This window comes from Amia ocellicauda, chromosome 5 (genome assembly GCF_036373705.1).
Source record: "Amia ocellicauda isolate fAmiCal2 chromosome 5, fAmiCal2.hap1, whole genome shotgun sequence".
NCBI lineage: Eukaryota > Metazoa > Chordata > Actinopteri > Amiiformes > Amiidae > Amia > Amia ocellicauda.
Window position 1 is genome coordinate 17,697,081 of NC_089854.1, and position 72,089 is coordinate 17,769,169.

The 72,089-nt window shown below is 39.8% G+C and overlaps 4 protein-coding genes across 5 annotated transcripts; all 4 read left to right on the forward strand.

The window, feature by feature from the left end:
* The first annotated feature begins 1,325 nt into the window (after window positions 1–1,325).
* On the forward strand, window positions 1,326–11,661 carry tbcb (tubulin folding cofactor B). The gene is made up of 6 exons (XM_066704080.1): window positions 1,326–1,707; window positions 2,833–2,976; window positions 3,560–3,656; window positions 7,585–7,776; window positions 8,987–9,059; window positions 9,882–11,661. The coding sequence occupies exons 1-6, from the start codon at window positions 1,591–1,593 to the stop codon at window positions 9,997–9,999; spliced, it is 741 nt and encodes a 246-aa protein (XP_066560177.1). The 5' UTR covers window positions 1,326–1,590; the 3' UTR covers window positions 10,000–11,661.
* Window positions 11,662–11,764: 103 nt separating this feature from the next.
* sdhaf1 (succinate dehydrogenase complex assembly factor 1) lies at window positions 11,765–15,536 on the forward strand. Its single transcript, XM_066704082.1, has 2 exons — window positions 11,765–14,270; window positions 14,837–15,536. The coding sequence occupies exon 2, from the start codon at window positions 14,876–14,878 to the stop codon at window positions 15,122–15,124; it is 249 nt and encodes an 82-aa protein (XP_066560179.1). The 5' UTR covers window positions 11,765–14,270; window positions 14,837–14,875; the 3' UTR covers window positions 15,125–15,536.
* Window positions 15,537–16,595: 1,059 nt separating this feature from the next.
* Window positions 16,596–36,476, forward strand: clptm1 (CLPTM1 regulator of GABA type A receptor forward trafficking). Its single transcript, XM_066704079.1, has 14 exons — window positions 16,596–16,697; window positions 22,798–22,922; window positions 24,904–25,027; window positions 26,341–26,499; window positions 27,397–27,514; window positions 28,873–28,958; window positions 29,070–29,190; window positions 29,599–29,843; window positions 30,921–31,014; window positions 31,360–31,550; window positions 31,931–32,026; window positions 32,328–32,463; window positions 33,385–33,552; window positions 35,747–36,476. Exons 1-14 carry the CDS (start codon window positions 16,644–16,646, stop codon window positions 35,926–35,928), a joined length of 1,899 nt encoding a protein of 632 aa, XP_066560176.1. The 5' UTR covers window positions 16,596–16,643; the 3' UTR covers window positions 35,929–36,476.
* A 7,054-nt stretch (window positions 36,477–43,530) lies between these two features.
* Window positions 43,531–58,482, forward strand: relb (v-rel avian reticuloendotheliosis viral oncogene homolog B). 2 transcript variants are annotated; one of them, XM_066704083.1, is made up of 9 exons: window positions 43,531–43,778; window positions 46,180–46,518; window positions 48,520–48,680; window positions 49,249–49,340; window positions 53,584–53,715; window positions 54,127–54,231; window positions 54,557–54,772; window positions 56,417–56,485; window positions 56,711–58,482. In XM_066704083.1, exons 2-9 carry the CDS (start codon window positions 46,234–46,236, stop codon window positions 57,316–57,318), a joined length of 1,668 nt encoding a protein of 555 aa, XP_066560180.1. In that variant the 5' UTR covers window positions 43,531–43,778; window positions 46,180–46,233; the 3' UTR covers window positions 57,319–58,482. The 2 variants fall into 2 exon arrangements, with proteins under 2 accessions (XP_066560180.1, XP_066560181.1); XM_066704084.1 differs by lacking the exon at window positions 43,531–43,778 and adding an exon at window positions 44,223–44,615.
* Window positions 58,483–72,089: the final 13,607 nt, after the last annotated feature.

The window sequence follows — 72,089 nt, forward strand, 5'->3', positions numbered from 1 at the left end:
GGCTATAAACGTATAAAGCGCTCCCTCTTGCGTTAGAAATTCATAACTTATTTGTTCTTATGTCGCAGAAACAGGCTGATCACCAAGACCAATCATCTTGCATCTTCTTTAAAAAATGTTTTCATTAAATTATACAATTATTTCCTAAAATTCTACAAATTACACATGAAGGAGGACAACTTCTTACAAATGTTTAGCAATAAAATGGAAAGGAGATAAAAAATAAAACAAATATATACACTGCACCAAGCTACCTTCAGTCCCTCGTCTCTCCATACATCCCCTCCAGACCACTGGGCTCCTCCAGTGCCAGAAGACTAACTCTGCCTCCTCTCCACTCCTCTTCCTCCGGAGCCGCTCCTTCTCATCCCTGGTCCCTAAGTGGTGAAACGACCTTCCCACCGAAGTCAAAACAGCAGAGTCCTTGACCTCCTTCCAGAGCTTACTCAAGACACATCTTTTCAGACATTACTTGTAATATTAGTCCTTTTAATCCCCGTTAGATAGCACTTATACAATGTTTGATCATACTCTTGCCTTGCATTACTAGTACTCGTATTGCATTTTGATCTCCCCTATGCTCCCTTCCCCTTGGCCCTGGACTGTGACCTAACATCTTGTCTGCACTCTTTTACTATCCAGGATGTAAGACCTCATATTGTATACACTTGTGTAAACTGGAATTCGTAAAATGTATTATGCTTGGAATGGCACTATATGTAAATGAAGGATGTGCTGTATTCAGTATGTTTTCACTCCTAGACATCGTGGGACATTTTGGTTACATTTATTTCATCAAAAAATATACCTTATAGTATATCATAGTAGTGCTACATCATGCACGTGCATTACAAATAAAGGTGTCGCAAATAATTCAGATCCCGTTTAAATCCGATTACATTATATAAGGCGCATGCTCATGTTTCCTCGAAGACAGAGCATTTCCAGTTCAGACAGAAAAGCCACCCTTTGAAACATGAAAGCGCTTCCAGAGCTGCGTGCACACGCCTTGAGATCGAGAGCGATGGCACTGCACATGCGCACGAAGTGCAAATGAACCAGCAAAGGTTCGCGGTCGTAATGAATTTAGTCAGGACGTTTCTGCCAGTCCCCCGGTCACTGATCAGTCAGACAGCACCCCTATCTGCTGTAGACAAACGCGTGGTTTGCAGCGCTAAGCACAAGGGCCAGATTGTACTTCCTGTATTGCGAAGACGGATCCACCAGTAAGAGAGCAAACGTTACGCGTCATTGGCTACAGCTCAATCCCCAGCCGTCCGAACTGCGCCGGGATTGGCTGCTGCGGGCTGTGGGCGGGTGGAAGCTTCCAGAAGCGGCTGAAGAAACGGGCTGCGGGCTGGAAACAGGAGAGCAGTGTCCGTGTGCGGGAAACATCAGCGGGGAAAGGAAGAGAGGAAACGACTGCAACTGGTTCGCTTGTGACAGAAAGGACAAGATGTGTTGACCTGAGGCATTGTTAAGGCAGACCAAGCATCGACGAGGAGTGTTGTAGTATAGACTGTAGCAACCCGTCTGATTGGATTTCAACACCGTGAAATAAAGCAGCAACTCAGTTCCCGATTCACTAAAATGGACGGCGTGACTGTGATCACCAACCCCACGGTGGCGGTGCGACTGACCAGCACCATGAGCTCTTTCGAGGTTAACCGCAGATTCAACCGCGGTATCACCATTGCAGAGCTGAAGGTATTTATTGAAACATTTTCTGCTGCGACGTGAGTGGTACTGCACCCACGCAATTGATAAAGCGCCAGGCCACACACCGCTCAGTTAGCAACTATACGTGTCTGCCACCTAAACGAGAAGTTCACTTTCTGTGTGTTTAAAATTAGTAAATGTACTCAACTCGCCACCCACTATACTGACAGGAATTGATTTAAATCGATGCGATGCGTTTCCCGGTCCGTTACGTACCGCATGACACAATCACCGCGTCAGTTTGATAATAATAGTACAATGATAGTCCGTGACAGTCCATTTAACACATCCGTATTCATCGCTTTAAATAAAATGCGAATAATCAGAAACTGGATTCGATGCCAGTGGTTTGTGCATCTCTCAATCTCCGTGCGCTGTACGTAGTAGCGCAGATTTCCGCAGATCTGCATAATTCCACCGATCCTATTGGTGGATCAGCGCAGAACTGCAGGAATCTGCGCAACAAGAAGGCGACCCAATAGTAGTAGTGCTACGCACTGCAGTACCACACCTACCCTCTCCTGTGGTAAAGGTGATGGGTAGCTCTGACGGCTCTTGAATCTTTTCAGGCTGACCAATATCTTAGACAGTGTTTGAATCTTTGTAAACACTGAGCAGTTTATATTGCAAATCAGGATTATTGTAGAAAAATGTATTTTTAATCTCCAAGCATGTACGCAATTCGGACAGAAGCGGTTTAGACTGTTTCATTAAAAGCACATTTAATGAAGAAACCTCTCCTACAGTGTTGTAATACGCAGAGTCCGGTGGCGGTGGCAGTTGGGCGGTGTTCTCCACGCAGAAAGCCGCATACAGTCATGTTATCTTACACTTCAATGGTACTGCTCTCTTCCACTTTATATTATTATTATTTTAACTTGTGCATCACGTGATGAGTACAGTTAGACTGACCTTTTTAATCTATGGCTCATACGCCTAACCAAGGGAAGACCTAGACATTTTCAATTCTGTTTTCATCGCAGCAAACCGAAGAATTTGCTAGCTGATCTGGTTTAATAGTGATTTATATTTGCAACCTAGCTTTAAACCACCTTACAGGTGTGTGTGTGTGTCCTCCTGTCTCAGTGCTGACCATGTCCTTTTGTGTCCCAGAGCAGACTGGAGATGATTGTGGGCTCTCCAGCAGGGTGTATGGAGCTGCAGCTTTTCAGCACAACAGACAACTTCCTGCAGAAACTTGACGACAATGAGGCCCTTCTAGGATCGTATCCCGTGGACGATGACTGCAAGATACATGTAAGTTATTGGGCTATAGAATATTAAAGCTCTTTGTTTGTGATTCTGCTGCCATAAAGCAGAACCCCCCCTGAACAGTAAGGCGTATTGTGATGCTACAGATTTTTCTGCATTGATTGACCATTTGGGTTTATATTTGGTCTGAATGTATTCTTGTACTTTAAGATGACACTTACACAAACAAAACAAAAGAGTCTTTGGAGATAGTCCATCACACAATTTGGGAAATCACTTCTGAACAATTGAACAAACCATAATGTTGATGGTGTACAATGGCCTATACTAGATAGTTAGGAACTCCATTAATAATTATATTGTACAAGTCTAGTGTATTGCTGTATTATTTATTATTATTTGAATTATTGAAGTACGTGCCTTATCATGCGATAAGTGTAACATCTCACTCCTGCTGCCTTGTATGATGTGCCATACTGTTGTATACTGCAGCTTTAGTAAGTCAAGTGGGGTCAAGTTTATTCACTACATATCATTAGTTATTTATTACGATTTATGTGTTTACTCGCTGTGATCTGTGGGGAAGCCTTTGGGCAGGAAATGGCTGATTTCAATGTTGTCTTTAAAGGTGATCGACAAGAGCGGGGCACAGGGAGGGGAGTTTTCCGACCTGTCCAAGGTGGAGAAGTTCGAGATCTCGGATGAGGCCTATGAGAAGAGATCAGGTACAGCACTGCGCTGGGGGTGGGTGGAACCTGTCCTATCAGACACCCCCTTTGCTTCCTGTACCTGCTGATTGCCGTGTTTCACAACAGTAGGCTAGGGGGTTCCCGACCATGGTCCTGGAGGACCCCCTACAATGCTGTTTTTGGTTTGACTGAGCTCTCAATTACTTAATTTAACCTTAATTGGAATAACAATCTGCTTAGATTTGACATTTTAAATTGTGTAAGAAAAGATTTGGTTCTTCAATAAGTTCTTTATACAATTCTGTACTTAACTTTTTTGAGGCATGTATCAGGAAAAGACTACAGGTTAATTGCATTTAATGTGTTTTACAGCTGAGAATCAACACTCTAAAACACGCTGGTTTTCCTTTTGAATTAAAGTAATTTAAATTTACCACATCATTATTATTATTATTAACATGAAGTATAAACAGTAGCTGTGATGTCCGCATGAATTTAAAAACACAACATCAGCATGTTAAGCACATATTACAGATTTGCTTAAAAACAGAAAAGGGATGAAGAGAGACTAAAACAATGTATATAGTACCCATTCCATTTATACCCGTGCATTGCATGGAATACATAACAATATAATTACACAACCTAAATATCGCAGAATTATTTTGACAGCAACAAATGTGTGATTCCGTAGGAATACATTTAGCAAATACCTCCATTAAAAAATAAAGCATGCCTACCTTACTTATTATGGTTGATTTTGCATTTCAGGTAAAACATGCAATAACATTAATATTCAGGGAAGCTTCATTCCTTAGTTATGCTCCTGTGATGAGCTTTGCAAAGTGGCACTTTGTGACGGATCTTTCCAGTCGCAGTACCATCACTTGTCCAAACAGATTGTTTTGGTTGATAAGCAAACCTGACCAGCAGTGTAATTTGTTAATCATGGTGCTTTATGTCAGCCATTTATGTACCCCATCCCAGGACATCTGAAACTGCCTTGTTCATTTCCTGTCTTTGTTAAAACCCTCCAGCATAGGTTTTATTCTGCCCTCCATCACAAAGATGTCTCTCTTCATGGGACCTTAAAACCTGCACTGCTTTAGCTCACTCACAATGGAATTACTTTAAAAAATGTAAAAGCAATGCAGCAAAACCAACGATATTCTTAATCACAAAACTGACGTGTTCAAGTTCACTTCCACTTCCACTGGACAGAGTGCCTCATGTCCAATTTCTGGCCTCACAGAAAATCAAGTTTCATTCTGCGCTCTGGTGCTGTGCTTCTGTGTTCTGTGTTGTTTTCAATACTGTGACTGTGGCCCTTATAGGGAAGTAAAAAAATACTGTTAAAAATAATGAAAAGGTTCTGATTTAGGAAATAAATAGTTCAATTAAGGGTTCAAAAAACCAGCAGGGTAGGGGGTCCTCCAGGACCGGTGTTGGGAACCACTGCAGTAGGCAGTTTGAAATACCGGATATACTGAATATAGCTGGACTGACTGACTCCTGAAATACTGTTTAGTGAACTGTTGTGGGTGTGTCTGATTTGTTGTTTGCTTTTTAAAGTGCTGCGATTCAAGCAAAGAAAATACGCATTGTCTTATGTAGCTGTAGGCAGTCTGCCCACTAATGACTGTGCCATCCTGGAGAAAGCTGAGATGACATTTGTTTAATTTCACTGTTTAAGGACTGACTTGTTACTTTGAGGAATGTGCTGTTTTTGCTGTCTGTTTGTACTGGGATTTAACCCTCTAGTGTCAGTTTTGTGTGAATTAGACATTTTACACCTGCCTTCGCAATGCAAAGAACTTCATTTGTAATCCAGTGAAAGATTTATTTTTAGCTTAGCCTCAGACTTGTATTTTGTATAAATGTCATCCCATACATAGAATTATCAGTATTTAAAAATTCAGTTACCACCTTACTTTTGGGATACTTAAATGCTAGTGGTGCAAGTTTCATGGGGTATACTTTTTATTAGGGCTGTCTCCAAAGGTTCGAAAGTTCTAAGGTTCGTTTGGTCTCCATTCCCTTAGAACGTTTGAACCTTTGGAGACAGCCCTAATAAAAAGTATAATACTCTACAGTATTAGGTTCGTACGGTCTCCTTCGGTCTCCGGTCTCCTAAAAACCTTTGAAGGTATGGAGACCGAACGAACCTTTGAACCTTTGGAGACAGCCCTAAATCGAAAAAAACGATGTGATTGTCATGTAAAAACTTTTGAAGGTTCGTCGCATGACAATCACATTGATTTAAATTTTGTCCTTCCTCTTCTCTCGTTGATAGAAATCGACTGTTTGAATACTGTAGCTCCAGTGCACCCAATAAAAGGAAACTGGGTAAAGGCAGTGGGGAGGAGCATAGGAAGAGGGGATAAAAGTGAAGAGATGCGGAAGAACGAGGCAGTGTTGTTGTTGCACCCACATAGGAGATGAGTCTACTCCTTGCAAACCCCTGGAAGCATTACAATACTAAACCACACTTCAGATGTCCCGCTATCTAAATTAAAACATTTGATTTGTATACTGTCCATTACTTAAATAAAAGTTGCTGGATATAAGTCCAAGACCATAATGAAAAGCCCCTCCATTTCCACTGTTGTGTCAATGGGCATTGGACCAGATTAAATGTAGATAGATAATGGTATTTTGAAAATACACGATTTACAGAAAAAAGAAAAAAAAAAAAATCTTATGAAGGAGAACTATCCCCCATTTGCCAGCATCCCAGCTAACACACAACTAAATTACATTGCTTCAACATTGTGTGTTCGCAAACATTTGTTGTTTTATTTTTTTTACTAAATGCACCCCCAAAAAGCTTAATGTAAATTTGAAACTGAAAATTGGTATATAACGGATGAACAAGTATTTTCCGGTATCATTTAACCAATGTAAGTTAAAATTATTATGCGTTACTTATTAGGCTTAACAGGTCCATTGCATAGAATTGAAAGCAGCGTACTGGAGATGATCCATACAACTCTGCAAGTTTGTTGCAATTGACTTATTACGATTTATATAATACTAATATATATTATTATTCCGATATAATAATATTAATTGTGACAAACTCTGAACTGTATCTTTATTTTAGTTAACCCAAAGTTAAGGTTAAGGTTACTTTGTTTCGGTGTCTAGTATTTACTACTTTCAGTACAGTACTGAACTACTTTATTTTGTTTATATGGATTACCTGTACAAAAATAATAAAGTAGACTGTTCATTCAAATCGATACAAGTAGTAGCTGATGTAATGTAATCGATTTAAATTATGCAAATTAGCACCAACGAAGCTTCAAACCTTAATTCGGTAATGTGTTCAGAACCTTCAAAGGTTCAAATTCACCCTTTGGGACAGCCCTACTTTTTAGTTTATTTATGTATTCATGTATTAAGTTTAACTAGTATGAAAACACAGACCTTGTAGGTCAGTTACAGTGTATCCTATTTTTAAATTAAGTTGCATTATATGTAACAAACATAAGATAATTGTTTTAACTGTAAGATGTGTGTCTAATCCTTAACTGTGATTTATAATAAGTTAATACATTGTGTGAAGAGAGGTCTCTTATTGTATGCAATGTCATTTTGTGTAGTTTGTGCAGCCAGAACCACAAAGCGCTCACCCAAACTGCATATGCGGACATCTTAAACAATAAGAGACCCCTTCACACCATGTATTCACTTATAATAGAACCAGCCAGGGTAACTGTATCTGGTCCAAAAACTCTGATTAATGTCCTTCTGTGTTCTAAAAAAAGGAGAAAAATAAATGTTATGGTTATAAGCACGATTTGTGCTTTTACAAGTTCCTCGGGTGGTTTGTTGGAGATGTAACCTGTGAGTAAGAGCTGGCCTTTGGAGGGCCCCACTATACAAGGTGTAGTGTGGGAGTATAAGGCTGTTGGAGGTGCATTGTGATGTCTCACCAGTGTATATGTGCGTTGACCCCCAGACTCTGTGCGGTCCTTCCTGAAGAAGAAGAAAGTGGGCCGCTTCAATGAGGAGGAGACGGCACGGCAGGAGGCTGAACAAGAGCAGAAGGAGGCGGAGGAGAAGGCCATGACAGCGGCCATCACAGTGGGCAGCCGCTGTGAGGTGCGGGTCTTAGGGCAGCCAACCAAGAGAGGCACCGTCATGTATGTGGGTGAGTACAGTGCAAGCCTGATCTGGTGCATCACTAAGAGAGGTCTGAGGTATGTTCTAGTTTAGCCAATCACAGACAAGAAATAACAAATCCCACCCACTGTCAGTCTTCAGTACTACTACATAGAGAGCAAATCAGGACTACAGGCTTTAAAATAAAATCTATATACACTGATCAGCCATAACATTATGACCACTGACCGGTGAAGTGAATAACACTGATAATCTCGTTATCATGTCAGTGGGTGGGATATATTAGGCAGCAAGTGAACATTTTGTCCTCAAAGTTGATGTGTTAGAAGCAGGAAAACTGGGCAAGCGTAAGGATCTGACCGACTTTGACAAGGGCCAAATTGTGATGGCTAGACGACTGGGTCAGAGCATCTCCAAAACTGCAGCTCTTGTGGGGTGTTCCTGGTCTGCAGTGGTCAGTACCTATCAAAAGTGGTCCAAGGAAGGAAAAGCAGTGAACCGGCGACAGGGTCATGGGTGGCCAAGGCTCATTGATACGTGGGGGAAGTGAAGGCTGGCCCGTGTGGTCCGATCCAACAGACGAGCTACTGTAGCTCAGATTGCTGAAAAATTGAATGCTGGTTCTGATAGAAAGGTGTCAGAACACACAGTGCATCGCAGTTTGTTGCGTATGGGGCTGCGTAGCCGCAGACCAGTCACGGTGCCCATGCTGACCCCTGTCCACTGCCGAAAGCGCCTACAATGGGCACGTGAGCATCAGAATGGAAGAAGGTGGCCTGGTCTGATGAATCACGAGTTCAGGGTGTTGACTTGGCCTCCAAATTCCCCAGATCTCAATCCAATCGAGCATCTGTGGGATGTGCTGGACAAACAAGTCCGATCCATGGAGGCCCCACCTCTAAACTTACAGGACTTAAAGGATCTGCTGCTAACATCTTGGTACCAGATACCACAGCACACCTTCAGAGGTCTAGTGGAGTCCATGCCTCGACGGGTCAGGGCTGTTTTAGGTCCTACACAATATTAGGCAGGTGGTCATAATGTTATGGCTGATCGATGTATATATATTTATATAAAATAAAAAAACTTTCAAATGTTCGATTCACATGTCGATAGTGGCCATCGGTAACGAATAGTTGAATCTTTGACTATTTGGTGTCATCCCTATGGGCAACTGCAGCTGCAACTGCATTCATTTTAATGCTTGATGCCATTCTGCACTGTTTCTGTCCTGGCAGGTGTGACTGATTTTAAGCCTGGGTACTGGGTAGGAGTGCAGTATGATGAACCCTTGGGAAAGAACGATGGCAGGTAAGCATGCACCACTACGAATAAGTGACACTGATCTTTGTGATGAATGAATGGCCCCAGTGCTGAAAGGATTTTGGGCAGTGTATTTGTGGTTAAATGTCATCAATAAATGGCAAAAGCAATAAATGGCAAAAGCACTGGCCAGCCAGCCTAGTTTTAATAACATTCACAAAATCCTGCCCCTGTTCACCTTGTAACAATCCCCCTTGATGGTAGTTAACAATCAGACCATACTCCATGAGAACTCAATGATGGATATTGGGTTATACAGGATAGGGGGAAAGATGGCTAACCAGGAATGCCATGTGTGTCCAACTAAGCTCATAAATAACTAATGCTACAACCTTGAGGGGAGTCAACCATTAGGACTTGGTCCCCCAGAGATGTTTCTTTCTCTTCCTCTATGTCTAATGGTTCATAGCTACTGTACCTCATGTGTACATTCTCTGATCAGCATTCTGCAGCAGTTGCTTTGTGAGGGGTGTATTGAATAAAATAGATCGACATACACACAGGTGGTCATCATCAGGCCAGATAGTGAATCTCACTGAAACCTAAGGGAGAATCTGAGATATGGAATACATTGAGTAAATGAAAACACAAGCTTACTGAGCTGTCCTCATTGAAATATTCTGCTTATCTGCAAGTGTCTAGTCCCACCACACATAATAAAGTCCCTGTCCCTCCTGTGAACCTGTGTTTTTATGCCTTTGGACAAACCAAACCGATCCACTATGGATGTCTCGAAGTAATGGTGATGGTGATGAGGAGGAGGATGTCCATTGATTAATGCTAACAGGCTTGACATATTCATTGTTTCAGTGTCAACGGAAAGCAGTATTTTGTGTGCAAGCCCAAGTATGGAGCCTTTGTTAAGCCCCAGTTCGTCACAGTGGGGGATTTCCCTGAGGAAGACTACGGTCTGGATGACGAGATGTAGGAGTCCGACTGCAAGGAAGGTGTGGAGATAACCGCTTGAAGACAATGAGGAGGGGGCCAAAGACCATCACCCCTCACTCCCTTGACTCCTGCTACCACTCCAGGGACACCCTTGAGTGTTTTTATTTTTATTTTTTTATTAAAGTTATTTCTTGTATATAGATTTTGGAGGAAAACTGAACTCTTTGGTTGCTTTAATTTTGCATTAATTGAGGATGCAATTCTGAGATTCAGACATCATTGATGCCTTATTAAGATTGATCTGTGAATCGGAATCAAGGAATCATATTTGTTTGTTTTGTAAGGAGTTTTTTGTGTGTGTGTAGTTTGTTGCCACATAACGCTGATGCTCTAAAAAGTGAGGCATTCATGCTGTGGGCACGGGAGGACGCTGGGAGGGTTGTTTAAACAAACCTTTGTCTCAGTGATCTCTTTACTAGTGTATCTATTTAAGTCAATGTAAGCTTGTTAACATAAATGGGACTGTGAGTGTCTGTAAGGCTTTGTCCCTTTTTATGTGTAGAAGAAGAGCTCACTCGGGCGGCTTCAGTATATACCTTTCTGAGTATCTGAGCTTGGGCAGTATACTGTGCATCAGTGCTGCATTTTGTCTTCATTCCAGATCTCACACTTACTCCCTTTTGAACTCAAAAGCCCATCTGCAAGACTGGCTACATTGCTCTGACTAGGTGAGCTTCGGAACGGAGAGCGTGTCTGCTTAGCTATGGTTTAGGCTGAAGACAGACCCAGCATTTCTTACAAGTGGGCTGATTTGACACTCCCCTCCCCAGCATGATGTGTGTACTTGAACTGAATCTGGAAGTTTGTACTTTTAAGGGACAGAGCTAAGTATGAAATGACTGAATCTAAGCAATGTGATGTTATTCCCTATAATTTTTACTTTGTACAGTGTTCAGTTTGTGATGTATAAACTGAAAGAGCCACTACACATTCCTGAGTGACATGAGTAGAAAGAACAGGAACCCCAGGTTCCTTCAAATGTGCTTCCTCAACAGGAAATCGCATAGGCTAAGATGAATGTGCTGCGAAAGAGTTCACAATTTATCAAAGCTAGTCCACACCTGTTAATAGCAGTTGAAAAGGTACAAGTTTAAGTGCTTGTGTGTTAGTGAATTCAATCTTCTCAATGACTGATACTGACTGAGGCTGATGGTGCCAAAGTGAAACCATATTTTTGTGCAATTAACAATCTTCTATCAATTGATGTTTCAGACCAAACACACAGAGTGAATGCTATGTATGTTTTTTTTTTTTCCCCTCCCCCCACCAAACACTTAACAGTCTATGTCTACGTTGCGTTGTAGATCAACCTCTGTGGTGGATTTGAGCTAAGAGAAATTATCTGGCCCTCACATTCTATTTCTCTGTAATAACATATTTTCAAATTTGTTTTAATTGGCTTAGAATCGATCTTGGTCTAAAGCATTGTGTGTAGAAAAATATAATATCCAATGTTTTTCATCCAAATTAAATGATACTGAAAGAATTACAGAATTTATCTGTGATACACGTTGTGCATTCCTGAACTGGATCCTGGCTTTGATGAGCACAAATGTTGTGAAAACTGTAAGTCTGTCTAAACCTATTAATAAATGGATCCCTACAGAACTGGTCATTAAAAGGCACTAATGAAGTTTTAAAACTGTACCTTGTGAAATTATTTGTTATTGAAATGGTATGATTTTGTAAACTTCCTAATACTAATAATACAGTATAGGCTGTATTCGGCAATACCTTTAGCACCACTCCCAGTTCACACCTTTTACCTAATACCTCCCAAACACAGTGGAAACCTCACCCAAGTCTTTCAGGGGTCTTTCACTGAAGAGAAACTATTGGCAGTGAAAAAATAAAAATAAAATGCATGTGTTTTTCCACATTTCACAAATATGCAGTCAAAAATCTTTACTGGAATCTTTACACTTGGCAGTTAATGGGTAGTGTAAAATGATAGGATAATCATCTGACCTGGCATATATATACAGTACTAAGTTTTGTCATAAAGACAAGTGTGGCTAGTGCTATAGCTAAAACAGACCTGCAGCAGCCAAGTACATAAAATCCTTCTTACATATAATACAAATCTGAATTGCAATTTGCTAAGTTGGTCAATTTGCTGAGTTTCTGCCATGCGTCTCCAGAGTATTCAACATACCAACCCTATTCAATCAATCTTGTCTCTTTGCGTTTTTTTTCTGGTGACGTTCAAGGTGAATTACAATATGGCGTCAGGCCATCTTGGGTGAGGGTTGTAATTACTGGATAGGGTTAGTGTAGCAATCTTGAGGCCACACTTAGGGGCCTGGCTCTTTTAGTGATGCAAGATCGCTGTACTGTGGCACAGGAGAACCAGGGTTCGAATCCTACCATGGCTGTAACCCCCCAGGATATTATATTGGTGACAGAAGTACACGAAATTAACCTGCGTCAGGCAATGTCAAGTGAGGGGATGGAAGAGCAGTGCAAGGGTGCACTGTAATTACTGAGGGGGTTTGTGTAGCGATCCTGAGGCCATGCTAAGGGGGCTTGGTCTTTTAGTGATGCGGTAAGGCAGCTGCACTGTGGTGCAGGAGACTGGGGTTCAAATCTCCCCATAGCCAGAATCCCCAGGATGTTATGATATTATCCAATTAAGTGTAGACTAGTTGGATTTCAGTTATAGTACATTTAAAAATATACATTGTTGTATCTTCTGCAATAGAGACAACTTACGCAACTCCTAACTTTCAGCAGCTGGTCAATGCCGTGGCTTCTTTGAAATGCACTGTGTGTGCAGCTGTATGTAACTGACAGCATGATGTTCAACAGGGTGCACCTTTAAATGCCACATGAAAGAATTATCAGCTGCCTGGTTCAGGAGCACTAAACCAAGTGGTTTTGGGGAACTGGTGGTCTTCGTTACCTATGCAAAGACTGTAGGCCACTTTTATTGCCACGTCGGAAGAACATCCACCTTAAACTCCCAACTGGTAACAAATGTCAACGCTCTGGGCCAGCAATTACAGCGTTTAGATTGTCCCAAGGCTTTTGGCAGAGCCTGTTTTGCAAAGTACTGGGATAGATGGTGGTACAGAGTGTGGATCAAGTCTGTACATCCAAAGATTTGTGTACACTTTGTAGATTCTGGGGAAACGCAAGCATTGGAAAATGTGTTCTTCTCCCTGTGCCCCTTAAATATAGAGGCCTGATGATGGTCCCAGCCCAAGCTGTTGTCTGTGGACTGTCCGGTATCTCAGCCACTGTACCAGCAGCTGTCAATTGCTGGTTTGAGGAGAATGTGACTGGATACAACAAAAGAGCCTGGAGGAAGATTTAGGGCTCTACTGACCAAAGGGGCAGTGGCTCGTGCCCCCCCTCAATCAGTTCAGGAGACGCAGATACAAGAAAATGTATCCTCTGTATCTGATGTGCACAAAGAGAGTCTCGCCACATGCTGGCTCTATACCTTGTAAAACATTAGCAGTACACCGTATTAAAGATATGCTGAGCTGGAAATTGTCCCCCATTCAGGTTAATACAATCATGTAAATGCAGCTAAAAGACAAAGCTGTTTTGAGGCAGGTGCAGCTTGGTAATTTTTGAAAGGGCAAGTAAAGAGCAACTTACAGTGAGTTATGGTACAGGTCTTAAAGCATCTGAAGGTCATCTGTGATTGGGCGGTTGTGAGGTCGTTCCACCACTGAGGGCTGATAGTGCAGGTGTTGTGGGCAATATAGGCATCGTTATAACATTACACCAGTAAACACTTCAGACTAGTTACTGGAATAAAACTGAGACGGCTCATTTAAGCAAAGGAATGAAAAATGAAACAAGCCTAAAATTGATATTACACAGAAAAATAAAAATGACCTCAAGAGGCATCGTGTTTTGTTTCTGCAACATTAATAATAATTGTACTATTTTAATATACGGCCTTAATAAAATCCAGTAATTCCAATCATCTTGTCTTCATTTCGTTTTGATTAGTAAAATCACAACCTTTTATGCAGAAAGTCTAAGGAAGGAAGTCATTCGGAACAGCAGAGGGCGCTCCATGTAGACGCGTTCAGTTCTTCCCCCCACAATGCAACACTCAGAGCTAAAGCAAAAAGAAGGTCGTTCGCACTTTGCGCTTCGTGCCAGTGTTTTAAGTGCTTGTTGAACCTCAATTTATGTGAAACTCAAATCAGATGGTTTTAGATGACGGGTTGTAAAAGCCTGTTCCATTGCCTGACGTAAATTGTGTGACGTATGAAGTAATTCCACTTCAAGGTAATTTCTTATATCTATTAGTGTGTAAAATGTAACATGGAAAATATAATTCTAATTTAGTACAGAATGTCTGCTTCGATGTTGTTTTAGTAGTGTGTTTCACTTTATAGAGTCAGACTTACGTTTATTTATTTTTTAACTAGAATAATTAAATGAAATAGCTATAGGCTATTATTATTATTTGACGACTTTGTCCGTAGCGGTTCGCACACAATATAACTTTTACAATGTGTAATGCTGTATATTACTTAAATGTTTTTGAATACAAAATTGGTTTTTATTGTAATGATGAAGGTGAAGTAATGTAGTTTGCACTCGAGCAATGTCATGCATTAATAAAAGATGGATGAATATAAAACATTTGCCATACAGCCTGATTTGCTAAACTAAACACAGACGTTTGTATGCGTATATGACACCGTTGCATGTTTGCATTTGCTGCATCATACTTCCTAAACTGTTGCTAAGCCTGCATAGTCCGTGTGATCTGTGAATAATATGAATATGTTCTTTGTTTTCGTAATAAAAGCACAAATACAATGCTGTAAATGTCACTTCCTTCCCAGTGCTGTGAGGTTGCGCAGCCCACGCCGGGGCTTCTCTCCATGGCGCGGCACAGCAGGCTGCAGACGCAGGTCCTGGCGCTGTTCCGGCAGCTCCTGCGCGCCGCTCAGCACAAGCCCGGCTTCAGGCCCACCATCCAGGCCGAGTTCCGCCGCAACGCCCGCCTCCCCAAGAGCGACGTCATGCACATCGAGTACCTGTACCGGCGCGGCCTGCGACAGCTGGAGCAGCTCCGGGACCACAACACCAAACAGCTGGGCGCTTTCGTCAAAACCAGAGAGCAGAGCTGACCACCTGCCCCCGGCCTCCGTTGCAATGATCAGTTGCGTTTTGTTTTAGATCTTCAAAGGGAAACGTCGGTGTCAGTTACAAGGACAGTTGTATCTGCCTGCCTTACTTGGGGAAAAACACTACTCACTCCTGAACTGAGCATCTCTGTGTTGAATTGAATGATCTGCCATCGATGAGCCATGTACACTTAAAGTCTTGAACATGTCTCACTACCGCGTTTCACTCACTACTGTGTACACGAGGAGGATAATAGAAGCACCCACCCCATATATGAACATACCTTAATTCGCAGGACATTACAGTGCCTCAGTTTTCAGCGACTCTGCAAACCATTGTAAACAAACAATCAAAACGGTCTGTCTTTTTTCAGTGGAATTTGATGTCACTGTTAATAAACTATCGTTCTGTGAATCATGTATGTTTTCCCCTCTCTGTCCCTTTGCGTTTACTCATTATAAGAATACAGTCATTAAGAAAAGATAGGTTGTTTGTGTTTGCCATCTCCCAGCATTTCCTCTTCACATTTTTAATTTCTCAGATGAAGGGGATTTACACTGATAAATAGTGTGTACCTAAGCACAGCTTAGTATTTGAAAGCTTCCAAAAGACTAACTCTGCCTCCTCTGCCCTCCCCTTCCTCCAGAGCCGCTCCTTCTCATCCCTGGCCCCTAAATGGTGGAACGACCTTCCCACCGAAGTCAAAACAGCAGAGTCCTTGACCTTCTGGTGCTTACTCAAGACACATCTTTTCAGACAGTACTTGTAATTTAGTCATTTACTCTCCTGTATGATAGCACTTATACAACATTTTGTCATACTAGCCTTGCGTTACTAGTACTCATTTATTTTGATGTCCCCTTGCTCCCTTTCCCTTGGCCCTTGACTGTGACCTAATATCTTGTCTGTACTCATCAGCTTTTACAATCCAGGATGTAAGACCTCATATATTGTATACACTTGTGTAAATTGGAATTTATAAAATGTATTACGCTTTGAATTGCACTGTATTATGTAAACTGGAATTTGTTTTATGCCTTGAACTACATTGTATTTGTGCATGTTGTATTGCACTTATACTTTGTAAGTCACCCTGGATAAGGGCATCTGCTAATAAATAAATAATAATAATAAGTATACCACTAAAAGCCTAAGCTTACTGTACACATATAATTGAATGGTCCCTGGTACACACAGCATCAGTTTTTGTGCCAAGGAATCTACACTCGTATGTACTTCCCCTATTGTACTAAGGAGCCTTTTATGCAGTTTTATGCATCAGCAATGTGTAACTACAACACAGTATATTAAACGGATACTATTCCACCCACTGTATTTAAATTCTTAGCGTCAATCCATTAGAACTCATGTCTACTGAGCAACGTTTTCCCTTACCAAGATGGCACCCAAAAGTTCCTCCGCGTCAGAGTGTGCACTGTAAAACGTCACGATGAGAAAGAAAACAGTGTCAAATCTCGCGTAGCAGGAATTTCACTCCAGTGTGCGATAGAGGCAGGCAAGATGGCGGCGCAGGAGAGCGAGTCCACTCAGCAACCGACCCTGAGCAACGGCGAGGTAAAAACGGACAGGCTTTACAGGGCGGATTAGATTTTCAAAAAGAGATGCCGGTTTTAAAATAAGCATGTTCAAATTCCGCTTTGATTTCGCTGTCTGTCGTTGTCTGCGGTATAAACGATTCCTCAGTCCTGGAGCTGGAACGACCCCTATCTTTACATGATGCCGGAAAAAAATATGAAATCGAAAAATAAATATATAAATGAATAGAACAACGTGATTGGATTTGCTGTGTGACCGTGCTTGGTTTCGGTTCTTTGTGGTACGGCTGATGGTTTTATATTCGTGTCTGATATCGTGTCTGCGCACCACTGCCAGTTAGCCAGCACTGGCAACTAAAGCTGGAGAAATGTGTCATTACTTGTGTCTGATTAGGAAACCACTACAACGTGACTCGCCAATGGCGTTTTCCCCGGCGGATGTGTTCCGTGGAGGTGATTGTAACCATTCGCCGGTTTCATTGTATCTTGATTTTTGTATCTATTTTTTAATGCAGCCGAGTCGGTGAAGTGACCCCATTGATCCCAGCACCCCCCCAACGCGTGATTGTTTTACACTATGACGTGACTACGGAAAAGGTGCTTTCTCATTCGTGTGAACGTCAGCGATTGCACAATGCCGACCTCTGCATCCACCCAGTAAAACCAGTGCTCCCCTCGACCCACTTTTAAAACCGTGTGTACAATGCAGTTAGATATTTTACATGATTCAAACAGATCACTGGTTACTCGTCCGTATACAGGCCAGGCGGTGATTCAGAGGAGCATCAGCTGAGTCAGACAACTCGTAGGTTAAATGATCAATGTCAGTACGGGATGAGTGAGTAGGTAAAGCACATTTTCTTGACCACATTATTTTGTGGTGTTGTCGACTGCGCAGTCCGTTCAGCCTGGAGCTTCAGTGAAGTCATCCTATATTTATAGTGTAGTCGTGTTTTTACTGGCCAGAGAAGAAGAATGAACTGTCTAGTAAAGCTACATCTCATAAAAAATGCTTCTCTGTCTCATTGAAGTAGAGAGGGCAAGCATCTTCATAATATAACGCAGCCCAACAGTCAATTGTTGTGGATGCTTTACAGAGATGATTTTCTTTTTTTTCTTTCCCCTTTTGTTTCTCTCAGTCATCACAAGAATGGGGAGAACCGGTTTTGACCCGCATACAGAAGAGCTCTGATAACCGAGAAAAAAAATGTTTATCAGCCGATCAGTAACATGAGTTATGCTTTATTTTATATTTTTTCAATACAATACATCTAGCATTAAAACAGACATCTTAAAAAAATTAAGACAAGTGCAGGGGGAATACTGCTTACAAGACTAGATGTTCTCTGTATAGCAGTTGGTGTTGGGTTGTTTGAGGATACACATGAGATGTTTGTTATTAAAACATAATTCTGTGAAGAAATACAAAATTGCTTCCTACATGCCTTCATAAATGTTACAACCATTAACCATCAAGGTTATTATATGTAATATGTAGCTTATGTGTCTGATTGTTCACTCTTGAAATTCATAGCATTGGTCAATTTCTGTTTCATTTAATTATTTTTCAGTGTCAGTAATGCATTGTTAATAAGCCATGATGGCCTATACCCTATGGTTCCAGCTATACTAAAACACTAGAGGAGCAATATCCAAGTCTCATCAACCAAATTAAGCTCATGGTTAATAAGTACTAGACTGATTTGAATGGTTTTTACTTACAGCTTCTAAATCAGTAATAAAGGTAAGGTGGACCACAGTGCAGTATTAACTTAATTAAATATACCTTAAAATTAATTATTTGGTGCATGGTCTTATTTGAAGCAAAATTGTTCATTTCTCAGTATCTAGATAACATCATTTTCTGATCTGGTTTGTTTTGTACACTGATTTAACTGTCAGTTTCCCAAGTATAATGTAATTTGTTATTTTTTAAAAGGAAGGAAGCAAGCAATGATAATGCTTAAAACCTGAGCCATAAGAGCTCCATATAATCCTCAAATAGATCAAAGAAATATACATTTTCCCTACTCTTCAAGGATAATCTGGTTGTGGAGTCAAGTCATTGCAACTCTTGTGCACTGTTAAGTTGTGATAAGACCATTGGTGTTTCATTCGAAACCAGTGACTGTCTATTGATTTGTGGTTGTCTGTCATGTGCCATTAGGCTCACACAGATGTACAACACCATACCTAGGAACTTTTGTTACTGGGATTCTCTCACAACACCCCCCCCCACCATTTTTACTTTATTGAAAAAGACACCACAATGGCTGAGTTTCTTTAAACCTGTGCCTATGAAAATCAATTAAATTCTGTCATCACTGTAGCCCCTGGTAGTTCTTGCATTTTTTTTCTTCTTTAACTTAAAATGCCTGCGTATGCTTTTCTTCCCCTCTCTTTATCTGTGACTGAAGCTGGGAGGTTGTCTCTGGATTATGCTGTAGTGTGGTCCAGAATTGATTACAGCAGTGCTTTACTGTGTTTGCTGATCCTGTGAATACGCAAGACACAATATAACAGAAGTCTCACATTACCTAAATCAAATTGCAAAAATGAGATTGGGTTTATTATGGCATCTCCTCACTGGTTACCAGTTCACAATGACAGCTGATTTACTGTATTAGGCCTATTAAGGTTTGACAGTGTTTTCCAATGCCCTGTTTAAAACACTGTGGCCTTAAATGCATTCAGTCTCATGCCTCACTCAAGTTCTCAATTAATTAATCAGACACATGACACTGTTTTAATGATGTTTGCATACAGTTGATTTCTTGATGTATGACTATTCAACGATTTCCATTGTTAAATCAGAGCTTAATTAAAATTCTAATAGAATTAGAATTTATAACATCAGTTTGTATTATGGTATTGCTAATATGCTTTTCCTGTTCTATGTATTGTAGATATGTTATAAGATAGCTATATGGTAATGCACTTAAATAAGTACCTTTTTAGGCAAATCAGCAGAACTCGCACAAGAACAATTTGGTTCTGTCTTTGTGTTACCCGGGGGTTTGCAGTGCAGCGTAATGTAGGAATGGAAATGGCCAGATGGGATACACTTTGTCTACGTTGTTTGTGTGTAACTGGTCTGGTCTTTCATTGCATTTGCTGTATGTCTAAACATCTGCTCTTCTCTTCCTGTTCTTTCTTTTCTTTCAGGCAGCATTTACACAATACACAGCAAGAAAGTGCTGTATGACCTGTTAAAAATTAACCGTTAATGTGCCACAGTAAAGTCTAATTTTAACTACCAACCTAAGGAAAACTCGCATTTGACATGGCTCTGTCGGGTAATTATTACTGTGAGCTTTTCCAGGAGAAAGAACACTGTGATTCTTTGTCAATGTGATTGTAATCAAATAAAACACTGCAGGAGATTGTGTAAGAGATCTAAGTAGCATACCTCTATCTGCTGCATCTTCCCCCCCTCCATGAATTAGTTTTTTTAATGGTAGTGTGAGGGTATGCATGTGCAGTCCACTGCAATACTGTAATAATTCACCATTTCAACTTAACAGGAAAGTCAAGTTTGCCTTCCTTTTTATTCTTTCACATCTCCGCAGGTGTGTACTTTTGCTGGAATGTGCATTACCTGCATGCCATTCAAATTCAAATTGTCATTCTACTAACCCTGTGCACAGCCCAGTTGAGAGACTGGGTTATGGTTAGCAATTGAAAAGCAGTGCTGCATGTTGGGTAAAGTGCAGAGTGCTGAGTTTTCATCATGCAGAATCAGATTAGTGTAAAAAAAAAAAAAATGGTAAGGGAGAAATACAGCTAGAGCTCAAAGTTAGACAAATCTGGATATTCTTGAGTCACTGCTAGACAGTGTGCAAAAAAAAAACATTTCAGTTGGCTGGCTTGGTGTTTGCTGCCACGAATGCTTTTAAAACCAAGCGTGGTGAACTGAATTAGAGATGGGAAGATGAATTGCAGAGTTCAGGGCTGTAGGTCCAGTACAGTGTATTAACCGAGGGAAATTTGCTCTGCGTGTAGTTCAAAATTTGCAACGTGTCCCCCGCTGTGGAGTTTTCACAGATGGGGCGAGGAGGGCATGGTGACGGGGGTGTTTGTCAGTTTTGCCATTTTCGATTTCATGCTTTTCTTGGTTAGGTCTGCTTTCTTCATTTTTTTATTTTTTATTATTGATTTGGAGTACGGTGAACAGCCCTTGCTGAAGTCCCCACGTCAGGCACTCTAACCATGAAACCTATTTGCAGCTCCGAGGTACAAAAAAGCAGCCTGGTTACAGACAATAGAAGTTCACCATCCTGTTCAATTATCTATCAAGGTGCAATATACGCTTTCTAAAGAAAAAACATTGATCTCCACAATCAGTTCAGCAGTTCATCACTGCCTTGCCAGATAGTCAGCTACATGTTTTTTTTTTCCCCTGTGCAGTAAGCTCAGGGAAAAAAACTTGTTTAAAATCGTAGAAAGTGTAACATAAAGTGTCGGCTTTGGATTCATCTTGACAAATGCTTCCGACACTGCACCAGTTCAAATCAACATGCAGCTGTCAAATAAGAGTGATACATTTGCTTTCTCCGCATTGTGGCAATCAGAAGCACAAGTTGTTCTTCCTTGTGTGTAATGTAGGTTATTGGGCATAAGAGGAGGCTGCAGCTGTGGCACACAATATAGCAGGGCTGTCAAACTCAATGCGACTCCCGGTTTCTATTCCAGCTGGAGTCCTCATCTTATTAATATTGGATAGTTTTTACAGTTGATCGCTGCAGATATGCTATCAACTCAAGATACTGTACCCATCAACATTATTTTTTGAGCCTGGAGAGGTGTTACATTTCTACATGTAATTACTTAATTAGCTCAATTAAGAAGCTGAGACCTGAAAGGACTCCTCTTGGACCGGAGTTGGGGCTCACCCCCTTGCTGTACAGAATGGAGAGCTTCTAAAACACTGCTGCAGTTACTAGCCAATGTTTCCAGGTATCACAATAGTTCAAAATGGAGGAAGAAGAATGTTTCTTTATTGGGGTATAGGCCTTACAAGAAATGCATACAGTGCGATAGACCAGCGGTGGGCAATCCTTGAGTTTCAGGTTCCTGCACCTTTTATTAGTATTGTTCCATCGGCAGCTGATCTAGAATAAACAAAAGTTTGCAATTTCTTATCTTGATGAACAATCAATAAAGTGGGAGCTGAGGTAGAATGAAAGCTAGTCCTAACTTTACAATATCAAGTGGTTAAACCAGGGGTTCTCAAACTCTTACAACTGATGAGCCCATTTTCAACAATGAAAACTGTTATGACTCCAACACTATATGTATTGGCTACATCCCTCCGGGGGGGGGTTAGGGGTTAGCGCTGCCAAAGTATGGTCCGGGCTGGTATATTGCCGAGGGGGGGATGTTGGGGGCACTGCTGGCAAAGTGCAGTCCAGGGGAGGGGAATGCTGTTGAGGTGTGGTAATTTGTTTTAGAAGTACATTTCAGACATTCTCTCATGACCCCATTTGAATGTTGGGCGACCCAAAGCTTCAGAATCGCTGGGTTAAACTGAAGATCTCTTTAAATGCAGGTTCTTGGTTTTAGCCCCAAGTCTGCCAGTGACTCACACTTACCCTGAGCAGTCAATGGAGTTGACATGCAGTGTTTTTGACCTTCGAAGTGATGACTACACAGGAGAACAGTCACAAAGAGCCATGGAGGGGTCAATCCCAAAAAACAACCCCCCCCCCCCTCCCCAACTTATGATTTTTTTTAATGAAAATAACCAGACTTACATGTAAATCCCTGTGAGAATGATCCCATCCTGTATTGTTTAAAAGAGTGCCAGGTATTTGCTAGAATGGGTTTTAAGAAGGCAGAGAAATGAGATGTCAAATGACAACCGTGATGTCATTCTCCTGTGTCACTGTTTTCTTGTGTGCAAACAGCCCTTTCTCACATCCTCCAGTCATGACAACATGAGGAAATTGTACGCCTGGCTAATTTGCATTTGATCTTGCTTTTATTTGCGTGGCACTGGGTTAACTGCATTTTGGGATACGGTAGTTTTGTCTTTGACCCAGATCCCAGTCTCAATCAATATTTGACCATATGTAAACTCCACCGTTGATGCAGATTTGTGTCTGTTTTGCGTTGTGTAGGTGAGCATCAATGGGGCTGCAGGAGGAGATCAGGTGGCCCAGACTGCGCAGGACCCCCAGCAGCCTCAGCAGGCCCCACAGCCGCCCCCCAATGCCTGGCAGGTCATCAAGGGCGTCCTCTTCAGGTCCGTATCAGTCACTACTGCTCCTGCTATCCTTGTCTTTATCGATTTTTCTCAAATCAGTACAGAAAAAGTGCCAAAGAAAGTGCATTGGTTCCACTTATACAAGCACTAGATTAAAGGATTAAATTAACCTAGGCAGCTATAATCAGATTCCTATGTATGGCCTATAATGATTTATGCTGTTAACTTATTCTTTATTTATTCTCTCCATTTTACAATGTTGATTTTATTTTTGAATATAAATCAGAGCAGATGCTACTGATTGTCCAGATAGAAATCCATAAGACCAAAACAACTCTACTCTAAGCACAGTTCAGTAAACGTTGGGGCTCTCAAGGTTGTCTGAAAATTTTCCATATGCTTGATTAACTGCACACTGTGTATGCAGCCTGGAAAAGACAGTCTGGCTTCTGACCAGAAATGAACCAGTCTCTCTCTGCCGTGTATCTGACAGACAGGAGAGAGGCAAGCTGCTGAAAACCTTTTCTTGTTTCCCCTTTCTATTGCTGTCTTCCCCCCACCCTGGCAACAGATCAATAGACAACAGTAACAAGTCCCCTCTCAGCTGCACTGCTGACTTGGGGGAAGTCTATCAGACAGTCTCACACAAGCTTGGCATTCTGCCTGCATCATACTGAGGTATACGATGGACTGTTTCACAGGACTGTTCCCATAGAGCTACTCTATGGGAACTGTCCTGAGAAATGAAGGGCCCTGTTACTTTGAACATTCATCTAAAACTCCACAGGCAGCATACACAAAGAGAAGCAGGGGCAGGGAACATTGCTGATAAAAACTAAAACAAAACATTCCTATATAAAGAATATATGTGGCACGTAGTATTGTGATGTACATTGGTGGATGATAATATTGAAAATTTTTGTAAAAATACAAATAACTGCAAAACAAGGATGGTTTCAGGGTTTGCCACAAGAGAAGAAAGGGGAGAAATATATGATTAAACTTAAATTTATTTTTTGCTGAACTAAATGTAGTGCTAATTCAGAGTGTAATCATTGTACTATCCACTAGTGTCTACCCTGGCCTCTGCTTTGGATTCAGTAATTGGTTCCAAGGGACTCAATCACAAGAGGAAATGTAGGTTGTTGCATTACAGTAGCAGCAGGGCAAATATTTATAGAACTGGTACTTAGCTTTGAGTCAATATAGAATCATCTCAGGCTCCCAAACAGAAGTTTCTGCAAAATGGTTGTATTTTATTTATTTTAATTCTACATTACTCTTTGTCATTGTACAGGCAAACAATTGTATTATCATTAGTTTCTTAAGTTTTAGGCCTCGTCTGTTCAACATATCCCATTTTGCTTGGGTTTTGAAGTGCTGTGTTGTATGCCTTCTGATGTGGTTTCACCAGTGAAGCAGCAGTGCAGTTTATATCTGTTCCAGTTTTTATCAATCATTTTGTCTGTAGGCTGTTAATCCAGGAGAAAGTAGAGACATTAATTGAAGACCTTTCTTTCCAGATCTCAAGAGAGCAGCACCTGTGTGTACAGTGACTGGCATACATAGTTACAGGATGTGCGCTTTCTTGTTTTCTGCATCAGATAAAAAGAGAAATGAAAAAATACTAAGGAATTACTGTGTTCTTCGCAGTACATTAGGGATCTGACTTCATTTCTATAGGGCTGCAGAGTCTGGCTTTTGTCACAACCCAGCTTCCATTTACATAATTGATCTGCTTAGCTGATTATCTGGATGAATCTAACACTTCTATCCAATTATGTTATATGCTGTGCACCCTGAAACGGCTATCAACTGCAGAAGACAATATTAAACAATATTAGAAATGTAATAAAACAAGGTTAATGAACTGAGAGCTCCAGCTGGAATGAAAACCCAGTATGCACTGCAGCCTTCCAGTAACTGAGTTGGAGACACCCTGCAGTATTATACACTTATCTTGGGAAAGCAGACCTCTCCTGTTGTTGCATATTAATATATACTGTCTCTCCCGCTGCAGGATTTTCATAATCTGGGCGATCAGCAGCTGGTTTCGAAGAGGGTCCTCCACTCCAGATCCAAGCACACCTACTGGAGCGCCCAGGGTGCCCAGCAGAAACCTCTTCCCCAAGGATACTCTCATGGTAAAGAGGAGCCATATTTGTTTTATGTTCTTAAGATTTCTCCTCTTCATCTTTCTCCTGTCATTTTGCTATCAAGCTAGTGTACAGTGTCCTTTATATACAGAACATGGTAAGGGGTTCAGAAAAAAAAAATGCTAGAAAATTATTTTAGCAACACATTACAGAAGACGTTAAGTAATATATAGCAACTTTCTATGTCAGAAAAGACGCGGGTGAGGGAGGTAAACCAAACAATTGAAACCTTGGTGTCTGAACTATAAACTTGATAACCTGAAGGATGGGAACGGATGTAGATGCAGTGGATAAGAATAGGAGACATACTATTCTAGATAACATACAACATTATAAGGGTTTTCTACATCTGGGGGTAGGGGCAGTACTGCTGTGTGGAGATGACCTTTCACTCTGCCTGTGTTCAGCGTTCTTGATATTGAAGATATTTGATCGTTTGGGCGATTAAAAAATAAAACGTGAGTCCACAGTAAGCATTATAGTTCAGATCTGAAGGGAAGCTTTGCTCTCAGCCTCTTAGGAGCTTCAGACTGATGTAAGCTTTGTCCCCTCTGAACACCTGCCTAGAAGAGCAGTGCAGAAGAGACAAACAAACACAGGGTTCTGATCTACTGATGTGCCTACTGCCCCACATTAAACCCATCTAATGTTCAGTTGTACATCCTTCCCAAGTGCAACATTTATTTTTCATTTTTTCATGATCCCAGTCTATTATTCCCTGTACAGTATGTGCACTTACTACTTAAAATCAACTAAGAGGGATACTAAATTGAATCCTAAAAAGATGATGATGATACCTTTGAGAGAATTATAAATGTATTCCATCCTGACAAATTTCCCATGTGAACCACAGAATGGTGGCCCTCTATAAAAGCACTTGGATACACCAGTTTGTTATTTAGCCATTGAATACAAAGATCTGTATCTATATTTGTTTCATACATGTTGATAGTGGTTGGTAAATGATCTGATGAAAGCTTTTAAAGAGTAGTTTTCAATTAGGAACAAGCTGCTGAAGAGCTGTATATAGTACCCTGCTGGCCCTATCCCAGTGAAAACTCAAAGATGACCTCTAATCATGTAGTGCTATAGACCTGAAAGCCTGGCATTAATTCAGAGGACCTGAGCACAGTGGTTCTCAACCCTGGTCCTGGGGACACACTCTTGATATATTTGTTTTGTTTTTGTTCAGTTACTTAATTTAAATCTTCATTGAACTAACAATCTGCTTAAAGCTAAATCTGCTGGCTTAAAGCATCTGATCAATAACTATTTTTTTTTATTGTGATTGTGGTTCCCAGGACCTTCACATTTATATATCCGAGAGTGAGGTCTTCAGTGACTTCAACAACACGGAAGCCCTGTACTGGAGCCAGACGGACATCGTGTATGGAGACTGGGCCAGCGGGGAGAATGGGGACGGTTGCTACGAACACTACCAAGAGCTGGACATTCCAGAGGTCTGTGGAAGAACACTTGCAAAGATGCCTTTTTGTTTGAATAGAAGTGGTCTCCAATCCTGGTCCTGTAGAGTACCTATCCAATTTGTCTTCTAAATGAACCATTTTATTAAGACTGGAAACACATGTTTGTTGGTTACTGACTGAAGCCAGTCTCTTGTTCAGTGAAGGGAACCCTGGATAATTCAGGGTCGAATAGACATTCAGGCATTTGTTGTAAATTCTCTCAATGAGCAATTTACCGAAATACCTGCCAAGTTGATAAGATGCTAGTATAATCGTAAATCTCAAAAAACTACTCACTTCTAAATCTTTTGTAGTTATTTTTGTATTACTTTAGTATAAATACATGTTAATTTGGAGTCTTATTTTTTTTTTTTCTGACTTTATGTGAATGAAAAGACACAAATATGCCCGTTTTCTCATTGGAAATAGGTAAATTTGAAAATATCACTGTCCTGGTCACAAAAGCAAAGTTTGTGGGGAATAATAGCCATTTTCTATACTTCTGAGTCATAAGCAATTAGGAAATAACACTACCCAGGAACAAAAATTGTGTTAAATAGTGCTATCAGCGACCACCCACCCCCAGGTTGGCGCTTCATCAACACACATCCCCCAATCCACGGTTAGCCCTTCGTCTGGATAATTTTCATGAGACTGAGTTGTGTACCCCTGTACTAGAGATTTGAAATTACTTAATTCTTGCCATCCTGCTCTTTTTAGGTGGGGAGTTCATATTCAAGGATGATCCAGTAGTTGTTTGGAAGCCTAGATAACTGCACAAATCCTGGCTTTTCAACAATAGACAACAGAGTGGGAAGATTTCCATGTCTGAGCTGGGTTGTGACTGTGGTTTAAGTCTGATTGTGTGTGTCTGTGTGCTCTCTCTTGCAGATGGTGAAGGAGAATGGATCCCTGTACATCCATGTGTATTTCACCAAGAGTGGGTTCCACCCCGACCCCAAACGCAAGGGCCAGTACCGGCGCCTGGCAACAGTCCACGTGTCTCGAAGTAAGAGTCTATAACTGAGCTAGTGGCTGGGAGCGATGTTACTGGTTCGGATGTTTCATGTGAAAGTGTTCATGTGGATGACAATTCACCTCCACAGTCCCCGACATCAGATACAGGAGAGCAGGATAACATATACATATTTTATTTTATTAATGTGTGACGCTGTTGTAATCCCAGGACACTTTGAGACCGACTCCTGAGAGAAATTAACCAGATAATTAGCTCCTACACCTAATAAATTAATAATGGTGCTTTATTATCATGGACGGCAAACAATGGTATAATTATAATAATGGATACACTATATCTACAATATAATTTTTCATGTATTTCATTAGCCCATTATTAATCATCATATTTCCTTTGTTCATCTGCAGACACTAATACGTTAAAGTAGTTTATGTAATGTATTAAATTGCCATAACATGCAATTACTCTCCCAGTTATTAACATTGCTCAGCAGTTTGGAGGCAGGATGTTGAACTGGTCATCAGAATGACTTGTTCAGCAACTGGATTCATTTTAGCAAAGGTATAGGGATAATAAACACATTCATTTATTTAAATTTAGCAAATAAGTTTAAATCCTGTTCTATCTTAAAATAGCAGCACATCACATAAAGAGGTGCGCTCTCCTAGCTCGGGAATCTGTACAAAATAGCTAGTCTTTCATTTATTCACTGTAAGTACAAGTTATTTAGGGCCTTAATAATGCAGATACACTGTTCCGTACCTGGATGCAACCATATATTATATACCTATTTACCATGGTATCTCTCCTCCGGGTGCGTTATTATTATTTTTTGGTAATGGGTTTTCGTTCGCACTAATGCAGCAAAACAGCCTGAGAGGACGTGAGCTTGTGTGACATCACGCATAAATTACGCCCAGCTTCGAGTGAGCTGGACTTTTCACAGAGGTGTCACTTCAGACTTGGTTTTTATACACTTAGCGTTAAAACCTACACATACAAACTACACGGATAGTTGCTTTAACTTACCAGCAGTACTATAAAAGTGAATTCTGAGAAAAGTGAAAAATGATGATACCCCACCTTTAAGCAATCAGATTCTAGAACTAGTTGTGTGTGTTTCGGAACAAAATCACTCCCAGCCTTTGACTGTCTGCACTACAGCCTGCACAGCAATGTTTTGTGTGTGACCTACTCGACACAAAACCAGACTCCTTCAGCTTAATGATGCATAATAAGTAACAATTTACCTACAGACAAGCTCTGAAAGAGTTTTAAAACAGCCACAGCCTGTATTTTGTAGGAGTAGTTATGCAGACAAAATCCACTTGAAATGTAATCTGGATTTCCTTTTAAGCCAGCTCACAGTCTTGTCTGTTTGTTCTCAGTGCTGAACAAGTACAAACGCAGGAGGTTTCTGAAGACGAAGAACCTCCTAACTGGGGAGACTGAAGCAGATCCTGAGATGATTAAGGTATGGGAAGGAAATACTGGAGATGCTTTGCCGCCAGACACAGCATAGTGCTGCTTAAAACTAACTGAAAATAGTTAGCAGTTATCATAAAAACTAACTCTCTCTCTCCAGCGGGCAGAAGACTACGGTCCTATTGAGGTGATCTCCCACTGGCACCCCAACCTCACCATCAACATGGTGGATGACCACACTGCCTGGGTGAAGGGTGCAGTTCCCCCCCCTCTGGACCAGTGTAAGTGTGAAAACTGTGGTCAAGTAGGAAATATAGGTGGGGGGGGGGGGGCAACTGGGACCAGCAGGGCTGTGAATTTAGGCTTAGGAGCTTAACCATGAAGACCATGGACTCCAGTTTGACTCCGACTGTTATTTGTACCTAAGCACAAAGTGGATCCCAGTGAGATGGGTGTCAATACAACTAATCTTGTGGTAAGAATGGCCAGACCTTATTAAAGACATCTACTAGCATTCTAACAGGGGTGGTGGTATCCTCTCTGCCTGTCTGTTCTTGATGTCACTCTTAGCCACAAAAGAAACGTTTCCCTGATCTCGTGAACCAATGAGTGTGTGTGATTTGTATTGCTTTGACCTTCGGCCGCCTCAAGGACCAGTCCTATTGTGCTCTTCTCTCCCCCCTGTGCAGATGTAAAGTTTGATGCTGTCAGTGGGGACTACTACCCCATTGTTTACTTCAACGACTACTGGAACCTGCAGAAGGACTACTTCCCTGTTAACGAGACCCTGCAGAGCCTTCCCCTGCGTCTGACCTACTGTCCGCTGTCCCTTTGGCGCTGGCAGCTCTATGCTGCCCAGAACACCAAGTCGCCTTGGAACTTCCTAGGGGAGGACATGTATGAGCAGTCAGATGAGGACCAGGACTCCGTGAAGGTCAGTGTGGGCCCCGGCAACCCAGGTTGCCTACCACCATCTACTTCACAAATCCCCTGTTGGGAGTTTGGGTTAGTTTCTCTCTAGGCCAGTGGTTCCCAACCCTGGTCCTGGGGGCCAGACATTCTTGCTTATGACTCTCAATCAGTTTGAACCAATTTATTCCTGATTTTTCTTTTTTTTTTTTAATTCTCTGTATTAGTCAAATTTTAGACATGTTATTAGTTCAATTAAGATTTCAATTGGGTAATTGAGAGCTCGGTTGGAAAAATAACCTGCAGGACAGTTTGAGAAGTGTGACAGATCACTTGTCTGCTAGTTTTCTCCAACTCATTTATTTTTTGAACTCTTAATTCGTTGAAACAGATTTTTTTTTTTTTTCCAAGCCTGTCAGTCCTTCTCTGCTCTTAAACAGGTGAAGGTTGTGCAGGTATGTAGTTAAAAACGAAGCTGGAATGAAAAACAGTTGACATGGGGAGTCATTCAGGACCAGGACAGGGGACCACTGTCCTAGAATGTTAATGAATACTGGCTGATTTCACACTAGGTTATTTCTGTTCATTTACTCCCTGCAACATAATGGGACCCATCGTCTAATCTGAATTTCTTTGAGAGCTGTCTTTTAATAATATCCCAGGAGAGATTTGTGGAAGGAACAGTGGCATCACTACATTTGATTGCACTACTGCTATAGAGTATAGAACTGTGGATGGGATATGAATACAGCAGGGATCCCCAACCCTGGGTTTGGAGAAATGCAGTGTGTTGAACCAATAAATGTCATGAACATGATCATTTGCCACCGAGTTGGAGATCCCAATGAAAATCTCTCCAGGAACAGGGCTTGAGAACACAGCTCTACAGAATCTGGCTAAAACACCAAAATACTAAAGTATGCCTTTAAGCATTCCATAATCCAGAGAGTGTTGTTTTAGGGCTGTTGTGGATGAGGGTGTTTAAAGATGTTTTGAAAAACAAACGTTTCTTCCTGCACTCAGTGTGGTAGCAATCAGGAACCTGTGTTTTGGGTATTCTCTCAGAGACCCAGGTCTAATCCAGTCTCTCTCTCTCTTGCAGGTGGCACTGCTAGAGACCAATCCCTATCTTCTGGGGCTGACCATTGTGGTGTCCATCGTACACAGCATCTTCGAGTTCCTGGCATTCAAAAACGGTAAGCCTCCTGACATACTCACTGCTTTTCACTTTCTCTAAAAAAAGGAATAGCTTGAGTTTTAGAAGTGGAGCACTATCATTAAACGTACGCCAGTCTTTTTTTTTTTTTTTTTTAATGACTGGATGAATACAGCACAGAAAATGTGATAATTAGTCCATATACTAAAGCTAAGCTATTTAAACTCCACATACTGGAGTTTATATGAAACAATATATCCATACTGTAAAAAAACAAAAAAAACTTCATACGGGTCAGATGGGGCTCTGTGCATGCATGGGACTCTGTGTTTGTCGTCTTGTGTGAAAGGTTGTGCTGAGGGTCTCACTCTCTGCTCCACTACAGACATCCAGTTCTGGAATAGCCGGCAGTCTCTGGAGGGCCTGTCTGTGCGCTCTGTGTTCTTCGGGGTGTTCCAGTCACTGGTGGTGCTGCTCTACATCCTAGACAACGAGACCAACTTTGTGGTGCAGGTCAGCGTGTTCATTGGGCTGCTCATCGACTTCTGGAAGATCACCAAAGTCATGGACGTGAAGGTGAGTGGTGGCTGGGGGTTGTCACTGTCCCCTGTCTGCTTGTTCCCCTGTTCTTGTTTTCCTGCTTCCTTTCTGTTAAGTGCCATAATGCTGAATTTCCCCAGGATTTTTGCGAGGTGGGAGGCTTCCAAAGCAGGGAATTGCATGTCTGTTATTTTAAGACCACTTTTTAAACTTCAGTACCAGGTTGTTGTTTTTTTGTTACTATAATGCACTGTATTTGAGAATGCATTTTAGGGTGGGAGGGTGTGTCAGTTGTGGACTGCCACAACAACTGAAATTAATGTAGCGGCAGTGCAATATTTATGCACACACACACACCTTTGTTAACTGGGCCAAATCATCTTGACTATTAATGTTGTTGCCTTCTCCCCTCACAGCTGGACAGAGAAAACAAGCTGTTTGGAGTAATCCCACGCCTGACTTTCAAAGACAAATCCACATATGTGCAGTCCTCCACCAAAATCTATGATGACGTGAGTAAAAACCATACTTGTCGAGCACTTAACTCCAAATGGGCTGGGTCACATTTGGGGTCCGTTTCTCTCTCGCTCAAGTATACTACATTTTGTCCTTCTATTGTATAGATGAGGACACTGTATAACTGACTATAATCACTTAAACTAACAATATGAAGTGAGGAAATAGGATTGAGTTTTTGCAGTTTGTTTTAGCAGGGCACAGGTTAATCAGTGTAGTAACATGGGAAATGCAAATTAAACCGTGGTTCTTAAAACTAACATTTCTGATATTGCTGTTTTTCTTTTGTTTTTTTAGATGGCATTTAGATACCTATCCTGGCTCCTGTACCCATTATTAGGCTGCTATGCTGTTTATAGTTTGTTGTACATAGAGCACAAAGGATGGTACTCCTGGGTGCTAGGAATGCTCTATGGCTTTCTGTTAACCTTTGGTAAGTAACTTTTTGTACCTGTTCTGTCATGCTTGGGTATGACTGAGGCATTATCCACAGTGTGGACGGTAGTTTAGAGTCACCCTAAGTAATCTACATGACAGCCGTACACAATAATTAAAGGAAATGGATGCGCTACTCCCAGAGTTTTTGGATATTAAACCATATCTCACTAGATGTCCACACATCTCAGACTGAAGCCCATTGATTACTGCACTCAGATATGACTGGAGTTGTGTGGCATTTCCCTAGCTACTTCAGAGGACATAGTGCGTCAATTCTGTTCATTTGGGTGGCCCAGTCTTCCTAGTAATAAGCTTCTATGCATTTTGAGTATATAAAACACCCTTTAGTAAGGTTTCAATACCAAAACATTGATATTCTTAATGCTTTGTGGGTAGTGTGTGTGTACGAGCCTCCTATTGTATTATCCTTTTCACTTAGTGCTATGCTTTTGTGGAGTTGTGGTTATGCCTGTTGAATTGTATGCAGTTGCCTGCAATAGCAATGTCTGTTCACTGCGGTCATCAATGCCTCATTAGACCGAAAGCTGTATTTAAAAAATCTCAATAATACCACAAATGCTCAGAGTACAGTAAATTTGAGTTTTATCACTTGCATAATATGAAAAACCTGTTCCAGGTAAGACAGAAATGTATCTAATCAATATCACTTAACTGGGATGAGCCAAGGTTACAGTGTTACTAAACTACCAATATTCTGTTGGTATTGGAGATGCAGTTGTTTTTCGGATTCAGTTTAAAAGTGAGGATACGTAAGTTAACAGAAACAGAGTAATCTTAAATAACTACTGCTCTGAAATGTGTGAAGCAGAAAATAAGTGAATCCAGTAATCCAAGACTGGGCCTTGACTGTTTGTTCCCCCTTTCTCTCTCTCTCTCTCTCTCTCTCTCTCTCCAGGGTTTATCACAATGACTCCTCAGCTGTTCATTAACTACAAGCTGAAGTCAGTAGCTCACCTCCCATGGAGGATGCTCACATACAAAGCACTGAACACCTTCATCGACGACCTGTTTGCCTTCGTCATTAAAATGCCCATGATGTACAGGATAGGCTGTCTCAGAGACGGTAAGGAATGGGCCTGCAGTCCTGTATACACGTCTGGATCATAGGGAGGAAATACCATTGATCAGGCTGTGACTCTGTGGCTTGATCATCAATATTATCTTGTAGTGTATTCTCTGATTTAATACTGTGTTTTATTATATTTCTTAGTAGATGCCTTTATCCAGGGTGACTTATATATTGCAATAATTGTCACATTATTCTTACTAGTACGGTTTCACCTCTGCAACAATGTGCAACATTGCAAGTGCTGCTGCGGGCCGAGTCCCAGTCATTCAGGTTTTATATGTAAATTTTAAAGCAGGTGGTGTTTTCTTATTTGTATCCCACCTTGGGTCATAATGACTTGATTATGACTACTTTGCTAAATGCTTCTCTTTCCAAGCCTGTCTCACCCTCAAATATCTTGGGAACTCCGTTCTAGGTATGGGTCCTGGAAATAACATTCCCAAACTATTAGAATAATTTAAACATTTATTATTTTAATCTCTGAAAAAATTAGTATTACTTTTGCTAAAATGAACACAATTATCATTCCTCTGAACACTTTTGAACCAAACTATATATGAAATCCCATAAAACAACTTTCACTTTAATTGTGCCCCAGTGCCCTCTTAAGGGGATAAAATTAACTTTTTTGGCCACTAGTCACGGTGTCTGGTAGAAGGAAAAAACTTACCAGCCACTTAAATGTGTCGTGAACATGTTAAAACATGACATTTATTCAGGTAATTAATCAATCGCAGTAACAAAAGCTAATTGCACACCTGTATGCTATGTAGTGCATAAACACACATAAACAACTGGATTTCTATAGGTGTTCCCTACAGCTAATCCTTTCTGTTAATCCACCCTAAAGATAAAAATTACAATTTTCAGTTTCAGGAGCTATATCAAGTGAAACTGTCAACAACGTTATATAGCTACACTCATTAAAAAAAACTTTGACTTACTCGCACATCCACACGTGGTTGGAGAACGGTCTTCCTTATTTACCGATGGTGTGGACATTTCTGATGAGCAGCTTCATTCCATCGAATTGCGCTGTTTTCATTGACGCAATTGCCTTCATGGCAATACACTCCTCTTGGGGGACAGTGTTCGCGATTCTCACAGATGGATTGAATGTGACACTCTGAAGACTCGTGATCTTTCACAGCCTCCAGCTTCAGATTTTGTGTTCCGGGTTGTTCTTCCTGTTATCTTGTGCGTAAAGGCGTCAATCTGAACAGAACATAATTCTTTCTCTTACCTCAAACGCAAGCCATTCACACATCTTCCCCTTGTCTCGGTTCACCACTTTTCATTGAAGAAACGTTTTATTTTTTGCCAAAGTGGCTGGTAATATTGACAGATTTACCCACCACTGGCTAAAGCTACCCGCATTTGGAGAGTGGCAGGTGTTCATTTTATTCCCTGGCCCTCTTACGCAAAGGTCTTATGACCAGATGATGGCAACCTGCCCATTAGCATTACCTTAGAGTAACAGCCTGCAACTACAACATTTCTATGTATATTATGCAGCAAAACTGGGATTGTTACTCCCATTTTCGTCAATATTGTGTTGAGATTTGTGCTTCTATGTCATAAAAATGACATATTAGCTTTCAACAGGCTCTGAACATAAACGCATAGCCTACTCTGTAGATGAGAGGGAAGAGTTTATAACGGACAGAGAATGCACGTGCAATTAAAGAAACAACCAGAAACATATACGTAATGGCCACAGCCTGTTCAATTCTCATTCCAGTTCATTTGTTTGATGACTGACCTGGGGTAAATTTATAATTCAAATCGAAAGTACAGCAGTTTTTGTTGCATCTGAGTTACAGCAACTGTAGAATGACAGTGACAAAGACATGAAAAGTAATATGCAAAGCCATGTAAACCAGTATATCAAGTATCAGAAATAGTAATTAAATCAAATTAGCCTACAGAGGACCCTAGGTTAATCGTCTGTTGAATCTTAAGCTTGACGATGGTGTCACTGGCTGTAAATGGATTGGTAATAAGACTTAAAAATGACACAATTGTAAGCAATCCCCGGGTATGTCTAAGGATTAATCTGTTTTTGATCCACTATCATTAGTGTATTATGAAGCCTCAAAGCCCAGCATCACAACTGGAATCTGAAGGTTTGTGCTGTGAAAGGGCTGAGCTCTTTTTATTAACACTGGGATTTATTCTCTCCTTCCAGACGTAGTATTTTTCATCTACCTGTACCAGCGTTGGATCTACAGAGTGGATCCTAACCGAGTAAACGAGTTTGGCACCAGCGGAGTGGATCCATCGAAGGCACAGACAGACGGGGTGGCTGGAACAGAGGGGGCAGTCGCTGCCATCACAGACAAGCCACAGGAGGAGAAGAAGAACGATTAAGAAACCCTTCGTGTCTAGAAGGAGAATTTAAGAATAATTAACGCAGAAATCATGTTTTGTTGACAAGGGGGGCCTCGGGGACAGGAGTAATAACGGACACTTAAATTGGCAAACTATCCTTTGGATCAGACGGATCATAAAAAAAGTCTGTGTTTGTTTGTATGAGTGTATATAATACACACACGTACATACACACACTTCTTTTTTTTTTTTTCCTAGATATTTGTTTTTTATATATATATGTTTTTTGGGGGGCGGGGGGGGATTCAGTGAAGTATAATGTGACGTACTGTATTTGTTTTTTGTTTTTTTGAGATGGGACAGGGGTGGGGAGCAACGCATATCTCGGTATTTAAAAGTACAAGAAGCGTCACTTTGTTGAGTCTTTGTGACTTTCATTCCATTGTGAGAATGTTTGGTACCTTTTACTGCTGAAAAGTATGAGAGAGGAACCCTCATATCCTGTGACCCGTGTAGAACAGTCAGAGAGGACTTTTTTTTTTAATCTTGGTGTTCCAAAACTTAACAACACAACCTTCTAAGGTTAATATATATATATATATATATATATATATATATATATATATATATATATATATATATATATATATATATATATATATATATATGTATGTGTATATATATATATATGTGTATATATATATATGTATGTGTATATATATATGTGTATATATATATATATATATATATATATGTATATATATATATATATATGTATGTATGTATGTATGTATATATACACGTGTGTGTGTGTGTGTGTATGTATATATATATATATATATATATACACACACACATACATACACACACACACGTGTGTATGTATGTATATATATATATATATATATATATATATATATATATATATATATATATATATATATATATATATATATATATACTGATTATCTGATGTTCAGTCACTGGTTTTCTGTTGTATGTCCTGAACCTGTACAGAATCTTGGCTTGTATCTTAATTATACCAATGTCAGTTGTTTAGCAGTAGCTGATGTTTAAAATGTTCTTTTCGGACCCAGACTGATGATTTAAATGAGACTGTTGGTCTCATAATTGAGGCATATTTGGCTCACGTTTTCTTTTGCAGCAAATCAAGTGGCTTACAAATTTCAGTTCTATATACACCTCAAATTTAATGGATCAAATATTGAGTTGGAAAATCATAGAAGGACGTCTGTGTGTCAAGATCAAGAGCCTTTTAATGAACCAATTTAGATGCTCCCAAGGCAGAAACCCCACTTCCTAAATGTATGTTAGGCTTTTCCCAGGACCAAACAAAAAATACAAATTAGGAATTGATAGCAGTCACTATCAAAGCTGTAGCTGGATTGTGCTGACCTCAACCAACTTGCCCTGGACTGTAAGTATTTTTTCTTTCAACTTCCAGCTGGAAATGAAGGCTAAACTTATTTCAGCACACTTACTCTTTGTTTCTTGTAGTTGGAGGATTTAAATTGCAAGGCTGTGGGAAACAGCAGACTGAAATTTTAGAGAAACAATGTACAAGTGGACAGAATTAATTCCACATGTAATTTACACAAAAGCACTGGGACTTCCTGCCAGGATATGAGAGATTATGGAACTGCTGGGAGGCCTGGGAGATTGCTTAAAAAGTATTTGTTTTAACATCTATTTATCTTGCGCTCATACAACAAATGATATAAATATATATTCGTATTCCTGTCCCTCACAATGTGTGTACATTAAGAGCTGGTTTTACAGACCCAAACTACCACCAGTCATGGACTACCCAATGTTATTTTAAGTAGAGTAGTTTTAGACTAGTGCTAACTGAGGTCTGTGAAGCCAGCCATAAGAGTTTGGTTCCATGTTCGTGGTTTTAATCTGGTATAGATGATGATTGGAGTATGCAAATTGCATTCTGCGTATTGCTTTGAAGGAGAACAAAGCAAATTATTCTGACAATGGTGTTAGACCTTTTGTTTTTATATAGTTTAAAGGTTTTTACAAAGGTACAGCTATAAAATAAAACTGAAATTGTTGCAAAGCCTGTCTAAAAAAATGTGACTGTTTAAAAAATAAATAAACTATACTGATCAGATAGGTGAATAGGTGGTGATGAGAAGATGGGAAAGGAGCTAATGAATAGAGCCAAAAGGGAACGGGATTAGTGACGTATTCCTCAGGTTATACACCTGGGGAAAGTACATTTAAATTAAGTGAATGTTATTTTCCTAATTTAGAGCTGAAAATGAATGAAAACTGGAAGCCTTTGTGCATCAGATCTGAGTAATATCACTCTTGTGGTGTTAGATGTAGACGGTTCTCTGTCTTCAGACTTTATAACAGTGATACTCCTCTTTAATATGCTCTGGCTACAGAGGTGGAAACTGCTCATTTGAAATAGGTCAGTAATTTCACTCTCACAATTCTGATGGAACTGTTTCTTATTAACATTAAATGCACTTGCTTACTTGACACAATTTACATAATATGAATGCATTGTATTCTAAAATGAACAATGTAAACTCATGACTATCATTCAATTTGGATGTTACCAAAACTTGCTCTACCTGGAAGTACCAGAAACTTGATCAAATGTGACCTCATGTAGAATCTAACTATACACCCCTGCAAATAATCTTCATTCTCAATTATTCGTATTAATATCATTGATGCAGAAGAAGAAATGAACAAATATTGTAATTAAACCACTGTGAGTGGCACAACGTGACCATTTTCGGTCCTTTAATCCAAATTACTTGGTGCGGAGAAAAATGTGCAATTCTTATCCTAACCAGAAGAGGGAGACGTTCCCCTATAATTATCTTTTTCACCCTTTTCTTTATACGGCCCAGGAGAAATGTCTTCCCAGATCAGTGCCAAGGTTAGAAGATATCGATCTTTTCTTGATTCATACTTCTATTGTCCTCGCATATAAACCAGTAATTTTGGTTTCAATAATAGCCTCTTTGTATCTTGCCATTCATAAAGTGTCCTGCTACTCTTGTGCACACTTAGACTGCATTAAGACAAACGGCTATTGATTTTAAACTTGCACTTCTAAAATGTAAGGACAATGCACATGCTCAGGGTGTTTTATAGATGACCGACAAAACTCACAATTATGCATCCTTTCCAATAATCAATAGTGTTTTAATTATTATTTGAATAGGTTATGAACAAATTAAATTAATCACAAATGGCAATCGTTACTATCCTTTACTGTGTTGATGGTAACAGGCAGAATTAATAATGGGGGCTTTTATTTCCCATGCTTTCGGGGTTTTGGATGGAGTCAAACGTGGGGTCATGAAGTGGTAGGTGTGCTTTTTCTCCTTTCCTATATTACAGAACCAAGAGAGCTGACCCCATCTCTTCACAATGACAGGGCACCACTGGGTGACCGACAGGGCGCAATGTTTTATTTCAAAATGCTCCTGTCGCGTCCTTCCCCTTTATTGAACCGTTATTGCACGCCATTATAATGCATTATAACTGTCACCCACACACACTGTGCACCTAACTGAAAAATTATATTCACAGGGTCTGCTTCTGTTTTTGCAGCTTGCTCTTGACGATCCCCAGCATAAATGTAAACGCCAATCACATTATGAACCACTTGCGAGAGATCCCAATGGGGACTGGTATTCAATAATGAATGGCGACCACGCATGCATATCAATTACAACAAGAGCTTATGACGTTCAAGTAAATCATAATAACACTCTTATACATACAGCTTTGGAAAAAAATAAGAGACCACTTAAGATTGATTTCTGAACTTGTAGTGGTCTCTTAATTTTTTTCCAGAGCTGTATATTCCCGTTTCAAAAGTATTGTCCCATCCAGGTGTTAAATGGGTCGTTTTCTCTTATTACACGCACTATTACATCACCGCTAGTTTGTATTACTCTTCAAGGACACCTCTGACGTCACTGGATAGATTTAACTATTCCGTAAATCACAGCGTAAAAATTAAAGCAATTGCAAAATACTGTACATTCACACATCCCACATTTGCATGTTAAGATTAAGCTAAGTGGTGAAAGTGAACTTGCTATATAACATTATGTTAAACTCTGTTAAACCGATCTGGCTTCTAGACACTAATAGGCTTCTTAATAGTTATAAGCAAACGTTGAAAATAAATATATACAATTATTTACAAGTCTTGATGTCGATATCTTTGTTTGCTGTCTCTTAGAACTGCGCCATTTAACAATTTCTCGAGTTTCATTGAACTTTTTATAACTAGAAAAACAAGACACCAGTCGTGATCCGCCCCGGCAATCTTTCAGTTTTCGTCTTTGCTTTCAAGCCAGCGCTGTCCCTGAGCATTATCACGACAGAGAGCAAACACACAAAACAAGGAAAGAAATGTGTCATTCATTGGCAAACTCGGTGGAAAATATGTCGTTCGACTGAACCTGGGGCTTCCCCTGACTCCACATTATGTATGACGTAAGGGGGATTTCCAGAAGCGTTACATTCGGCTACAAACGTACGGCAAAAAAAATAGTAGGACTGGGAGGCGTAAAAAACGAAATCGCGCACAGGCAGCTGCTTCATTTTCTCTTCGCACGGCAGTTTAAGAGGTCTGACGAATACGTTTTCCCGACCAAGACAACACACCCCACACGTGTGACAAGGAATAGGTGTGTGTGTGTGGATTTGTCTGATGCCGAGCCATTTGCAGACCGGCTTTTGCTAAAATGGCCGAGTTTAAGTAACATAGTAACACAGCACCGCGCAGGGGAGGAGTGAACTAGTTGAGAACAAGTCTTTTCGGGACCGGTGTTCAAATCTGGTGTATTGTGCACTGAGCAGTACCGTAGCGGAGAGGCTGAAGATGAAACCTTTACCCATCACGCCAGAAGACCCTATATCGACAGGTAAGATGCTTTTCGTTGTTTTTTAAAGATAGTTGTGTTTACACTGTACTTTCCCTTGTGGATTCATGTTCAAATGTTCATTCAAATCTAGTGTTTTGAGGGAGCTCTTTGCAATATAGCATCAGTGAAATGGGCACAGGCAGGCTGACATCCCCGGAAGATGAGCTCCTGGCTCGGCCCCACGCGTGTCGCTCCCAGGGCGGCCGGGCGACGTGGCGCGGCGGGGCGGGTTGCTGGCTTTGACTTTCAGTGCCGTTCATTTTCAGGTCGCTGTGAACTCCTCTGTGTAGTCTTCGCACCCAGGCTAGCCGGACATGACAGCACAGAGTTTACACTGCATTAGGGAGACACAATGTTGTTCTTCTGACACCGGCTGCGGACACGATTTGAAAGCAGGACTCTCTTATTATGAAGCAAAACAGCGGCCAGGGTAGAGAACCGTGCCGCATCCCTGAAAGTTTGAATCGGCCCCGCATTGCACAGGCTCGGTGTAGCTCTCAACACTCCGCGTGTGTGACGCAGTTACTACAACCTTGCTATGGTTGTGTAGTGATAGAGTACCGTTTGCGTGATGTTTGACTTGTGCCTGTGAACACTGCTTGTCACAAACTTTAATGCTACAAAAAAAGATTAAAATACGTGCTTTTCATCTAATGGCACGACATGGGTGTGTCATGTAAACACCACCGTGCATTATAACACGTTTGAAATGTCTGAATCTTATTTGAAATGGCGATTTCGAGAATCGTAGTCCATATATCGCCCACTGTTTTTATTGTTTGTATATATATAGATATAGATATATAGATATAGATATATATATAAACAATATGCATATGCCTATATATAATTTTTAATGGTATAAAAAATGCTGTTATGTTGGAACTAAGCAAAGATGTTCTAGCAGACGTTTACTAAGGCTTTGATCATGTTAAAACATAACTAAATCGTATTTGTATACTTTTGCTTAACAAATGCAACAATCCCTTCTAACTATATATATATATATATATATATATATATCCAAGTACACGTTTTGCGACACTGATAGAGATGTACATTTGGAGACAAAAGTAGCGCAGCATGGAAATATCTTTACATTTGTGGGGGAGCCGCGGCTACAATTTAATGCTCTTTAATTTGGCTAAACGTAATGTGAATAATTCGGTATTCTACTACTACACAAATGACCCGACGCATCTCCGCGGTATTTTCACAGTTGATTGGTCTGTTTTTTCGCTCGGATCGCAGATCACGTTCGTGTTGCGCAGATATCCGCGGATCTGCGCGGCTTCACCAATAGGATCGCTGGAATTCTGCAGATCTGTGCAGAACTGCGGAAATCTGCGCTACCAAGACTCGACCACTAACACAATGAGTCACCCAATGACGTTGCTCCCCAGTACTAATGTCAAAAAAGTTGGTGTCAGTGCGAGAGTCGGTAGATGACGGTTATGTGTTTCAGTCGTTGTATTTGCTCGGGGTTAATTATACAATAGAGCCCCACGCATTAGGCTTTACTATAGGGGGATATTTTCGCCAGTGTTTCGGTTTAGGTGCATTTCGCACTAGCACGTTTGATCATCAGTAGTGCTTGAACAGAAGAGCACGGATGAGCTCAGTGCAGATCTCAGACTGCAGGGAAACGGGCCAGAGACACGGAGGGCAAAACTGTAACCTGCAAATACGACGGTGACTTTTGGCACAATGTACACTATTTAAATCAAATCTGAAAAGCAAACTGAAGGTCACTGTAGGGACTTTATTGCCGCACAAGCCTGGATAGTTAACCAAGGTAGCCTAATGGTTGTTGATTTCAGCTATAAAGCAAGGACAATTAGAAATCGAAATTAGATGTTAACAAAATTAAAGTATTTTTTAAAAAAATAATGCAAATAGCTTGCTAAGACTTTGGGGTACGTTGCTTAAGAAGGTAATGCACGCAAAACTAGCCAGATGGGTACCATATGGGCTACTTCTGGCAAACATTATAAAATGCGATGCACCCCGTTCTTCAAGGCAGTGACCATTCCACCATCTTCAGCTGCACAAAAGCATTTGCGTACCTGTGGCTTATGAAAACACGCATCCAAAATGAGTCAGAGGGTTATGAAACAAAACCACATATCTATATATAATCTGTAACCATTTCTGTTTAACTATATACAATCTGCATATATCACATCTTATTAGATCATTTGGTGTAGTGCATGTTTTTCTTAGCTGGTGTACCTTCTTTATGTTGTATTTATTACCTTTTAAGAGTATACATTTGTTACTGCAACCCCATTAACACGTTTCTTTGTTTTCTTTTTCTATGGATTATTTTTCCAGAATTAGGTGAGTATCCATCATATTCTATTTGCATATATTAATCTATATTTGTTTAGTTTCTTTCTTAGTCTGTGAAAGCAAGTTAAATGTTAGGTGACATTCGTTTTTAATTAAAAAAATAAAATCCGGCTTTATTTTAAGGGGAACACTCATAATTAGCCAATCAAGTATATTAAAATATTTTTTTCTCTTAAATTAACAGATCATCAGTTATTAAATATTAGAGGTTAGCATTAGCAACCAATGTAATACATATATTTATAAATTGATTTGTTTTGCTTTTAATTGTACAGAAAATAAGCATATTTTCAAAATAGATTGCAGAATTTCTGTTTTTAAACTAACTTTAATAATATTCACGCTGACTACAGACATTGAAAAGGAGAGAATAAAATCAGTGGTGCATATTGCATACTTTGAGGGACTTAAAGTTAATTGGTTGTCTTTTCAGATATTATAAATGAATATATCTATGAGAATTCTGTCGGAAACCCCAGACAGAGATCAAGCCTGCCTCTTCCTGGGCCTCCACCTCCACCAGAAACCAGCCTGCTGTCCACTGTGACTACTGGGCGCACATCATCACCTGCTGCACCAGTACTGGTACCCAGAGGCACATCGGTAGGTAGATCTCTCCCTCTAAATGTTTCTCTCTGGGCTGACCATAATCCAATACATTCACATTCAATAGTAGTATAAACTATTCACAACCTTAATCTGCATCACTTCGTTAAAATATTGTCCATTAAACTATACATATTTAACGAATTATAGCTTTTCAGAGTTTATTGGACCATGATTCAGCATTAAGATCTCAGGTGGTTAAGCTGACTTAAGACGAGTGTATACACTTATAGAATACTTGGCAATTTCGAGCTATGAAATAAAATGCAACGTACATCTTCCGAAGTTCTAGGGCTTTTAGGACTGTCTTAGAACCTCTGACCTTGTATTTGCTCCTTGTATATTTCAATTGAGCTTTTGAAGAAAAGCCTGAACAACTGTTTCTTTACACCATCAGAAGGCAGGAGATAGGCATGCAACATGCAAGTCAGCTGCTCTTGCCCTCTCCATGGAGAAAGAAATGAAACTGTCAAATGGAAGTCCTTTGATTTTTTTTATTTTTTTCTCCACTTTCCAAACGGATGCATTCAGTTATGCTGGTAGTAACTTTCTGCCATAGATATCCACGCCCAATTTGTCTGATGCCATTGGCCATCGCCAGTGTGCACCTACTTCCTGCCAACACATGGCTCCACCCCACTTCCCTTAAGTTCTTTGTGCAAAAGCTTTTGTTTTCCTCTTCGTGCTCAGACACACAGCAGCTACCTGCTGCACATGACACGTGTGAGACCTGTCTCGTTTATATTCAATACCAGCAGAGATCCGCTTGACAGACACCGACACACAGGCACAGACACGGTCTGGGAACGGTGAGGAGAGCAGGAGTCCCAGCAGGTCTGGAGCAACGTAAACATCCGTTATTTTTTAGTTGTAGTTAGCTGCTTCTCTTTTTCTTCATTTTTTATTTTTTTTGGTCCCAACAAGTCTTCCGGTTGTTGGAGCCTAAAGTTGTAAATCATAGGTGCATTGAGTTTGTGGTTGGTGTGCTAGGTTTTTTGTTTTTAAAACTTAACTGTGGCGTGAAAAGCAAAGTAAAAGTGTAGTGACCGACACGAAAACAAGGATGTGAGCAAAGTGAGATGTAGCAGAAGAAAGTGAAGTACATTCAGAAATGTTTTATGTTTTGCCTGAAATAGCGGAGCGTAGGAGCAGATAAGTGTGATAAAGGCCTGAGAAGCATGCGAAGCACGAATAGGAAATGTCAAGCACAGTGAAGTGTTACACAACCCAGCATGTGGATGACTGACAAACCTGCTATCGTCAGTGACAGAGTAATTTATAAAAGGTTTTTGGATGTTTTTTTTTTTTTTTTTTTTTTTTCCTCTGTGTTGTATAATACCCATCTTGTTGCGTTTCCTATTGCATGTGACTCTGTTGTTGTCGTTGTGGTTTTTGATGAGGTTGTTGATTTGCAACTGTGAGCAACTACTGCGGTGCTGTGACGTAAAGGCTTGTAGTTACCCTAAAAGACCTACATTTGGCTGTAGCTGGAAGCCCTGTTGGTTGATGGATGCGGTGACTTTCGGTATAATCAGATGAGATTTGCTTATCAGCCAATTGGAAGCATTGGTTCGACATCGGCCTTTGTAAATATCTTAATGGCAGCCCGGGTGTAAACACTAAGAGGCATTATTTCTTCAAATTCTTGAATTGTAAGCACATTGGTACAATATTTAAAGTACAATTGAGACTTATAGAGCCTCGGCAATCTTGATTTCAGAATTCTAGCGTCTCGAGCTATATATATATATGTGTGTAAATGTATGTGTGTGTGTGTGTGTGTGTGTATATGTATATATATGTGTGTGTGTATATGTATATATATGTGTGTGTGTATATGTATATGTGTGTGTGTGTATATGTATATGTGTGTGTGTGTATATGTATATATGTGTGTGTGTATATGTATGTATATGTGTGTGTGTGTATATGTGTATATATATGTGTGTGTGTGTGTGTATATGTGTATATATATGTGTGTGTGTATATATATATATATATATATATATATATATATATATATATGTGTGTGTGTGTGTGTGTGTATATATATGTATCTATATGTATATAATCAGACGAGCCCCATAGAGCTGTTGCCAGTGCCTGATCCAAGCTAGAATCCTGGTTATCCCAGTTCCCACGATTCCCCACTCTTGATCATGTGCCAGGAAAGGGGCTTTGATCCTGATGATGTCATCCCCACAGACTGGAATGGGTGCTTTGCTGTCTGGCTCAAAGTGAGGGGAGGGACCTAAATTATATCCTTATATCCCTTATCGGGGATATAAACCCTAATAATATTACTTGGTGCTTCATCTGTGTAGGTGCATGTATTTGTTTGTATGCATGTTTGTATATAATAAAAACAAATTCAAATAAAATCTGTCTCTGCCAACAGCCCCGCAGTGGCACAGTTCAATCAGTTTCCACTCTGCACCAGTCGGTGAGCACCATGGCGATGCAGCAGCCTGAGTCAGGGAGCCAATCTGGCCAGCGTCGGATGAGGGGGCAGATGGACAGGGGGAAAATGAGCAACGGCAGGGGAGTGGGCTGCAGGCCTCGACAGGACACAGGCACTGAGCAGCTGGAGACGTTCCTGGAGCAGCCCAAGCTAGTCATCACGGAGCAGCCGAAGCAGAGAGGAATGCGGTTCCGTTACGAGTGTGAAGGCCGCTCTGCTGGGAGCATCCTAGGGGCCTCCACCAATGAGCAGAACAAGACCCTGCCCACGATCGAGGTCAGCCCTGCTTCTGTTCTTGTTCTTTCTCTGCCTCTCTCTCGATCATGCATTTCTTCTTCATTGCTGTGTCTCGGTTCATACAGTACAGGTGGTTTGCAGTGCCCATCTAACCAAATAACATTTTTTTAACATAGTAATAAAAAGAACTTTGAACACTGTGGGGTTGTGGCAACACACTTCAGAGGAAACGTCTATATAAAAACATTATACATTATACACGCAAAATAACTGAGTTGCTCTGTTCCAGAGAACATTAACCACACCATGTGGTCAGGGTTATGTTTCTAGAATGTTTTTTTTCTCACCATATTTGTCAAAAACAAACACAATGACATAATCCTAAAGAGAATGTGAGCCTCCCTTAAAATGAGGTCTTAGTTTAGTGCTCTTGGTAAGTGTTCCTTTAGCATCAAATCCCATTCAATGCAGACCTAAACAATGAAACAAATCCACACATAGAAAATGAAAAGCTCATCTGAACAATATACCTTACAGTCCAAGGAACATCATCAGAGAAAATACTAGGGCCTAGAAAAATACATCATGTATCACAGGGTATGTCATGTCACAGTTCCAGTGATTTAAAGCCAGGAATTAAACCAATCATTCCATTTCCCCACAGTAAAGCATTCCATTTTACCAAAGGGGGAATTCTGCTAGAATGTACCATCATTCCCAAAGGGGTGGATTCTCTGCTTGAGCTCTTTGTCAGTTTACTTGCGCCGAGACTTGGGAGAAGGCCAGCGTGTGTGACTGGTGATGAAATTCCCCCAAGGTGTATCAGCAGTTCACCTGCTCTGGTCTGCTACTGTTTAAAGTACTGCTACTGATTTTGGGTCAACCTGGTCCTTTTTTAAACTGTAGTGGAACAGTTCACTAGGCACTATTAACTGCCAGATCACTGTCTGCAGCAGCTAAAAATCATGCTGTTCAAGTTTCAAACCTTATACAGTGCCATAGAGAAAACCACAGCAAATCATGAGAACAATTAAACTGTGACTTAAGAAGCTGGTTCCCATATAAAAATAAGAACCTGCAACGCAATTGAAATTGGCAGTAAAAAGATGATGTATGCCCAATTAAAAAAAGACCTATTAAAAATCCATTCCATGGTTTTACTCACGAAAAGGACACTTTTTTTTTTTTTCACCATTTGTACAAACTTGATTTCATAATTTGTTTTGCATCACTTGTGCATAGTTTTGTGTTTCATTCTACAATTAAATAACATACCTGTCATTTTGTTTTGTTTTGTTTTAATAGTTAAAATCAGCATAACATTGGAAGATTACTATTTATTTCTTCCACAAGAATCATTAAAATAAAATAACTATTTCTTTGTCACCAGTACAAGGATATGGGTAATAATAAATACACCCCAGGTTGTTTTTGTTTTTGGGGAAAACAAAAATAAAGTTCCTGGATTTTTGCTAAAGAATGGAAATAAAATGAAAACTATGAAAGAGGAAGTATAGTATGAAGTTTGATCGGAATGTTGCTGCATGTTCTGTAAGCACGCAGCTAAGTTATGGAAAAGTGGCAGCACTGTCAACAGCTTTCCATAACTGGAATTGTGCTGGGATTTTCCATTTCCTTACGAGAGGTAGTTCCCCTACTACACTGCCTGGCACACACATTCACCCAGGTGGTGGATACATGAATACATAAATGGGTTCCCACCTCAATGACAAAACCCAAATGCTCACTCCCCTAGACTTAGAGAGTGTTCAGCAGTGGAGCATTCAAGCCCCACACACATCAAGATTTTTGCTCTGTTGGGTAAGGTGGGGGGGGGGCATTTGAGATACTCCAGGGTATCCCTGAGATGGCAGTTCATATCCTGGGGGGAGTACTGAACACTATACCTTTTGTCTCCGAGTGCCCCGGGGGAGTGAAACAACACTCGTGTCTGTGGATTGAATGAACTGTGCTGAAATGAGGAGTGAAGTCAGACAGTGAATGAGTGAGTCTTAATTAATACGGCATCTGATCTTTCAGATCCAGGGCAACATGCAGAACATCAAGAAGGTAAAAGTGACCACCTCCCTTGTGACCAAAGACATTCCTTACCGCCCACACCCCCATGGCCTTGTGGGTAAAGACTGCAACGATGGGATCTGTATGGTGACCATCAACCCGCGCACCAACAGGAAGCACAGGTACAACCACTGCGACTCAACACTAGTGCACACCACAGTGGGGTCCAGAGCTGAACCTGCTTAGGGGAATAACACTGAAAAAAAAACGAAAAAAAAATATAATGTATAATGTGATTTAATGTGTCCCCTTTCAGAGCAAAACATTGATCAATCTATACATAAAGATTGATCATGTGACAGCACTCCACAGAAGTTTTACTACAAAAATGGAAAATGGTTTCTGTCGTGCTTTAATGCTCTAACTACCCAAGGGCTAGCTATTGATACAGATTGCTTCCGAAGATGAGTTAACCAGTCAACAGTCCTCATTTCTGGATTTCGTACAATAATCCTGACAAAAGGAGGAAAATATTTAAATTTCTTCCATCAGCAATTAATAGAGATAACTTCCACTCCTGTAATCAAGACACCTATTCTTTGTTTATGCTAATGCAATGGGATATGTACTTTATATCATTAGAGGACTATTTCATACATATACAAATGATAATGCCCAAAATCCTCAGTAGGCTTACATTTTTTCTGTTACTTCAGTGTGTTCTGATGGTTCTCTATGGATCCTTCACAGCTTTTCCAACCTGGGCATTCAGTGTGTGAGACGGAAGGAGGTAGACCCCGCCCTGGAAAAGAGGAGGAGTCAGGGAATCGACCCCTTCAACAGTGAGTACTGACACTCGCCACAGACACAGACGCAAGGATCCCATTAAACCTCTTGCCCAAGATGAAAAATATAGACACCTAAATGGTTCAAGCATTCTGATTAAGCACAAGGGTCTATTCACCTCTGGTGATTATAAATTCATTAAATACATTTTTAATGGAATACAAAACTAGACAATAAAAAATAAAGAAAGCCAAGAATGACTTTTCCAACTACACCATGACAGCAGTGACTATTACCAGTGTGAGGAACAGGTGATGCCATAATTGTCCACAAGACTTGTCCATAGTTAAGTCAGTTTAACAATGTCACCCTCATTTACACCTCCTTATTTTCTAATGGGCCAAAGTTATGTCTGATAAGACAGAGTTTTTGAAAGAGTGCAACAGGAAAATTATTATATGGGTATGTAATAAATAAATCATTTGAAGTGCATCTTTAAGATGTTTGACTGTGATAAGATATTTAAGTAATTGGAGGTCTAGCATACAACAGCAATCACTATAATTGCAATTATAAGAACTTTGCACAGCACCCTCAGTGTTTTGTCAGTTATGTGACACAACCCACAGAAAATGCATGTACTGCTAAATATGCCTTTTTTTGGTTGTTGTTTGACATCCCACTGTGCATCTTTAGAAACTTTAAAAAATCCCCAGCAGCCAGGAGCCATCATGAAAAACCTCAGTCTCAATTATTTAAACATTGTGGTTTCTGCAGGTCCACTCTAAACACAGTTAATCTCGAGCCTCATCCAATTTTGAGGACAGAGACACTGTCCCAAATTCCCAGTCGCACCTCCAGTGCCAGTTTGGTATTTTACCACTGTAGTCTTTAGGATTCCCAGCAAACGGCATACTTGTGAACCTAGCCAAGATTTGGGGCTTTTTCAAATGAATACAATTGATCCTTCAAGAGCAAATGCTTATGGTATTATTTCTGTCAGTAGATGGTTACAGAAATATATTTTACACTTTGTGTCTATCAGTTTTTTTGTAACCAATAGGGGAAAAAATAAAATCTCCTTATTATTCAGGAATAAGGAAATCTTAAGGAGCAGAATAAGAACAAGAGTAATAACAAACTATTTTGTTTAAGAGCAGGTTTTAGCAAAAGAAAGTGCTCTTTTTAATCCAAGCAAGAAACACAGTGATAAGTCTTATAATACTGATAAATGCACTGTTTTCCATTGGTGCACAGTCCAATGTATGGTTCTGAATTTAAACGTAAAAGATTGAAAGTGTTACAGACAATGCAGGGCTCTTTTCCTGGGGTGACTACTACAAGCTTAGTATTTGAGAACATAATCTACTGCTTCCTTTCTACTGAACCTAATTCTGAACCTATTCTACTGAATTAACACATGCTGACAGGCTGTTACATCTTCCCACAACTGTTTGTGTAAAGGCATGTCTCCAGTTTCAGTCCTGAATGAATACGTTGTTTCCACTTGTGTTCTGTGGTACCAGTTCACGTTTTGTGACTTGCATTGATTATACAGTGATGTCATTCCCAGAATACATTAAACCCTTTAACAAAGTACTGTAGAAAGCAGAAGTGAATGACTTTTGGAAGTAGCAAATTGTAAATGTCTGCTTTGTTTCATGTTTGTTCATTAATAAAATTAAGTTTTGTTGTGGAATATTAACCTTTTCAGGTCAGACAGTTTAAGAATATTGGGGGCTCTCAATAAGTTGTCAATTTGTTGTGGACATTTTTATCCCTGTAAGTACTCCTACTCTTCTGAGGGTCTTACATATTCAGTCTTCATATCCAGCCCACAACAGCTGTAGGTGTTTAGCAGGTGCAGAACACAAGAAAAACATAATTAATAATATACTTATTTTGATTACTAATAATGATAATTAATCATACATTCAGAATTACAGGGCTTCTTGGTTTAATCTTGACCAATTCCATTCCCATCACACAGACCTACTCATAACTAGAAGTTAGTCTAAATTCCAATTTACAATTTACACAAGTACAGTAAGTGAGGTCCTACATCCTGGACGGTGAAAGCTAAGTGCTGTCAAGATGTAGGGTCACAGTCAAGGGCTATGGGAAAGGGAGTAAGGAGGAAAACAATCAAGAACGCGAGAAGCATAATTGCTGTTTTAGCTAAATTGAATTTGTAATGATTGATGCCTTGTACTTCACTGTATTTTTGCACTTTGTTTGCACTTATGTTGTAAGTCGCCCTGGATAAGGGCATCTGCCAAGAAATAAAAATAATAATAATAAGAGGTCATTTGTGCTTTGCCTGATAAACACCAGATAATTAGTAGCCTTTGTATTGCTATAGAGGCCTTGTGGAAGTGGTCCCAAACTTTCAATTAAATAAAACCACAATCTTAGGTAAAGAAAAGGTTAATATTCTCACTCCTGAATCTACATGTATTTGTTGCCCCGAGGGCTGTACTATGAAGCGAGGTAACTGGCTTATCCAGGTAAGTTCAGGGGTAACTTAGCGAGGTCGGGAGTAACTTCCCGGTTAACCCGTACTACGAAGCTGGATAAGTTTTACCCGAGGTATATTGTCATGGCAATATACGCGGCATCTCTACACTGCTCCGAGCAGGGTATGTTTGTGGTTAACTCGGTGTTACCCTGTATAAGCAACGCCTCTCCGCCCACAATCTGCTGAAAAATGCTGGCACATTTGGGAGACGTTGACATTGATCTAATCGGCATTGGGCACGGGTTGTGAGAGGCTCACTCCGCAGGGTGAGGGCGTTTAGAGACCGTGCAAATCTTCTATCTTACCCTGATGATGCTCTCTATGAAAAATATCGATTCACATCTGCGGGAATTCAGTGTCTTTGCCGGCTTCTAGGGCCAGATGTCTCAATGCCACTTGCTGGAGTGATGCCCTCACTGTTGAGCAGACAGTGTGCCTTGTTGTGCGGTATTTTGCCAGCTTCATGTATTCCATCGGTGATGCTGAACCTCTGAGCAGGAATAAATACTGTGTGCCGTGCAGTTTGCAAGGTGGCACTTGCTCTCTCTAATTTGCTGGATGCCTGTGTTGTGTTCCCTGGCCATATAAGCCTTCTAAAGATCAAAGAGGCTTTTTATGCGATCGCAAGTAATTCACAATATAGAAATACTTGGTCTATTTTTAATATGCATATGCTGGGCCTATATACAGAACACGTTTTCCATAGGAATGCCGAGGTGATTGGTGCGATTGACTGCACGCACATCCCCATTAGAGCACCCCTGGGAGAACATGAGGGAGATTAAGTGAATAGGAAGTCATTTCACAGCATCAGTGTTTAGGTATTTGATCACATCATATTTGATCTGACATGTAGGCTAGCCTACATTATTTTCTCCTTAAAACTTTTAAAGACACATTAGGTGGTGAGCCACGACCAAGAGTGGATTCCCGAAATGTGTGTGAATCATGTCCAGTTTTCACTCTATCCCTTTTTTCTGTTTGCTGTGAACACATGAATAGGCTACTATAGCTACACAGCACATCTGTACTGTGTATTACTGATAAGAAGTATTAATACACACCACTTGATAGAGTATTTTTATATTTCATCCGGACTTGTTGCAGGTGTGCTTTCCACTGGGGCTGCAGCTGAAATGATTGTTAGAATGAAGTTATTCTGAACGCAATAGCATTCAATTCATACAGGCAACCCTACAGCCTAGTGCTTTAGTAGATCTTAATTCATTAACCGTGAGTAACGGGTAAATTTCAGAGATGTAGCCCATGCGTAGGCTATAATTGAATTATCCTAATTGTTGTTACATATTTAGATAGACTATATTACGTGTCCTTTCATCTCAATCATATTACAAATAAAAGAAGAATCCGTAAGACAAAATAGAGAACATATGACAAGAATACTGTTCTTACGAATTTACTCTGTAAGCAATGCGCTTTCATTATTATTATTATTATTTTTTTTCACAAAAGCAGTGGATAAAGAAAACAAAAATAAGAGTTTATATGATATAGTCCTAGTTTAATTTAATTTAATTTAAACCGCATAAAAAATGCAGTGCAGTCTTACACTGGGGTAATTCAGAACTAGTGTTAAGAGTGGGGATGGAAATGTTAAGTGCTACAAGCAATGGGGACAGGTGGGGCTATTTACCAAAAGGAGGAAGTCGGTTATTATTAAGGCAGTTAATAGTACAATAATGAATATATTGTAAAATAAGTTGCATATACTGCAGAACCTATAATGTTAAATCTTCATGGATTGGCTGTTCTGTTTTCAGGTGGGCACTCGAAAAGTATTGAGGACATCGAAATGAACGTGGTCCGCCTGTGTTTCCAGTGTGAAGTGGAGAGAATGGATGGCGGGAAATTTCCTCTGAGTCCCATCATATCAGAGCCCATCTTTGACAAAAGTAGGTTTCCCTCCAAAACAGTCTAGGCATTTTCGTCTTTCAGCTGACTTTCTTTATCGCTAACCAAATGCAAAAAAAAGCCTTCAGAACAATGCAGGATGTTTTTGATTTTGTTTCTTGCTCTTGTATTTTTACTGTAATTCTTTCAGTAGTAAAAAACAATTAAGGATATTGTTACTTGTTTTGAAAGATTGGAAAACTACAAAATCGATATGTTCATAAGCAAAACAAAGAAGACTTATGTGTGGTATAACAGGGATATACACTGATCAAATGGATTGATTTTAAGTATTTAAGTATTCATAAAAACTTTCATTTGTCAGATAGAATAATTTGTATGTTCTTGTGCAGAAGCTATTGTTCCATTCTTCCCTCTCATCCAATTTCCCCTTGTTTTGCTGTTGATAACAGAAGCTACAACCACGTCGGAGCTAAAGATCAACCGCTTAAACGTGGTCAGGGGTTCCTGCACAGGGAAAACCGAGATCTACCTTCTGTGTGACAAAGTTCAAAAAGGTAAATAGATCTGCTTCAATGCAGCCAAGCATGTGACGAGGGTTGTTAAATGAATAAGTAACGGAATCTGTCTTAATTATCTAAGTTGACAGTTATGTTTCGGGGAATCTATCCATTTATCCAATCTTGTGACTTGACTATAATTGTTAGCTCCATTCAATGTGCATTGATCATCATATACATATTTTTTGGTTCATACCATAAATATATAGTAAAAGTATATTTTTACCACTGCTTCATTTGCCTTGAATACCCCCTCCCCCCTCCCCAAATGGAAACGTGCACGCTGTCTCGAAGTTTCAGACACGGGACTTGTGTTTCGTAGACGACATCGAGATCATCTTCAGCCTAGGCGAGTGGGAGGCCAAGGCCGAGTTTGCGCAGACGGACGTGCACCGGCAGATCGCCATCGTGTTCAAAGCTCCGCCCTTCAGGGACTTGGACCTGCAGGAGGAGGTGGAGGTGAACGTGCAGCTGCGGCGGCTCTCTGACCACATGCAGAGTGAATCTGTCAAGTACACCTACCTCCCGCACAACCCCGGTACAGACCCACTGCCCTTCCTCCAATTTATATTCATTTCTGTAATTCTTGATTGTTTTCTTTTTCTTCCAATTTGTAAATCAATACGGAGCCCCGGAGACGATGCAGTGGGGAAAAATGAAAAGCATTTGTTTATGCATTCAAGCAGTTTACGAATTCGTGGACAATCTTTTTTTATTGCGGTGCATGTATTTTATTTATTTTTAAGTAAACTGCACAAAAATTTATATAATAAACAGCTGGAATACAAACTCAATATCCACGAAATACCAACGTTGCCGGTGCCAAACTAATAATGATAATGAACAAATGAAAATGCATTTGACTTTGCTTACATGCTCCAGGAATGGGAGTTTTTCTCTCATTGTACCACAGCGTGCTCTGTTGCCCTACTGCAAGCTGCGAGAAAAAGAAAATCCCCAGCTCAAATCATTCTTCTAATGCTTTGTCTTTGGCTTCTGTCAAATGAGAGCACTGTGCCTGTTACCAAGAAACGTAAAACTCACTGTAATAATTAGAAGCAAATGCAGGAGTAGCCAGTTCTGACTGCTTTCTGTCAGTGCTAAACAGATCATTTTACAATTCAGTGTCTGAAGTGACATACTGCAAAGTGAAACTAAAAACCAAAAAACCATAATGCAGAAAAATGAGTCACCGTGGCTCTCAAAACATTGTGCTCATGCTTTTTTCCCCGCTTAGTCTAAAGTATCGGTAACATTCTCTTGCTTTTATGTTTAAAGTAATGATCCCATTTTGGGAAAATGATAGCATTCACCTTCAGATGACTAGAAGTAGGAATGTGCTCATACTGGGGACAGTTTGCAAACTACCTAAGCTGTGTCTGAAACCGCCCCTATCCACTAAATAGTGCACTATTTCAGGTGGCGGCCATTTTATAGTGGTGTCCAAATTCATTCCCTACATCTCATTCCCTATATTTGTTCACTCATTCTTACCCATAATGCAATCTGATTTCGAGGGTACATACGATGTACACTCTCCCACCCCTATTTCCCATAATCCAATGTGGAGAGGGCAGCAGAGTGCAAGATAAATTGTAAATGGTGGATGCAAACACCAGAACAAACAATTCTATTATCTTTTTAAGAAAAATAAAATGTACATAAACAAGACATTTATGTAATAATCATAACGAATGAACAGTTCTGTTTTTTTTTTTTTATTAATGCAAAAATAAAACACAGAATGCCAGGGGTATGCACAATAAAACATTAAATTGCATATTATAAAAGTGTGTGTATATATATATATATATATATATATATATATATATAAACTGTATAAAGGTTACAGAGGTGAAATGTTCAAATGTCTGTGACAGCTCCCGAGTGCTCTCTGATGCAGGGAATTTACATCAGCGTCTGAAACTCATTTCGTTCACTCACTGCTGAAAAATAGTGCACTCACTGCCATTCACTATATAGGAAATAGTGAATGAGTGAACAAGTGGGTGATTTCAGACATAGCTCTAGTCTTTCTGGTTTCCCAACCAATCTCTACCAACTTGTAATGGCTTCAGAGAATATACAGAGACCTACAGCACTATTGTACCATATACACAGAAAGTCTGTGACTGAAAATAGGAAAGAAAACCTAACCTGCACCTTTTATTGTGATTTGCAGATCCATATGAAGTCAACCGGAAGAGAAAAATCGCAAAAAGCATGTTCAAAGAAAAACATGGCGTTCCAGGTAATTGCCTGTCTTTTACCAACATGTGCTTCCCACTTCATTCAAAATGGGTGATTTGAGGTGGACTTCAAAACTGATTGGATTAGGACTCTAGAGGGCCAGGGTTGGAATCCACTGGTATAGACTACTATTTGTTTGTTGGAATTATAACATGTTCAGACATTCGGCACCATAATGTGCCCTTTTGTTTTTAATGCCAATATCTATTTCTATGTTTATTTCCAGTATTTAATGAGCAAGAGAACTCCGCTCCCCAGTTGTTCTGCCAGTTTCCGTTCAGCGCTGCTGACAGCACCTCTCAGGCCCCTGCTGTGGAGGTGAGCCCTGCTGACCCTGGCTCCTTCATGGAAGAGATTAATTTCCCTTTTAAAATGGAAGATGCTCTCAGTGTTGGCAGCGACATGCCTTACAATGACTTAAAATTGGCAGGGGAAAACCTCATCCCTGAACACACCCTGACGAGCTTAGTACAAATACTCGAAATGGACCCTCACCAGTCATACTCGAATATTGATTTTATGATCAACAACGCCGGCTCCAGCTTCACTCCACTCCGGTTTGACGAGGAGCAAAACTCGCATTACTGCCTGACTGACATGGATCAGAACTGCAACACCCTGAGAACTACCCTGAATGCCGAATTGGGGCAAGGCTACTCCGATGCACACCATATGCATGATTACAATGCCATGCTCAATGGGAACCCACAGTCCTTTCTGGAGCAGATTGAGGGCACTCTGGATTTGGGTGCACAGGACCACAGATTCTCTCAGTGTGATAACGAGAGCCAGGCGGTGTCTGCTATCAAAAGTGAGATCCATGAGGGTCATTGAGTGACTGACTGAGGGTGTGAGCGAGTGAGTGAGGGAGCGAGCAGGCCTATTGTGGAAAAAAAATGCAGTTCTGGGCGGAAGAGACAAAACCAGGAGGTGAGCAGGTGGTCCTTCACAAGGGAACCTTTTTATCAGCCCTCCCCCTCCTTTTCCTGGGCCAATGAGTGATGGGCAACAGCAATGAAAGCAAAGTCCTCCAAATGCTGGGACCTAAAGGGAAGTCATAAAGAAACTGTTACGTCGGACCCCACTTTTTATTGAATTTAAGATGATAGATTTGATAGGCTTATGCCTCTGGGACAGAGAGTGGCAGAGAAGTGATGGAGACTACATTCTCTCGCCTGTATAGCACTTCAAAAAGGACTGTTGAAATGCTGCAGCAAGAAACATGTACATGTAAAACAAACACCCAATAGTATACCATTATCAATAGAATAATGTGTATATCCCAGTCAACATGCATTCCTATCTTCTACCAGTAATCTCCAAGTAGCAGGCAGATGATTCCCAGTGATGTATCATGTTCTTTGTGTGGCTCTTAGAAGTCACTGGCTGATTTTATAATGTCACCCTTCAGAAGCGTTTAATATGATCAGGTGTGAAAATGCTGTGCTTACACAACCCTTACATCGGTTCCTGCTTTAATATGAAAGCAGAGCTGGAATATCTAGGTAGTTTTTCTGAATATGTACCACTATACACTTCCAAACTGTCACAGCCCAATTCAGTCAACATTTTCGGAAACATTACCACTGATGTAAATCAATAATCACATCTGATCAATACCTTGGTTGTCATCTGTGAAACATTTGTATAAAGTGTATGAGCTGTAAATAGTGTTGTCTGTACAGAGACCCTTTGTGTGATCCTTCTGTGGCCTCCGGTAGCACCAAAGACGTGAAGGAAATGAAACCTGCTCCATTTCTTGTCATTTTACAGAATCTCTTGGAAGTCACTCAAATTTACTTAATTTCAATTTTGGGGGGAGACTTTCAGCCTCCGCAGTCGAATTTTACTGTTGTGTTCATGATTTGACCTTTCACAAGATTCAGCAAAAAATATATTGCATTAAGACCCACAGATGTGATGCATGTTTAAAACACATTGTAAATTATGCCGTTGGTCTATTCTATTGTAAATAAAGCCAGACAGCTGGTGAGTTCACTGCAGACTTCTGTCCAGTTTTATACAGGATGTCACTTTAATTTTCCATTCACAATGTTCTGTGTATTTTCATGTCCCGACACAAACTTACACCATATAGAATTAATAAATAGAAAGACTTCAAATGTAACGGCTTTAACTTTTTCATCATCAGTTTTATTTACGTAAGCTGATTTATACTACCAGTAAGTGTTGGCACAGGGTTTAGTTTCCCCGAGTACTTAAACCTTCCACCACAACTCCTCCAAAGTGAGTTTCTCTTGGGCGAACTCCTGTTAATGTGAGTTGATAAAGAAAATAAAACATGCTTCTCAATGAAGGCAAGTGTCTGATCACAAAGCAGCATAAGCAGCTCTTTCATAGTATGCGTGATTGTTAGTGTGGTCGAGGCTTTTGGGAGTAAAACGCCTTGCAGTTTCAGTTCTGCTTGGAACAGATACTCTGTGTACTGCGTGTGGAATGTGATTCAGCACAAAGAATTCTTTGTATGAATTTCCTCTTTTTTGTGTGTATTTGTCAGTGAGTGTCATTACTGTGGAGTGCTTTCCTCCAGTTAACCTGGGGGTGGAATTTCACCGCTGGCTAAAACAGGACTTTGTGCCAGGGTCTACAGTGAAGACTCATTATGTATCAAGTTTGATCACTAACTCATACTAGCTAGATAAACAAGGAATTACATTAATGGCTTTCACTCAGAAACATTATTGTACACTATAAATACCCAGTGCCATCATCTGTCAGTTTAGCACCCTTCTAATACCAACTAATGTTGGTAGTAAGTCTCGGAGCTTGGTTTATTATGCCCTATTTTTTGTTTTTTTAAATCAGTACACAGGAGAGGTCAGATGTGTTTAAAGAAACCCAGGACTGTGACCTGCCCTGCATACCTGTGGAACAACAAGGCAATACTTAAGACCACTTTCAGAGTTCAACCCACAATCATTTGCTATGCAGATACAGAGGACACATGGGGGAATAAATATTAGCTGGCAGAATGGAATACTCTCCCCCACCACACACGCACACACATGCACAATTTAAGATATGAAAAAAGTGACAATTGGCAATTTTAGTTTTTGTTCCATTATGAAGGCAAGAACTTGAGAAGGGTTGAGGAATTAGAGAGAGAGAAAAAATGCACTTCTATTTGCTTTAATGGCAGATACATTTTAAAAGAGGACTCGGGGGACATTTTCTGAGTGAACGCCCTGTGTGAACCTCCCGGGAAGTGAACTTGTACTTATTGAAGCCTTCTTAAGCAGAGAAGGCGGAGATCTGAGGTATTGGCAACTGCTTGGATCTGATCTCAATCTGAATTGGGATTGGGGTCTTCCAAGGATGAAAATGGTGCTGGTTGAACTCAGAGAAACTTGGAAAATTAGCCATTACATTTACCCACAGCCTTCGATAGAACATGTGAATATTTTAGAGTGCTCACTGCTTTAGTAAAAGGCTTTTGGCGCCCGAGCTGTTCACATCTGTTTGCAATTTCTGTGTGTAGGAGGAGGCTGTGAGAGGGCTGTGCTCCGACAGCATTATCTTCCGTTTCATCCTGTAGTGAGTTACTGGTGCAACTGGGTAGAGATGGGCCACATGCTCCTTTGCCCTTTTAAGAATACAAGAACATGAAGTTTCCATGGGAGAGGAGGCCTTTGGATTCCACCGTGCTCTTTGGGAAGTTACACTATCTTCATGATCCTCAAATTACATCCAGTCTGTTCTTGAAGAGTATTGTAGATTTAAATCCACACACACACACATCATCATGATAAAAACAAGATCTGGATTAATGTCTGTTCTGTAAACCACAAATAAGTAAATAATTGCTAGTTGAATGTATTTGAAAATACTTTTTAAAACTATTGGCATGTATTTTGAAAACACTTAAAATTTCCAGAAGTATTTGATAATCTGGGTTTTCAGTTATTTGTATTTTAATGTATGGGTTGTATGAAAATAGTTTTATTTGTACATCACAACAGCAAAGATGGTCTACAATTACCAACACATCACAACTCCAATTGAAAGTAAATGTTGAGTTGCAGAACACTCTACCTTCTCTGTCATGTTATGGCCACATAGTGTTGTAGTATTTTAATAGTATTACAATAAGAACTGATCTATGTGTTGTGTGTGTAAGGTACATATTTTTCCAGCAGTACACACAGGAGCTCAACTTTTAATAACAAATCAGTTTTACTTCTTGCCTCGTCTTCTCCCCTCATTGGCTAATAGATAAGAGATGTGGGGAGGAGACAAGGAGTTAAAAAGTGACCAGTTTAGACTTTTTGGACAGATGGAATATTTTTCTCCTGCTCTCCTTGTTGGGGGCTATGTTAGGAATGTTGTGCTATGTTTGTGTGATGATGTACAAATAAGGTTATATTTTTAAATAGTACAACATATTGATTCAAATACAAATTGAAAATGGATAATTGAAGTATTCACAAATACATATCAATACTTATAAAAACAAAACCTTTTCAAATACAGTAAATTAGTAATTTTTCAAATACAAAATGGTATCTGATGTAATTAAAAATACAAATATGTAATGGTATTTGATCCAGGTCTGCTGTAAACCTATTCATGTCATTTATTGATAATGTTTTTTGTAGCTTCACTTCAGGACATTTACTATTACCCAGTCCATCCTCCGCTTACTACCATTTATCAGAGACGACCAGCAAAGCAAACTGCTTCAAGCCGTGATAATATAGCACCATCAAAATGGTTAGAAATGGGGAGGCTTAGAGCAGGTGTTATCATATTATATGGCAGCCTTTGTGTTTGAGTTGGAGTGCTTACGTCCCAGGCAGCTGTGGTATATTTGGATATACACACCTCTACCTGGGTACAAAGCAGCGATACCTGGGCCATTGAAGACATTACTTTATGTTCATTATGTATCCGTGCTCAAACACTTTAATGCAAGCAAAATTTGCATATATTTCAAGAACCTTGGGGTATGAATATATTCAGGTGAATTTCCAGAGTACCAGCAAAAATAAAGAATAAATTACCTACAAATTGAAATCAATCAACATAAAGTCGAGACGGGGAAAAGAGATTGAATTACACACAGTATCGCATAAACCATGTACATGACATTTTTCAACTTGCAGTTACATTTTTCAGTGGGAAAGGTAGTGAGCATGTTAGATTTTTTTAGTCTATTTATATGAAAGGTCCCCCAACTTACCCTACATATCCCTTTAGGATTGGACATGTATCAATTGCTTCTGTGTTTATAAAATTGGTCATTCTTACTCTGACTGCCATTGAGCCAGTAAAACAAACAAAATGAGAAAAGCCTCCCTCCCTCTTCTGTCTTCCTCTTTGCGATTGACCAACCCTGGATTGCACACAGCTGGCCAGCAGCCAAAGGGAAACTCCAGCGTGGTAACGACAGCTCTCTGCAACAAACACACACACACAGACGGACACACAAAGATGCACACTTGCACCCCACACACACACAGATGTAGATATTCACAGACAAGCGGATAGACACTCACAGACACACCACAAAACACACAGAGACACAAATACTCAGTCACATAAAAACTCAAATTCACAGACACACTCTGGCAGACTCACTTCAAACTGACATCCTCTTACACACACAGTTACACATACACGTCCTCTCTTATCCACACACACACCGCTACACATGCACATTCTCTCTCTCACCCACACACTGCTCCCAGTTCAGTAAGGAGGAAACAAGGCACACCACTCTCGTCCGAAAGTTGAATTAATTCTATTTATAAACTACTCCCTCCCCGAGACTCCCTCTCGGCCCCCCCTTTGTAGATAAAGTCAGTTCAGCACATGCCTCTCTATTAAACATAGCAATATAGAACTATACAATTGCTGCCTTAAATGGTTTACAGTCCCCTTTTCAAAGAGAGTTACAAAGAGGTACAAGTTTTTTTTGTTTTAAGTTTCTGGGACTTTACTTTTTTTGTGTATAATCTATTAGAACACTCAATATCTAATATCTCAATATCCCTGTGTGTTGGTTAAGAAACAAAGTGCCTCAAATTCTGAATCAGAAACAAGAGACACAACAAATTAAAGATGTTTGGTTGTTGCCATTTTGCTAAAGACATGTCCCCTTAGTAAAAATACAAGCAGCCCCCACTAATAATTCTTTACACGAACCGAAAGGGATCAGTAAATTCAGTAAAAGGAAACAGCTGGGGCCACTGCACAATGTCTGCATGGTATCAGTGGATTGTTTCCTATTGAAGTGAGCCAAATATTTTCCTGTAATTGGCAAAGCAGTTTAAAACGTTGGGCCATATTTATGCATATTTAACCATTGTGTTAAGATAACGATTGTCTCTTCCAGTAAGGTATAAAATGCAAGCTTTAATGATTAAAAAAGGGAAGTCAATTCAGTATTCAGTGAGGACCAGAATGTGGTGTGTGAAAGGAGCACACTTAGGCATTGCAATACTACACACACTGCAGAGATACAACAGAAGAACATTCAGTTTCTGGTAAATCAGCATGTGAAATGTAAAGATGTGATTGAGCTTAAAAAACAAAAAGTTAAAGCATTAATCATTCTGCATTCAGTTACATAGAACTTGCTTTCACAGCTGAATGACTGGTCAGTAGTTCAACGGTTTTTTTTTTAACTCACTGATGTTTCCATTTCGAATCTCCAATCAAGGCTGTTTTTTAAGAAACTTATTTATATACGGTAGGTCTTGAAGTCAACTCTGACGCATATAATGGTAAAGAAAATTCCCTCCTAAAAGAAAAAGAGGAACTTGTGTAAGTCTCCCCTCTGTTGACACAGGACAATGTGTATAATGACAGAGGAGTATGTCATATGATTAATAAAATACAGAATTAAATGTCATTATATTTTTCAGTAAATCAAAGGTCATAGCACCCTTTTGATGGAAACACACCCACACCCACACACAAAAAAACAAATAAGCCTTTGTCTCATATGTTGTGTTTTGATTTGTTATTGTTCTTTAGAAGTGATTCTGAATGTGCTGAACCAAATTCACTTCAATAAATAAAATAAAACTAGTGTTTGTATTTCTCTTCAAACAGTGGAAAAAGGCATGAGAAGATTAGCATGTCTCTCCAAGGTCCAGATCTTCAAAGACCGTACCTTATCTTGAAGCTAATGTGATACAAATTAAAAACACACCTGCTATTTGGAGTATAATCCAAATAAACTATTACCTTTACTATATGAGGTCTTAGAGTTCCCAGAATGGCCATGTAAAAGGTATATTTAAATATTTACACATTCAAAGTTGCTGCGACAGCAAGTAGTCTCCTTGGGTAGCCAGACATTTGGTGAATCGATGCTTCAGTTGCTCAAAACATTTCTGGAACTCCTCTTCTGGAATCCGCTTGAGGATGGCTGTTGTATGCTTTTTGATTGTTGGCAACGTGAAGAAAATCTTTGGCCCTTCAATTTTTGGAACAGCCAAAAGTCACAGGGATGCAAAGCTGGGGAATATGGTGAAGGAGTCAACTTTGCGATTGTTATTTTGGCCATATCTCTTGGACAGCGAGCACATAAGCAGCGGTGTTATCAAGTTTGGGCCAAACTGAAACTTAATGTGCCGTCAGACAGGCAATTTCAATCTTTACAGTTACCTGACCTGTGAAGTGGTGTAAAACCACATTCATACTGTACATCAATGGTTCACAACCCTGATCCTGGAGGACCCCCTACCCTGCTGTTTTTTGTTCCAAACGAGCATTCAGTTACATAATCGAACCCTTAATTGCAGTTAAATCAGAACCTTTTAATTATTTTAAACCGTAGGAATTTTAAGTATAGAATTGTATAAAGAATAATCTTTTTTTCAAATCTAAGCAGATTACTTCAATTAAGGTTCAATTAAGTAATTGAGAGCTTGGTTAGAACAAAACCCAGCAGGGTAGAGGGTCCTTCAGGACCAGGGTTGGGAACCCCTGCTGTATGTTAGTCAAGTGTGGTGTTGGCACCTGGCCATGAACTGACACACTGATTAAATACATTTCAAATGTAGGTCTTTACAGTATACAAGCACAGCATTTGTTATCATTTAATATAAACCACACTAAAACCCCATCCCACCCACTTCATTCCCCAATTCCCAGTTTACTGAGAGAACCGTCTTGTTTGAATTTGAAGTCAAGCGTGTTAATTACGGTTTAAACAGGCTGTTGATGTAAATAATAAGGGGAACTTTGCCTTTGCCCACAAAAAAAAAAAACTGACCTAAACCAGAACCGCCAAGCAAAAAAACAAACATCTTTGGTATTTATATTATTGTCTGATTTGAGTGGGTCTTGGGTTCCTCATCCGTCACTCTACACTGACACTGTACTGATACTGTAGAAGTCATCAGGACTGCTCTTTCACAGGGATGAGAAGGATTTATTCTTCAGAGGGTACTTCCATGTTAAACAGCCCAACCTAGTTTTCTAGTTAGTGACATTAGACAGGCATTAGGTCATTTCAGAGTGTGTGCTTCCAGAAAAAGAAAATGCATTGACCCTTAACCAATGATTTTGGGTTTCACTAAAGTTTTAAATCATGGTCACAGATTGAAAAGCATGTGCCCCAATTAATAAACTGCGCACACATTAATGTCAGGTTTTTCTTTTTACCAATTATATAAGATGCACACACACATACACGTATATATAAAGCTAAATACAATACACCTACATGGTAAGTGAAGGCATTGATTGATACTCAGCTTGTTTATTGTGGGCCATTAAAGTGACAAGTTGCCCGAGAAGGTAATAAGGAAGATCTTTAGGGAACCAGTGAGAGCAGCAAAGCAGTCTGAAGTTAAAGGGGTTTTTTCAGTGCCCTCTGTTCCTTTTCCTACTAACAGAGAAGACAAGCCCCATGACAGAAGCATGCCACAATCACACACACTTCTTTTTTTTTTTGTCTTTATATGCCAGTTTGAAAAGTGCTTAGCTTGCTGAAAATTGGAGTATTGGTATTTTTATTTCCTTTTATTTCCTATTAATAGATTAACCTTGTCAACATAGGACTTCGTAAAGTCACAGTACAGTGGACCTTGTTGTCAACAGAATGATGTGGATGCTTAGTACATGCATATTTCTCATACATACCTCAGACTGGATGATTACAACAAGCTGTTGCTATTGACAGTATATTCTGAACTTGTGTTATGACTGGGAAACCCACTATCTTATGGTTGCAATGTAATTTTCAGCACTGACAGACAATCAAACAAGCCAATAAAATATATATATATACGTTTGCCTGTTTTGAATGGTTTATTGGTTGATTTTAATAATCTACTATAGCAATCATACCTTACAGATAAGATCCATTTAACACACAAGACCTGGGCTCTGCATGGAGCTCAATGGAAATCTGCTCAACTAGTCAGATGGTTGAAAGATTAAATGATTTAGCTTTGAATCCCATGCAACTGGAGGTTGTAATGTCCAACCTAACAGTAGGGTGAAACTGGACCCTTTGTTCCTTAGAAACTAATGTTTTCATCTTTTGAGTTTTATACATATCTAGATCAATCTATATCCATCTATCTCTATATATCTATGTAGCATCCATCAAGTACAGACCTTACAGTTCCTTTAAGCTCCAACCTTCCCTGCCTCAAACTTGCAGCTTACATTGACTAGTTGCTATATCTAGAAGTGTCACTTGTCCTTAATTAATTTCAATAGTTCAGGATTTATTGGCTCACAATTTCCAATGGACAAGGTCCAGGTCTAAAATCAATCCGTCACACTTAATCGTGAAAACGCATGCTTTGTGACAATCAGTTGCATACTAAAATGAAGATTGAACTCTCCAATTTGAAATTTGTTCATGCAATAATCCTATACGTTTCAGCTACCATTTCCCTGCAATTTCTGAGTGAGCCTATTTACAAATAACTACAGTATATGCACAGTGAAGATGCTATCCAAGTTTCAGTTAAATAGATGGGTTATGGTTACCCTTTCTCTTAAAAAAAAACTGGAAGTGCAGGAACATACATATTGCATGAAGGTTTTAATGGGAAAGACGGATTCTTAAACTGCTTTATGTGGATTTGAAGGGACTATATAGTGACAATCAAACCCCTTACAACTATCCACAGCTTTTCCACACAGGGTATTCCCTGCGCTGGATGGGCAGACACAAGCAAACTAATCCGTATTTCACATGCAAAAATTACTCATGTACTGTACTCTAAAAAGTCCCCTTGACAGAAACGTTAGGTGTGCTTAGGTGTATTTTGGAATGCCCCTTCTTATAAACACCATTACTGCAAGTCATCTCAACCTGCCAGGCATCTATGTGGTTGCATATAATTTCCCATAGGGTTCATTCTTGTTCCAAAGCCCCATGTAAAAGAGGATGCTTTTTAGAATCCAAACTGGATTCTTCCAAGAAGAAACTGTGGTTATGAGATGCAAAAATTAATCTTATATATATATATAAGATGAATTTTTACAGAGTTTTGGTTTCAGAATAGCATTCTTTCACACTGTATTGGACTTCAGTTATGCGAGTTCATTCTTATTCCTTCTCTGAAATGCATACTTTAAACAATCCATCAGATGCAAGTGACAAGCATCAAACTTACAATCACATTTAGTTAGAGATTTGGCTGGCTTATTTAATATTTAAAACTGGTTTCAAAGTAATGGCCAATTTAATAGAAAACTTCTTGTTTCCCAGTTAAAGTGAGACAGGACAGTTTTCTTTTATTAGTTCTTATAGTTTGGATCCCTCCATCTGCAGCCTGGGATATTGTGCATTGTAATTATCTCCCCCACAAGGTTGTCTAAAACTATTACATTCTAAAAATCACTATGTATTCAGAATTGTATTCTCTAATGGCCTTACAATAACCAATTTCTTATTGATTTAATCGTTGTTAGCATGCACTAATTGACTTGGAATTTTTCAACTGTAGCTCTCAATTATTTGAATACATTTTAATAAGTGAGATTTGTTCTCCAATGGTTTACTGTCAGCATTACAAAGAAAAAAAAGTGAAAGGAAGACAAGCAGAGGCAGGAATATTTAAATGTTAAACCTTTTGCATGTTGAAATTTTATTTTGGCTTACCATGACCTTGTGGACATAATTATTCTTTAAATATTCAAGATGAGACTGCTCCTCATGGGGAAATGCAAGCAGGATTTCAGAAAATAAGAGTCCATGTACACAGACAGAACTATCTATCATTGGGGCAGCAGATGCCAACCTGGTTGTCTGCCATGCAGCAGTGATGTGCACAAGGAATATGTACACAATAGATGTCATCTACTCTCTACACCATAATGGCTTTTCTTGGAAACCTTAGTCTTAGGAAACATTAGTCTGATGATTTCTCAAGAGAAAAAGACTTGTGAGCTTGACGCTCCTGATGAATACATGAGTCAACACCTAGTAAGTCTCGAGAGCAAAACACAGTGCCTTCAGTAACATAGCAGTAACATAGTATACACAGAGCCCTTGATCATCCTATATCTCTGGTTGGGAGCCCTGGTCTTGGAGTCTGTCCTGTAGGGCTCTCTGTAATCCTCACCTGCATCCCCTGTACCCCCTCTGTAACCCCCCCACCTCAATCCTCAATTCATGACCTGGAAACAAGGCTTGATAGGCAAATGGGGGACGACGACAACGACAACGACAACGACAACAACAAAAAACAACACTGATTACTACACCTCCCACAGCATAGCCTATCAGGGTAATAACAGTAATTTCAAATCTACACTTTAAAAATACATAACCTTGAGAAGAGCTGTAGAAACCTAAACAGAGGAAAGGTCAAGATTTGACAGGCAAGATGAGAAATAAATGCACACACTGTAGATAATTCAACACCTCAGTCTCACTTTTTTCATAAGAAAACCTAAGCAAAAGAGCAAACTGAATACATAAACACATAATAACTCCTACCATTTAAGGACAAAAGAAAAGCAATGGGGAGCGATTGAGTTATTTCTGCTTGGGTGCTGGTCATAGTGAAACGAAAGCTCTTGTTTTGCATTCCTGGGCTGTGGGAGGGTGATGTAACCATAGTGCAACTCTGCATCCGCCTGTGCTGGGCTGCAGTGGGAAAATCCAAGCTTTGTTCTAAGCTGCCAGAGAGAAACACACACAAATTACTACAGAACGGTAAAGGAAGCTGCCTAAGAGAAAGTACCCTGTAGCTATGAAAGATGCAAAAACAAAATCCATCCAGAATCCTTCAGCTGGGCATTCTTCTTGAATACTATAAAACAAAAGCCAAAGAAAATGTAATACTGCTATTCATTTAAAATGTATCTGAGTAGTGAAATGAAACCGCTGCCTGTTAATACAAGTTAAAGAAAATGCCTGGTTGAAACAAGTTATCAACAGGTGCAATCAGTCATTTTCAGATCAGGGACCAGGTGCATACAAATGTAAGAGTTCATAAGTTAAGTATTAATACAGAAGTTTTTCCCTAAAGCAGTGGACTAACTCTGTTGTATATGTAACTGGCCATGAACAAACAAATGTTCAGATGCATTTTCACCCACATTACACATTACATCTCAACTGACTGCTGCAATTACTGTCTTGCCTGTTATGGTTGTTCATTACTATCCAGCACATAGGATGCATTCCTGTCTTTCCATAAAGCTAGAAATAGTCAATTTTGCTCACTCTCATTTGTTTTGCATTCATAAAGGAATAGTGGTGGTGGTTTATCTGTATTCCACTACTTCTCAAGAATCCCTCATGTTTTTAACATTAAAGTTTTCAAACTCGTTTTCCACCCACATTCTCATTTGGTAAAATAAGAGCATAAACCTGACTGTAATAAAGGGCTGTGTGGTATACAGATACATTTGCTATGATGGCTGCACATCGAAATGAGAGAACAACAAGACATTATATTCCATTCAAGACTGAGTTAAATGTTGCTTATGGGACCTAAAATGCTAAAGGAAAAATAAAGGGTTTGAATACTATAATTAAAGGTTATTTGGTTATTAATATGTTGATTATAAAGTGAAACCATAAAACCAAGGCTCATCTAAAACAGTGATCTGAGGACTGCTTTCCACCAGAACAATAGTCTAAACAAACCTTAATCTCAAAGTATCTTGGTATCTTTGTAATAATACATATAAGTGCATCTTTATTGTTTCTTTTGTAATCAAGGCCCCTGTCTCAATAGCTAAATCAAGGACTGAATCAATCCTTTAAGAAAGCTTCAACTGAAGAGGCCTAAGATGACTCTGCAATTTAACAGCATCATTGAGTATAGATTGTAGAGAGAGCAATACCCTGCCCTCTAGTGGGACAATACAGTGCACAGCTGCTTTGAGATTTGCTTTTTAATTTTGGAACTCTTAATTCTCATTTTTTAAGCTGCAGGCAGGGAGCAGGTGCACAATGCACAGTAGAATCAAGAGCAGCTCAGACAATGGTAAAGCTCGGACTTTTGGCTTTGTGGTTTTCACTCCCCTTTATTTATATTTAATCACATGCGGCACTGGACCATTTTAATTATTTCCCCCAGATCAAGCAAGGTTATGATAAACAAAAACTGCTAGAAAATGATTTCACAATGTTATATGTATTGTCCAGAAGGACAGTCCATAATTTACCTAAATAAAATCTGAAATGCATGGTCAGAGATTCCTATTCTCCAATGTGTCTTATTAAGTCACTACTATTAACACCACTACAACTCTGACTACTAAAATCAACCATTAGCGATTTTTTCATCTCACAAATATTACAGAATTAAATTACTTTAGAGTCATTAAGTAACCCATGGGTATCAAACACTGGTCCTGGATTGATATAGTGTATGGTGTATTTGTCCCAGCCCAACTATACTCCTTAACTGGTCTAATTAAAATATTAGCTGGATGAATTGAACATGTCTCCCCATCCTCCAGAATGTTTAATGGGAAACATATTGAGTAATCAACATATTTGGAGTTGTTAGCTGTAAAAATAAAATGTGAAAACCTTAAATAAACATAAGAAAATATTTTAATTGAATAATTGAGAGCTACTATCTGCATGCACAAAAAAGGGGACACTGCAGTTCAGAGCCACAGTCCTAGTGCAACCCAAACTAATTAGGCTAAAACAAATCAGGATGCAATACAGTGCTAAAGGTTTCAATCACTTGTAATTGTAATGCATGTGTTGTCAATACTTCATTTTCATTCATTCATCCATTCATTTTTTTTTTAAAGAAACTTCTTTGCATTGGATGAGCACAAAGGTATTTTCAATGATTCAGAAGAACCAAGGGTAAATTCCAGTCCTATGCCAAGAATGACAATTCATCCCACCAAACAGGAGCTCTAAGTCATAATGAGACTTCAATTTAGGGAAGAGAAATAATGCTACAATAAGCAGGTAATACAGAGGGGAACCTATGCACCACCTGATGCATCACAACATAAGATTGAGAGAGGCTCTTATTATTGAACTTGTTTACAGATCATTATGAACAATTGTGGCAATCAGCTTCCCACCAGTGTGTGCTCTAAAGCAGGGGTTTTCAAACCAGTCCTGGAGTACCCCCTGCCCTGCTGGTTTTTGTTCCAATTGAGGTCTTAATTGCTTAATTGAATCATAATTTGACCTAACAAAGCAATATACCATTCAATTAAGTAATTAAGACCTAGGTTGGAACAGAAACCAGCAGGGCAGGGGTACTCCAGGACTGGTTTGAAAACCCCTGTTCTAAAGGAACATGAATTATAATTGTAATTGTAATATTGTAGGGCTGGCCAACCCTGGTCCTGGAGATCTGTGTCTTGTCATTATTATTATTATTATTATTATTATTATTATTATTATTATTATTATTTTTACTTCAACCTGTACAATCTACACAGCAGACACTCTCCATGTATATTGTGTATGCATACACCTGCACTTAATTTTAGTGCACCAACATTACAGTAACATAAAATACTTTGCCATGTTCATTAATTAAGGTCAGTGAGGGAAGAGTAGAATAAAACTGCAGAGAAGAAACTAAATACATCAAGACCTAGTTTTTAGTTGAAAGTTCAATTCAATACAGCTTGAAACTAAATAATGCATTTCCTATAGAACGCCCCCCCCACCCCAAACCCCTCATGGTTTGCTAGTTCATTTACATGGATTGCTCCAGTTAAAACTCAGCTGTATCAATGGGTAATTGTATGTAAAAATGATGTAATCTATTGTAACAACTGTAAGAAACCCTGGATAAGGGCATCTGCCAAGAAATATAATATAAATGTAGATGAACCTGCTACTGAACACAGCTTGGTCTCATGATGTGCTCAGGTTTCCACAATGGCATAAGTTCAGTTGAGCAAACAAACCTTAGTAATAAGCTGAAACTCATTGTACCTTGAATTGCTGGATTTCTGTCCCAGTTTAGTTAATCCTGTTACCAGCTCTTTTCAACAATGACCTATTCTACTTTTGCAAGAGTTAGCCTGTGCTCTGACTTTCATACAGGTGCATCCAATTGAATTCCCCTCAGCACATTACAGACTTAATTTACCTGAAGATAAGCGAGTGCTACCTTATGTATTCTTGAACCTAGCTTCTTTCACATCGCCTTGCTTCTACA

Excerpts from the sequence above, each read along its gene's own strand:
- tbcb (XM_066704080.1), top strand. The coding sequence starts at position 1,591 with ATGGACGGCGTGACTGTGATCACCAACCCCACGGTGGCGGTGCGACTG. Across the intron at positions 1,708-2,832 it reads TCACCATTGCAGAGCTGAAG|AGCAGACTGGAGATGATTGT; the intron begins GTATTTATTGAA and ends TTTGTGTCCCAG. Across the intron at positions 2,977-3,559 it reads ACGATGACTGCAAGATACAT|GTGATCGACAAGAGCGGGGC; the intron begins GTAAGTTATTGG and ends TTGTCTTTAAAG.
- sdhaf1 (XM_066704082.1), top strand. The coding sequence starts at position 14,876 with ATGGCGCGGCACAGCAGGCTGCAGACGCAGGTCCTGGCGCTGTTCCGG.
- clptm1 (XM_066704079.1), top strand. The coding sequence starts at position 16,644 with ATGGCGGCGCAGGAGAGCGAGTCCACTCAGCAACCGACCCTGAGCAAC. Across the intron at positions 28,959-29,069 it reads CAGATCCTGAGATGATTAAG|CGGGCAGAAGACTACGGTCC; the intron begins GTATGGGAAGGA and ends CTCTCTCTCCAG. Across the intron at positions 29,191-29,598 it reads TCCCCCCCCTCTGGACCAGT|ATGTAAAGTTTGATGCTGTC; the intron begins GTAAGTGTGAAA and ends CCCCCTGTGCAG.
- relb (XM_066704083.1), top strand. The coding sequence starts at position 46,234 with ATGGCGATGCAGCAGCCTGAGTCAGGGAGCCAATCTGGCCAGCGTCGG. Across the intron at positions 49,341-53,583 it reads GGGAATCGACCCCTTCAACA|GTGGGCACTCGAAAAGTATT; the intron begins GTGAGTACTGAC and ends TTCTGTTTTCAG. Across the intron at positions 54,773-56,416 it reads CTACCTCCCGCACAACCCCG|ATCCATATGAAGTCAACCGG; the intron begins GTACAGACCCAC and ends TGTGATTTGCAG.